Here is a 66,756-nt window from a genome sequence, read left to right as displayed (position 1 = left end):
CTCTCCACTTATATGGATCCCGGGAATTAAAACCCTTTTGCAAACATTTTAGAAACCATAATATATATACTTTTATATCTCATATAAAATATATTTTGCAAAACAAATTTCAACGGTTGAAATCGACTGCCGGCAGTCTTGGTTTCCAACAGTGAGAGTGTATCCCCGATCATTACCTTTGTCCGACAAAGGGGCTGATCCTGTCACTATGATCACCCACTCAGATGAATGCTCAGATTGTCCCAACATACCCAGGTTTTGACCCCCGCTAAGGATCTCACTGATTGGTACATCAAAGACAGCCCGATCCGACACCTAGTGCAGTATCATAATCGAGTGTAGGGGTCGGGTGTAACTTTCCAATTTTGCCCATCAATCTCCAAGGTACAGGGCAATACTGGAAATCTGGTCCAGTTCAAACATTCAATTAATCCCACACTGTATGTGCCTAGGGTCACAGCTCGGTAGCTGAGACAAGCCACCCCAACCGACTTGGTGGCACCACAGTGTCAGCCTTGTCAGGATAGGTCTCCCCAGACCGACCCACTGGCTGTGAACATTCAAAACTAACACAAGTCTCAATAAGTGTCCAGTTTAAGGGTATTATACAGAAACATACCAAGGGAACATGAATCAAATATGTACTTTTATTCATTTACAATAAACTCATAAAGTACATCAATTTTGATTGATGCTAAGGGCATACAAAACTATCTAACAAATTGGGTAGAACGCTTTCTGCCCATTTGCACAGGTTCAGATCCGAAACAAATTCGTTCAAGATTTGAACCATGGCTCTAATACCACTGAAGGGATGAGAGATCCATCAATTGGATGCCCAAATCTTGTGGAATAAGGTGGGCGAATTTCAAAAAAAATATCTCTCCCTTTCAACTGGGAATCACATTCCTTATTTAGAAAATCATATTTTCAAAGATCAATCTTGAACCATAAACTGAACCAGATCTAAACCAGAAAGAGTAGGAGAGAGGTATACCTGATACAGAGAAATATTATCTCTCAATGGAGGTGTTCACGCCCAAGGAAGGATCCAAAGACTGCTCCCACTGAAGATGGCGCAGTGCAGAATGGAATAGAATCAACAGCGTTCTCCAAGAACCTGATCCTTCATAAGAATAGCAGGATGGCACGTGAACACTGCTTCCAATCAGTCCTTTCACAAAGGGCTGCTACTAAGATCGAATATTGATTTCTCCCACAAAGTTGGAGATAGAACTAGAGGTCTGGCGGCGGTAGGAAGGAGGCGGCAAGAAAGAATTTCGTAGAAATTGCATAAATCTTTCTTCTGTAATTTTAGCTCTGAAGACTAGAGAACTTGGTGATTTATTTTCTGTTGTTTTTTTCTAAAGGCTACTGCCCCCTTCTTTTCTTGTAACTCTAAAGGATCAGCTCCTAATCCAATTAGGAGTTGTTGATCCAAATTGCATTTGGATCAGACATTTCTTTAGGTGATAAGGATAAACCCTTATCTTATCTGTGGATTAGATCAGTCCTCTCCTAATCCTATTAGGAGGCTCCTAGATCTGAATCTTATTTAGATCTTGGACTCACTGACTGGATAGGGTCAAGGCCCAATCCTATTAACTGATTTAATCCCAGATCCGCCCCTCATTTAAACTGATCAAATCAGCCCAGTTCGAAATGGGCTTCAGGCCCATTAAGTTTGTGTTCTCACTTAGCCTTCCAAACTGCTGCCCAGTTGGGCTTCCTTGTATGGCATGGGACCCAAACATTGATCTATACATCAGCCACATGGGTTCGGCCCAGCCTTTGTTACAAGGCCTAGCTGAATACACTGCTATGGACAGTGCACCCCCTAAAACCCATCAAATGGGCTCTATGGGCCCAACACTTACCCTAAGTGGTGAAGGGATAGGAAATCCATCACATGGACGACCAAAGATTACGGAATAAGGGGGCAAATTTCAAAAATTTTTCTCTCCCTTCAACTGGGAATCAAATTCCCTATTTAGAAAATCATATTTTCAATGATCATTCCTGAACCATAAACTGAACCAGATCTGAACCAAAAGGAGTAGGGAGGGAAAATACCTGATACAAAGAAGTAGTATCTCCCAATGGAGGAGTTCAAGCCCAAAGAAGGATCCAAAACCTGCTCCCACTGAACATGGCACAGTGCAAGGTGGAACAGAATCAGTAGTGTTCTTCCAAAAGAACTTGACCCTTCTCAAGAATCACCAGGACGGCTTGTGAATACAACTCCCACCAATCTTTATTGGTGTCAAGATCCAATCTTGATTTCTCCCAAGAACTGGAGATCGAACTGCTGTGGGCGGCGGCTGCAGGAAGAAGGCGGCAAAAGAGTATTTGCAGGGTGCAGAATTCTCTCTTCTTGTAATTTCAGCTCTGAAGACAAGAATGTGTTGGTTGCATGTCTAAAGGTTGCCGCCCCTTCTCCTTTTATAATCTTAAAGGGATCAGCTCCTAATCCCATTAGGAGTTGCTAACCCAAATCATATTTGGATTAGAAGTCCCTTTAAGATAAGGGATAACCCTTATCTTATCTGTAGATTAGATCAGCCATCTCCTAATCTAATTAGGAGGTTTCCAGATCTAAATCTCCTTTAGATCTTGGACTCTCTAAGTGGATAGGGTCTGGGCCCAATCCTATCAGCTGATCCATCTCAGAATTCGCCCCTTAAGTGACTAATCAAATTAGCCTAGTTTGAAATGGGCTTAAGGCCCATTTTAGGTTATATATTCATTTAGCCTTCCAAACTGCTGCCTAGTTGGGCTTCCTTGTATGGCGTGGGACCAAAACATTGATCTGCACATCAGCCACATGGGTTCAGCCCAGCCTTTTTTACAAGGCCTGGCCGAATACACCGTTATAGACAGTGCACCCCCGAAACCCATCAGATGGGCTCTATGGGCCCAACACATACCCTAACTGGTCCCTGGGCCAAGCCACCTTGTAACACCCAGAGACTGTGGGCAGATGCAAGATTAGCCCATCAGGTATTATCCTCAATGGTCTTACACTTAACCTCTCAGCCATAATAATCATACACTGCTCGACTAGGGAGAAACTCTCCCTCGGCTGCAAGGAACAGTGTTGCACTGTCTGCTTATATGGATCCCGGGAATTAAAACCTTTTGCAAATCATTTCGAAACCATAATATATATACTTTTATATCTCATATAAAATATATTTTTCAAAACAAATCTCAATGATTGAAATCGGTTGCCGGCAGTCTTGGTTTCCATTAGTGAGAGTGTATCCCCGATCATTACCTTTGTCCGACAAAGGTGCAAATCCTGTCACTATGATCACCCACTCAGATGAATTCTCAGACTATCCCAACATACCCAGGTTTTGACCCCCGCTAAGGATCTCACTGATTGGTACATGAAAGATAGCCCAATCTGACATCTAGTGTAGTATCATAATCGAGTCTAGGGGTCGGGTGTAATATTTTAGTTTTGCCCATCAATCTCCAAGGTCCAGGGCAATACTGGAAATCTGGTCCGGTTCAAAGATTCAATTAATCCTACACTGTATGTGCCTAGGTCTCCCCAGACCGACCCACCGGCTGTGAACATTTTAAACTAACACGAGTCTCATGAAGTGTCCATTTTGAGGATATTACACAGAAACATACTAAGGGAACATGAATAAAATATGTACTTTTATTCATTTACAATAAACTCATAATGTACATCATTCTGATTGAGGCTAAGGGCATACAAAATTGTCTAACAACTCCCACTTGCACTTAGGTCCAATCAGGTACAAGCTAGAGCCCCATGCTTTCTATGTGTTTCTCAAACACTTTCTGTAATAGTGGCTTTGTCAATGGGTCTGCTACATTTTCCGCTGACGCTACCTTCTGAATTAGGATGTCCCCTCTACCAACAATCTCTCATAGTACGTGGTACTTCCTCTAGATGTGCTTCGACTTCGAGTGGGCTCATGGCTCCTTAGCCTAAGCAATAGCTCCATTGTTGTCACACAACAATGGGATGGGTGATGTGTTGGATGGAACTACTCCCAACTCGTGAATGAACATCTTCATCCACATGGCTTCTCTGGCAACCTCACTTGCGGCAATGTACTCGGCCTCGGTCGTGGAGTTTGTAGTGGACCCCTGTTTGTTGCTTTTCCAGCAAACAACACACGATCCTATTGTGAAAACATATCCAGATGTAGACTTTCTATCATCTGAATCCGACTGGAAATCGGCATCTGTATACCCTTGGATCTATAATGAGCTACCATCGAATACTAGACAAAACTCTTTTGTCCTTTGAAGGTACTGAAGTATGTTTTTCACAGCAGTCCAGTGCTCCTGCCCTGGGTTGGCCAGAAATCTACTTACTACACTCACTACTTGAGCAATGTCAGGGTGAGTGCACAGCATGGCATACATGATGCTCCCTATGGCAGAGGCATAAGGAACGTCTTTCATGCCATCAATCTCCTCCGAAGTCTTGGGAAACATCTTCTTGGAGAGAGTGACTTCGTGCCTGAAAGGAACATTTCCTTTCTTGGAGTTTTCAATGCTGTTTCTTTTGACTATTTTGTCAATGTAGGCAGATTGGGATAATCCTATTATCTGCTTTGATCTATCTCTATAGAGTCGAAGACGCAGTATATAGGAGGCTTCTCTAAGATCATTCATGGAGAATTGCTGTGAAAGCCATACTTTCACCGTAGTCAACATTCCTACATCATTCCCAATGAGTAGAATGTCATCTACGTACAGAACCAAGAAAGTAACCTTATCTCCAGTGTACTTTCTGTAAACACAGGGTTCATCCGGATTCTGCTCGAAATCAAACGATTTGATAGCAGAGTCAAAACGGATGTGCCAATTTCTAGAAGCTTGCTAAAGTCCATAAATGGATCTATTGAGTTTACATACCATGTTTTCCTGACCTGCAACAATGAAGCCTTGTGGTTGCTGCATATAAATATCTTCAGTAAGATCTCCATTCAAGATTGTAGTTTTGACATCCATCTGCCAAATCTCATAATCATGGTACGCTGCTACAGCTAGCAGGATCCAAATGGATTTAAGCATGGCTACAGGCAAAAAGGTTTCATCATAATCGATGCCCTCTTTCTGAGTGTACCCTTTCGCCACCAAACAAGCTTCGTAGGTCTCAACCCTACAATCGGGATCCTTCTTCCTCTTGTAAATCCATTTGCAACCGATTGCTTTTACCCCGGAGGGCGGATCTACTAGAGTCCAAACTCCATTGGTCTCTGATGTGTGGCTCATTGTGACACTAGCAAGTGCACTAGCCGTTCAAGTAATAAAGTAGTGAGTGAAGTATCGTTCCCACAAGGATTTAGGAAACAATTACCAATACTAAATTGAGCACTTCTTATCTGATCAACAAATAAATCAAAACTCTAATGAAAGCTAAGAAATCCTAAATTAAAATCTATCTAAATCATTGGCCCAATTGCCTTCAATTCAGGTTAGAAGAGTAAGCAATAAATGTCAATCTCAGAATTCAGCAATCTATCAATTTGGATCATTCGAATGAATCATGATTGAGCCTTGGTTTGGTGAAACCCCAAGGTCATGAACAGCCTCTCTCAAGCGCATGTTCATCCTATGCATGAGTGACGGTTCTTCTATCTCTAGCAAGAATCTAATCCCCATGCATGCATTTCTTCAAACACTTCTAAGGCATCAATTCAAATCTGAATTGATCACCAATTGAATTGTGCAAGTTATCTCTAACCTTGCACTCAATTCAGTTCTTGAATAGTAGATCTGAATTCCTAGAGTCTCTCTCAAGCACTCTAGGAATTCCAAGCTGTAGATTAATTCGCCCAATCTGAAAATTGCAGATCTGAATTCTCTTTCAAGCAATTCAGATCTTGCAATCTCAGATCTGAGAATTCAGATCTGAGTTTTGAAGGTTAGTTGGCCGAATTAATCTACAATCACACCCTTATTCAAGAAACTTCAAATACAATGCATGACCATTTGAATGAATCAAAAAGAATTAGATTGCTGAACTGAAATTTTACAAGCTGAAATACATCAAGGAAGAATGGAAACAAGGAGAAAGAAGAAAGAACATATAACTAAGAAACTGAATTCAAATCAAAAGAGAATGAAACTACAAATGATTTATTACAGAAGATCTTTGAATCACAAACTCTCAATTCGAACTCACCTTCTTCTTCTAGCTTGCTTGTCTTGAACTTCCTTCAGCCCTTCTTCTTCTTCTTCCTTGCGCCTAGCCTTCTTCTCTTCTCTTCTCTCAAGGTGGCCGAACCTGTAAGAGTGGGAGAGCCTTCCTCTCAAGCAATTGAACAACTTTCTCCCCTCCTAGAGGCCTCCTTATATAGTTTTTCAAGGGGGCTCTTGCCCCTTCTTGAAGCCTCTAGAATGGGGTGTATTACACCCCTCATGAACCTTCTAGAGTGCTCCCTCCTTCTCTTCAAGAAACTCCTAGAAGTTGCCGCCCCTAGCTCCCTTTGGGCTGCTATTTGGGCTACAACTTAGCTTGCTTTTGAGCTCATGTGGGTTACACTCTAGGCTGTTATTTGGGCTAAAAATGAGCCTTCCTTGCTGGGCCGAATTCTCTTCATAGCTAGGCTTTATTTTATTGGGTTTTCTCAAGGAATTCACTTGCTCTTTTTGGGCCGAAGTGCTCTCTCTTGCTTCCACGACCGGGCTGGACTGAAATTGGTCTTTTTGAACCTTCTTTTCTTGCCTTTTTCCTTCCTTTTCTTGGATTGATTATCCCTGAACCTATTCTTAGCATTAAGCTAAATTAAGGCAAAAATTAATAAAACCGGCATAAAAATCCATGCTAAAGTCCTCAAAAATTATAGATAAATTGTAAGTTCATCAAATACCCCCACACTTAAGCTTTTGCTTGTCCTCAAGCAAAGACATCAGCCATAAACTTAACATTCCCCCCTTCTGTTCTCACCATTTACCTGGTGAACTTTTTTAAGATAGAAATGCATTGAGTAGTCGGGGAACTTTTGTAAGTGCTCAACTCTTATTCTTGTAAATTACCATTTAAGATATGTATCAGATCCGAGGAAAGGAGAATATGAATTTCATCATAGTCTAGCCTTCACTCCTAATTCATATATAAATCAGCTCCTTAATTGTCAAGGTTAATAATCAAATTTCACTAAGTTTCACATCTGTAACTAAATCTCAATGAGAGTTCAACTTTAGAGTGCCCCTTTGAACCTCGGTTGTCACCACAATTACTTATTTCTAAGGGTGAGTGCATCTTATGCTCCATCTCACCCTTTTCTTTTTTTTTTTTTTTTTTCGGTGTGAGTGCATTTTATGCTCCATCTCACACACTTTTCTCTCTCTTTTCTTTTCTTCTTTTTTTTTTTTTTTTTTGGTGTGAGTGCATCTTATGCTCCATCTCACACTGGTCACTTACTTGAGGTAGGACTCATGTTCTGAGCTGCTAGTTTTACTATTCAACTCAAAATAGCGGAGTCAATTTGGGCTTTTGTCCTTCTTTGCAATTATTGAACCTCAAGAATTAGCACTTCAGATGTGCACTAGCTCTCTTGACCATTAACAATGAAATCAAGGGCTTCCATACACATGAAGGAAGTTAGGGCTAGTCATGCTGAAAGGCATATTCAGCTCCCCTTTTCTCATGCATATATCAAATTGGGTCATTCACAAGAATAAAAACTTAACAAGTACATCAGTCTCCCTCAACTCATTGAATTCCTTCTTAAAAAAATCATCAAATAAATAGTAATGAACTTGAGGGGTTCAAGTCTTTTTTTTTTTTTGGTTATGTCGTTGCCTGCATATGTGTGTTGGGGTGCATGGTTTCAGCCCCCATACCCTAGCCTCGGGCTCACTTCCCCACACTTAAGATGAACATTGTCCTCAATGTTCGTAGTGTTAGGCAGTAACAATAAAACTAGCAAGAGCATCATCAAGTAATAGGAGGTATTTAGAGGACTTCCCTGAAGATCATTCTTAAATTCTGCAATATGTTGTCAGTGGAAAACTTCTTCTGCTAGAAATCACTTGCAAACTAGAAGAGGAGATCAGTATCTTTATTCAATTAAATTCTAAGAAAAACTAACTAAACTTAAATGCTATGAAAAATAAAAACAAAAAGCAAGTAAGACAGTTTATGACTAAGTATCTGAATTGGGAATTCTCCCAACAGCCTCTTGTTCCCTTGGGTTTACCATGGTGTTACTAGGTAAGGTACCCGGAGCCCTTTCTGAAATCATCTGTGCCAGTTGCCCAACCTGAGTTTCCAAGTTCCTTATCGATGTTTCGTTTTTCTGAAATCTATTTTCCGCACTAGCTATGAACTTGGTCATCAGCTCCTCCAAGTTAGATTTCGGTTCCGGCTGATGGAAGTTTTGGTGGAAAGGCTTAGGTGCATGCTGATTCAGGTGGCCTCTCCATCCGGGGTTATGGGCATGATGGTACTGATTTCCTGGCTGTCTTGTAAAGTTGCCAACAAAGTCTACTTGTTCTGTGGACTGAAAAGTCTGACTGCCAACTTGGAATTCAGTGCTATCATGGCCTCCCCCACACTTATCATACTGTACATGCATAGCTGCCATCTGCATCTCATCAAATTTTTTGCTAAGTGCTCCTATTTGTGCAGAGAGAGCTGTGTATGTATCCACATTATGAAGGCCATGCTGCTTTCTAACTGGTGTCCTTTCTGAATGCCATTGGTAGTTATTGGCTGCCATCTCCTCGATGAGTGCATGGGCAACCTCGGGAGTCTTATTGTTTATGGAGCCCCCAACTGCTGCATCTAAGATGGTCTTGTTTGAATCGGTCAGACCATTATAAAATGTTTGCACCTGCAGCCAAATCGGAAGGCCATGGTGAGGAACCCTCCTTAGTAGCTCCTTGTAACGTTCCCAGGACTCATAGAGAGATTCCCCCTCTTGCTGGAAAAAAGTAGTGATGTCATTCCTCATTTTAGCAGTTTTAGAAGGGGGAAAATATTTAGAGAAAAAATGACTGGCCATTTCGTCCCATGTGGCTATAGATCCTGCCGGTAATGAGTTCAACCAAGCTTTGGCTTTATCCTTCAAAGAAAATGGGAATAACCTCAGCCGGATGGCATCATCACTTACCCCATTGTGTTTGAAGGTGTCACAGATTTCCAAGAAGTTAGCAATATGGGCATTCGGATCCTCATGGGCCATACCACAAAACTGAACCGTATTTTGTATCATTTGGATTATGGCCGGTTTAATTTCGAAGTTATTGGCAGCAAAAGTTGGCCTGATAATGCTGGAGACAGTCCCGGTGAGGGTGGGCTTGGCATAATCCATCATAGTTCTTTGTTCAGCCATTTCTTGTGCTTCTTGTCTGACTTGCTTAGCAGCTCTCAAACGGACACGGAGAGTCCGTTCAATCTCCGGGTCGTAAAGGATCTCTTCCAGTTCAGGTCTGCTTGTCATAAACTGTAAAGGTCAAAGCAATAAAAAGGCCAATATTCACAAAAGAAAATAAATAACTAATCCTATTACAACTGAAAATGTAAAGTGAAGTATTGGAATATACAAACCTACATCCTAAAATAAATAAATGCAGCTAACTAAAAGCATATCAACATTTTATTCAATATACAGAATTCAGTAGCAATTTACAAACAGGTCTGAATTCAATAATCTCTGAGTAGAACAACAGTTTACAAATTCCTCTTCTTTATATTGCTGAAATCAGGGACAGGATTTAATTACACAGATCTAAACTGCTGAGAGCTGAAATCTCAGTAGCTACTGAGAACAGTAATATACAGTTATGAAATCTTAGCAGCTACTGAGGACAGCCAAGTGCGGATCAGCAGTGATTGTGTTCAGGTCTAAGTTTCATATTAAAAGGCTCTTCTGTGCTACTGAAGGTCAATACACTAAACTGAAGTCAATGTACAAAGGATTGATAGCAATTCAGACATCAGTTCTACACAAAATTGAGATCAGCTCTGAAATCTCAGAAGCCACTGAGAACAACAATAAATATAATTGCAGCTGCTGATAACAGTACAGTTGTGCTCAGGTCTGATTTCCATATTGGAAGGCTACTAAATATCAGATCTGAGCCCACTGTTTTGATGAGCTATGCATCACCAAACACCAGATGGAGTAGCCATACTAAAACTGAGCAATTCAGCAGGATAATCTACTGATATTAGCAATGAAACATGCTGTATACAGATCTGCACAAAACCGAAATCAATCAGTAGTGAAAAGATCTGAAATCAGACCTGTATTCACCATGGTGTGGCTGCTGGGATCTTATTTTCTTTTTCTTTTCTTTTTCTATTTTTCTTTTCTTTTCTTTTCTTTTTTTTTAAAGGAAGAAAACTAAAACAAAATACAGCAATGCAACCAAAATCTTTTTGGATGAGTGCAGGTCTGATTGATGAATGCAATTCAGATCTGAACTCATTTTGAGATTTACTTATTTATTTATTTATATATATATTTTTTTTAGAACCAAAAGAAGAAGAGAAATTTGATTTGCATAAGCTACATTAAAACTGAAACTAAGGATGGAACAATCAAGTATCAAGAGAAGAAACATGGCTCCATCAATGTAGCCCTTGATGGAGTATACACTTATTGGAATGTAGTACACACGGCTGCACACACCCATTCAGATCTACTAGACTTTCTATTCATGCACAGCTGAAATCAGAGCTATCTATCTTGAAAAAAAATTTCAAAGATCAGCCCAGGACAATTCACAATGCCAATTTAGTAATGTTAATTGTAATACAAACCTGTTCAAAACCTACCCTGGTTCAGTCTTGCTGTAGCAGGTCTGCTATAGTAGCCCTGCTATAGGTCTGAACTCTAATAGAAAAATGGTGTGGAAGTGCCACTTTTCATGAAATCTCTTGAGGCATAAAAAAATTCTCAGATTAAATATACTTTTCTTCAACCAAATCAGCTCAGATAGATCGGAGTACAAGTTATTTAATACAGCAAAGTATGCCCTATATCCTGCTCTGTTCACAACCCCAGTTCAGATCTAGGTGGTTGCAGATCCGAATTTCTTCAACCATGACTATCCAATTGTTTTTGGGAGATAGCAGATTTTTTGTAGGGTGTATTGGGGTGACGATAACCCCCAATTATCCTTTAAATTTACATCAGTTCAGGTCTGAGTTCAAGAGAACTCAGATCTGAACTGTTGCAGATCTGCTACAGCAGAACTCAGATCTGAACTCAGATCTGAGTTCTGATCCGAATCCTTGGTTTCCATGGTTCTTTCTCTCTCTTTTTTTTTTCACTATCTAAATATATTTTTTTTTCTTTTTGCAATGAAAGAAAAGAATAATAAAGGGCTGAGAACAGATATTTTTTTTTTTCTGAGTATTGCAGTTCTGCTATAGCAGAGTTCAGGTCTGAACTCAAGTCTGAGTTCGGATCTGAAATCTCAATTGCCTTACCTTCAGTTATTGCTACCAAATTGTTTTTGGGGAATAGCAGAAGTGCCCTAGGGTGAATTGGGGTGGTGATGACACCCAATTCCCCTCAAAATTTCATCAGTTCAGGTCTGAGTTCAGAGGAACTCAGATCTGAACTGTTGCAGATCTGCAATAGCAGAATTCAGATCTGAACTCAGATCTGAGTTCTGATCCGAATTCTCAATTGCTCCTCTGGTTGTTCAAAAGATCTCCCCTTTTTTTTTCATTTGTTTTTTTTCTTTTTGTAATGAAAGAAAGAAAAAAAAAATCTGAAACACAAGCAATTCTTTTCGGCTGAGTGCTGCAGATCTGAAATCTGCTGATCTGAGTGCCGAATGCAACTCAGATCTACAACACTCATGTTTATGTGAATTTTTTTTCTTTTTGAAGGGAACAACACCAAGATTGAATAGAAATCAAATATGCCTTTATTAAAATGAAACTGAAATCAGAAAAGGAAAGTAATCTACTTAAGAAAGAAGAAACATAACTACAGTAGTACAACAGTTGCAGTCCAAGCTGAAATGAAAAAGTTAGCAAATTAACCCAACTATGAATGCAATGCTGAATGAGATCAGATTAAGAATGCTCAATGTTTCCTAATATTGCTTCTATAAATCCCCGGCAACGGCGCCAAAAACTTGATGTGTGGCTCATTGTGACACTAGCAAGTGCACTAGCCGTTCAAGTAATAAAGTAGTGAGTGAAGTATCGTTCCCACGAGGATTTAGGAAACAATTACCAATACTAAATTGAGCACTTCTTATCTGATCAACAAATAAATCAAAACTCTAATGAAAGCTAAGAAATCCTAAATTAAAATCTATCTAAATCATTGGCCCAATTGCCTTCAATTCAGGTTAGAAGAGTAAGCAGTAAATGTCAATCTCAGAATTCAGCAATCTATCAATTTAGATCATTCGAATGAATCATGATTGAGCCTTGGTTTGGTGAAACCCCAAGGTCATGAACAGCCTCTCTCAAGCGCATGTTCATCCTATGCATGAGTGACGGTTCTTCTATCTCTAGCAAGAATCTAATCCCCATGCATGCATTTCTTCAAACACTTCTAAGGCATCAATTCAAATCTGAATTGATCACCAACTGAATTGTGCAAGTTATCTCTAACCTTGCACTCAATTCAGTTCTTGAATAGTAGATCTGAATTCCTAGAGTCTCTCTCAAGCACTCTAGGAATTCCAAGCTGTAGATTAATTCGCCCAATCTGAAAATTGCAGATCTGAATTCTCTTTCAAGCAATTCAGATCTTGCAATCTCAGATCTGAGAATTCAGATCTGAGTTTTGAAGGTTAGTTGGCCGAATTAATCTACAATCACACCCTTATTCAAGAAACTTCAAATACAATGCATGACCATTTGAATGAATCAAAAAGAATTAGATTGCTGAACTGAAATTTTACAAGCTGAAATACATCAAGGAAGAATGGAAACAAGGAGAAAGAAGAAAGAACATATAACTAAGAAACTGAATTCAAATCAAAAGAGAATGAAACTACAAATGATTTATTACAGAAGATCTTTGAATCACAAACTCTCAATTCGAACTCACCTTCTTCTTCTAGCTTGCTTGTCTTGAACTTCCTTCAGCCCTTCTTCTTCTTCTTCCTTGCGCCTAACCTTCTTCTCTTCTCTTCTCTCAAGGTGGCCGAACCTCTAAGAGTGGGAGAGCTTCCTCTCAAGCAATTGAACAACTTTCTCCCCTCCTAGAGGCCTCCTTATATAGTTTTTCAAGGGGGCTCTTGCCCCTTCTTGAAGCCTCTAGAATGGGGTGTATTACACCCCTCATGAACCTTCTAGAGTGCTCCCTCCTTCTCTTCAAGAAACTCCTAGAAGTTGCCGCCCCTAGCTCCCTTTGGGCTGCTATTTGGGCTACAACTTAGCTTGCTTTTGAGCTCATGTGGGTTACACTCTAGGCTGTTATTTGGGCTAAAAATGGGCCTTCCTTGCTGGGCCGAATTCTCCTCATAGATAGGCTTTATTTTCTTGGGTTTTCTCAAGGAATTTACTTGCTCTTTTTGGGCCGAAGTGCTCTCTCTTGCTTCCACGACCGGGCTGGACTGAAATTGGTCTTTTTGAACCTTCTTTTCTTGCCTTTTTCCTTCCTTTTCTTGGATTGATTATCCCTAAACATATTCTTAGCATTAAGCTAAATTAAGGCAAAAATTAATAAAACCGGCATAAAAATCCATGCTAAAGTCCTCAAAAATTATAGATAAATTGTAATTTCATCAGTCTCCATTGAGTCCATCTCTGCTCTCATTGCCTCCACCCACTTCACGGAATCTATGTCCAACATAGATTCCGTGTATGTCACGGGATCTTCCTCACTAGTCAAGGTTTCCACCAGGTAACTATCCTAGTCATAACCATAACGAACTGGTGGTTGGGATACCTGAGTGGATCTTCTAGGTTGATCACTACCTGGAACTTGTGGGACATCTCCCACTGCTCCTGAGCTCTCCTCATCAAAACAATTTCCTGACGATGGGTGTCCAGGATGTAGTCGGTCTCCAAGAATTGGACATTTCGACTACAGAACACTTTCTGCTCACTTGCGTCATAGAATAGGTAACCTACAGAGCCTTTTGGGTAGCCTACAAATAGGCAACGACTGGTCTTGGATTCCAACTTGTCTGCACTCGTTCTTTTAATGTGTGCTGGACAACCCCAAATCTTCAAGTGTCTGACACTTGGTTTCTTTTCGGTCCAAAGTTCATATGGAGTGTTCAGAATCGATTTAGTTGGAACCCAATTCAGCACGTAAATCGCAGTCTCTAATGCGTAACCCCAAAAGGATGTGGAAAACTCTGAGTGTATGAGAAGTGACCGAACCATATCCAATAAGGTCCTATTCCTCCTCTCTGAAACACCGTTAAGTTGTGGTGTAGCAGGAGAAGCTAATTGTGATACTATCCTATTGTCCTTTAAGTAGTCCCTGAATTCGTCAGAGAGATACTCACCACCTCGATTAGATTAAAGGGCTTATATTTCTCTCCTAATTGTTTCTTGACCTCTTGTCTAAACTCTTTGAACTTTTCAAAGGATTCAGACTTGTGTCTCATTAGCTACACATAACCATATCGTGAGAAATCATCTGTGAAGGTGATGAAATACACGTGTTGATTTCGTGTCGTAACACTCAGGGGACCACATACATCAGTATGTATTAGGTTAAGTGTGCCTGTACATCTTTCAGGCTTACCGTTAAATGGTCATTTTGTCATGTTGCCTTGTAGGCAAGGCTCATAGTTGGAAAGATCTTCTACAGTTAGAAAATCCAAAGGACCATCCTTTACCAACCTTGTGATTCAGTCAACACCGAAGTGGCCAAGTCGGTAATGCCACAGACACATGGGATTAACTACATCATGGGCTCTCTCCTTGGGGATTTCAGCTGACGTCGTTTCGGTTATGTTAGTTTCTAGAGAAGGATGTAGAACATAGAGACCGTTCTCTAGTTCCCCGTATGCGATGAATCTGTTATTTTTTTTAATAGTAATCGTATTACTAAGGAAGACAGAATAACCATCTACACACAGTTTTGAAACATAAATCAAAATTTTCCTTAAATTTTATACATAAAGACAATCTTTCAGTAGAATAGTTCCTTCTCTAAAGAATAACTCCACGGTTCCTATGGCCGCGGCTGCAACAGTTGTAGTAGTCCCCATGTAGAGAGTGACTTCTCCTTCACTCAGCCTTCTAGTTACCTTGAACCCCTGCAGTGAGTTACACACATGAGTTGAAGCCCCGGAGTCAATACACCAGGACGCAGAAGCTACCAATAAATTGGTTTCTATAACACATGTTTCGAAATTACCTTTTTGGATTCCAGGTAGGCAGGACAATTCCTTTTCCAGTGGTCGGTCTTCTTGCAGAAGTGACAGGCATCCGATGCTTTGTCTTTCTTCTGCTTCTTACCCTTAGTGGCTTTCTTCTGAGGCTTCTTTGCCTTCCTCTTTCTCTTGCCCGTCTTGCTAGCTTCAACAAGCATAGCTATAGGCTCATCCTTTCTAATAAGTTCTTCGGCTCTTTGCAATATATTGCAGAGCTCTTGTAAGCTGACATTCAGCTTGTTCATGTTACAGTTCATGATGAATGGATTAAAGGAAGGAGGCAAAGAATTAAGGATAGCATCTATCTAGGTCGCAAGGTCCAGCCCGGATCTAAGAGCCTCTAGTTCATTGATGTATCCCATCATCCGAAGACAATGGTCATGAACTTGTTGGCCCTTGGACATTTGTGCGGTCATGAACTGTTTCAAGTTTGATCTGATCGAACTGCCTCTATATTGGGTTGTCCAAGGAGGCAATGATGTAACACCGGGCAAGGGAGTTTTTCTCCTCCCATTCCTGATAGTCTCTCCTTCGGGCCTCAGAAGCCCTGTCACCCGGACGCTCTGGGTCAGGATTCTTTGCCACTTTGTCCAACTTTTTAGAAGCTAGGACCAACATAAGGTTCCTATACCAGTTGGCATAGTTTGGGCCCTTAAACTTGTTGTCATCAAGAAGCTTTGCAAAAGATCCATTTGCCATTTTCTGATAAAAGAGTAAACATCAGTCCACAACCTAATTTGATTCATGTTCATTTCATAGATATGGATTTTAATCTACGATCCATTTCCATTTATTCATCTCTGAGATTTCCCTCCTTTCTCAGTGGCGGAGACTACGGGTTGTCTCTGGAAATGTGGGAAATCACATAGGGTGCATGGAGCCAACTGTTTCAGCTGCATAACCCCACCACCTTTCTGTGAAGGATCATATCCACTCATCATATGAGTTTTCCCTTTGGCCTCTGTCAGACAAGGTTCAGAGCCATTTTCAGGTAAACCTTTTTGTCCAGTGAGTGTTTACCCATCATATTCATGAACGCCAAGGTACCATGAGAGAGTTCCATTTTCTGGTGAAGCCCCTCCCACATCGATCTATGACGCCCCTATCATCTTATGAAACATTCAGATAAGCCCAACTGCAAATGGATAGCCCATTTTTTGGTGTGTTTCCTCATTACTGAATGACCCATCCTCATGCTAATGATGGAAGGCCTTTATAGAGTTCATCATATGAATCTCCCTATCACATGCACTCATATTAGTTGGAGGGAACAAAATTACGCCCTAATTTGATTTAGGTCAAACCAAAGTGGCTCTCATTGATTTTCATAAAGCCAGATTTCGGTGGGCCTTAAATCGGCTAGGGTTTCGCATGTAACCTCTTGATGAGGTGTGGGGCCCACCACTGAGGGAAGTCATCCAATGACCAAAAGGGACACCATGGCAATGATGTGCATTCGGCCATGTGTGCGCAAGCGCCACTATCGAATGAGCATGGGCCAAGCACTTATGGCCCTTGTACGCAGCACATCACACATCCAAACATCTCATGCAGGGATAAATTGATCCAATCAATTAATTATCTGTAAGGCCCATAGGAAGCCTCTTAAAAATCCATAATATTAACCATTAATATTATCTAGGTATATTGGTTGAAATAGGATCACCCAGTTCGGCCCATATAGCTTTATCCTTTGAAATAGGCTTTTAGCAGTTTTAACTATTTAAAACTGGGCGTTTACAGGTTGGGCCAAATTAACCATTTAATTAAATATAAATCCTCAGGCCCATTAGTGGGAAAATTAGGGCTGACTTTCAACCTTGATTAAACCCTAGATTTGGTCCAATCAGTTTGAACCAATCTTGGTTCAAATGGGCCTAGGGTTTGATCTTTAATTAAATCTTTAATTCAAGAAAATAATCTAAAATTAAATACTGATAAAAGAAAATCAAGAATCGGTTAATCAGGGCTGTTCGCATACTCCATCCTACAAAACAGAGGTTAGATCACAGATTGCAGTTTCATAAACTGCAAATCGCAGATAGCGAATGTCCTATCTACGAAATCTCCTTCTCTGCAAAATCTCCCTTTCTACGCCGCCATCATCGATCCAAAAATAAAAATTAAATAGAAATCCTATTTCTATTAATAATTACATCAGATCAAATGCCTATAAATTGAGTCTAAAAATAAAAAAAAATTATTTAGAGACCAAATTTAATAAATAAATTCAAGAAACTGCAAATCTTGCAGTTCTCCCTACGCAAACCAAGAATTCAATCTCCTATTGTACGAACCGCCCATAAATCAAGAAAATCATATAGAATTATTCTAAACAATAATCAGATTTATGTAAAACTAATTTCAGATTATTTGCCCATCAATTTTGGGAACAAATTTCCCAAAACCCATATCTGCGCAAATTGGGTAGAACGCCTTCTCCCTATTTCCGTAGGTTCAGATCTGAAACAGAATGGTTCAAGATTTGAACCATGGCTCTGATACCACTGAAGGGATAGAAATCCATCACATGAACGCCCAAAGATTGCAGAATAAGGGGGCGAATTTCAAAAATTTTTCTCTCTCTTCAACTAGGAATCGAATTCCCTATTTAGAAAATCATATTTTCAATGATCATTCTTGAACCATAAACAGAACCAGATTTGAACCAAAAGGAGTAGGGAGGGGTAATACCTGATACAAAGAAGTAATATCTCCCAATGGAGGTGTTCACGCCCAAGGAAGGATCCAAAATCTGTTCCCACTGAAGATGGCGCAGTGCAGGGTGGAGCAGAATCAACAATGTTCTTCCAAAAGAACTTGACCCTTCTCAAGAAGCGGCTTGTGAATACAACTCCCACCAATCTTTTCTCCAAAAGATTGTTGTCAAGATCCAATCTTGATTTCTTCCAAAAACTAGAGATCGAACTGTTGTAGGCGGCGGCTGCAGGAAGGAGGTGGCAAGAGAGTATTTGTAGGGTGCAGAATTCTCTCTTCTTGTGATTTCAGCTCTGAAGACAAGAATGTGTTGGTTGCATGTCTAAAGGCCGTCGTCCCCTTCTCCTTTTATAATCTTAAAGGGATCAGCTCCTAATCCCATTAATAGTTGCTAACCCAAATCATAATTGGATTAGAAGTCCCTTTAAGATAAAGGATAACCCTTATCTTATCTGCAGATTAGATCAGCCATCTCCTAATCTAATTAGGAGATTTCCAGATCTAAATCTCATTTAGATCTTGGATTCTCTAAGTGGATAGGTTATGGGCCCAATCCTATCAGTTGATCCATCTCAGAATTCGCCCCTTAAGTGACTAATCAAATTAGCCCAGTTCGAAATGGGCTTAAGGCCCATTTTAGGTTATGTATTCATTTAGCCTTCCAAACCGCTGCCCAGTTGGGCTTCCTTGTATGGGGTGGGACCAAAACATTGATCTACACATCAACCACATGGGTTCAGCCCAGCCTTTTTTACAAGGCCTGGCCGAATACACTGTTATGGACAGTGCACCCCCTGAAACCCATCAGATGGGTTCTATGGGCCCAACACTTACCCTAAGTGGTCCCTGGGCCAAGCCACCTTATAGCACCCAGGGACTGTGAGCAGATGCAAGATTAGCCCATTAGGTATTATCCTCAATGGTCTTACACTTAACCTCTCAGCCCATAATGATCATACACTGCCCGACAAGGGAGGACCTCTCCCTCGGCTGCAAGGAACAGTGTTGCACTCTCCACTTATATGGATCCCAGGAATTAAAACCTTTTGCAAATCATTTAAAAACCATAATATATATACTTTTATATCTCATATAAAATATATTTTGCAAAACAAATCTCAACGATTGAAATTGGCTGCCGGCAGTCTTGGTTTCCATTAGTGAGAGTGCATCCCCGATCATTAGCTTTGTCCGACAAAGGGGTTGATCCTGTCACTATGATCACCCACTCAGATTAATTCTCAGACTGTCCCAACATACCAAGGTTTTGACCCCCGCTAAGGATCTCACTGATTGGTACATGAAAGACAGCCCAATCCGACACCTAGTGTAGTATCATAATCGAGTCTAGGGGTTGGGTGTAACTTTCCAGTTTTGCCCATCAATCTCCAAGGTCCAGGGCAATACTAGAAATCTGGTCCAGTTCAAAGATTCAATTAATCCTACATTGTATGTGTCTAGGGTCTCACCCCGGTGGCTGTGACAAGCCACCCCAACCGACTTGGTGGCACCACAGTGTCAACCTTGTCAAGATAGGTCTCTCCAGACCGACCCACTGGCTGTGAACATTCTAAACTAACACGAGTCTCATTAAGTGTCCAGTTTAAGGGTATTACACAGAAACATACCAAGGGAACATGAATCAAATATGCACTTTTATTCATTTACAATAAACTCATAAAGTCGATCATTTTGATGGAAGCTAAGGGCATACAAAACTGTCTAACAAGTGATCCTTGGGCCAAGCAACCTTGTAACACCCAGGGACTGTGAACAGATGTAAGATTAGCCCATCAGGTATTACCCTCAATGGTATTACACTCAACCTCTCAGCCCATAATGATCAAACACTGCCCGACAAGAGAGGACCTCTCCCTTGGATGCAAGGAACAGTGTTGCACTCTCTGCTTATATGGATCCCGGGAATTAAAACCTTTTGCAAACATTTTAGAAACCATAACATATATGTACTTTTATATCTCATATAAAATATATTTTTCAAAGCGAATCTCAATGATTGAAATCGGCTACCGGCAGTCTAGGTTTCCATCAGAGAGAGTGCACCCCCGATCATTACCGTTGTCCGACAAAGGGGTTGATCTTGTGACTATGATCACCCACTTAGATGAATTCTTAGACTGTCCCAACATACCCAGGTTTTGACCCCCGCTAAGGATCTCACCGATTGGTACATCAAAGAAAGCCCAATCCGACACCCAATGTAGTATCATAATCAAGTCTAGGGGTCGGATGTAATTTTTTAGTTTTGCCCTTTAATGTCCAAGGTCCAAGGCAATATTGGAAATCTGGTCTAGTTGAAAGATTCAATTAATCCTACACTGTATGTGCCTAGGGTCTCACCTTGGCAGCTGAGACAGGCCACCCCAACCGACTTGGTGGCACAACAGTGTCAGCCTTATCAGGATAGGTCTCCCCAGACCGACCCACTGGCTATGAACATTCTAAACTAACACGAGTCTCATTAAGTGTCCAGTTTAAGGCTATTACACAGAAACCTACCAAGGGAACATGAATCAAATATGTATTTTTGTTCATTTACAATAAACTCATAATGTACATCATTTTGATCGAGGCTAAGGGCATACAAAACTGTCTAATAGGAGGAGTGGGTTTGGTGGCCATTACACCCCTCCGCACTCGTCGGATCAGCCTTTGGACAATTATTGCAATTCCCAGAAGCAGTCCTAGAGGGGAGGCGCGGGGTAGTCGGGCGGTGGAACCACATGCACGAGGAAGGGAGAGGTCCCCTGGACGTACCCAAATGAGGTGGAGATGGCCTGGGCCATCGGGTCGAGGGGCGATCAGAAGGTTTTGAGATGCTCGTTGAGCTAGTTGGAGTAGGGAGGAGTGTTTGGTGGCCATTGCACACTTTCACACCCACCAGAACAACCTCTAGGTGATTTTGGAAATTCCCAGAAGTTGTCCTGGAGGGGGGACCCTGGGGTAGTCAGGTGGCGGAATCACATGCACAGGGTGGGGAGTCCCCTGGACGTACCCAAATGAGGCAAAGATGTCCCAAGCCAATGGGGAAGGTCGACAGTGGGAAATGGTGGCCATCGTACCCCTCTGGAAGAATTCAGGATGCTCATTGGGTTACTGGCAGTAGGGGTAGTGGGTTTGGTGGCCATCATACCCCTCTGCTCCTGCTGAATTGGCCTTCGGGCGATTCTGGAAATTTCCAAAAGCGATCTCAGAGGGGTGGCATGGAAGTAGTCATGCGGCAGAACCACACGCACAGGGAGGGGAGAGGTCCCCTAGACATACCTAGGTGAGGCAAAGATGGCCCAGGCCAATTGGGAAGGCCGATGGTGGGAAATGGTTCTTTTGCAAAACCATCGTTTCCCATCGTCAGCTTGGGCCATCAGGCCGATGGGCGATTGGAAGGTTTCGGGGTACTTGTTGGGTTAGTGGCAGTAGGAAGGAGTGGGTTTGGTGGCCATCACACCCCTTCGCACCTACTGGATCGGCCTCCAAGCGATTATTGTAATTCACAGAAGCAGTATTGGAGGGGGGCGCAGGGGTAGTCGGGTGGTGGAACCACATGCACAGGGAGGGGAAAGGTCCCCTAGACGTGCCCAGATGAGGCAGAGATGGCCTGAGCCAATGGAGAAAGCCGACTATGGGAAAGTGCTTTTGTGGAACCACCGTTTCCCACTGTCGGCTCGGTCCATCAGGCTGATGGGCGATTAGAAGGTTTTGGGATGCTTGTTGGGTTAGTGGCAGTACAGGGGAGTGGGTTTGGCCATCGCACCCCTCTGTACCCACTGGATTGGCCTCCGGGCGATTCTAGCAAATCCTAGAAGTAGTCCCGGGGGGCACGGGGGTAGATGGGCAATGGAACTACCTCCATGGGGTGGGGATAGGTCCCCTAGACGTACCCAGATGAGGCGGGCATGCCATGGGCCAAGTATCAAAATTGTGACTAAGTATCACAAGTATACAACTACTATCACTACAATTTCCACATAGCAACGATACAACTACCAACATTAAAATTTCTATATAGGTACTAAACATAAGGATGGGGTGGACTGCGGAAGGGATGATACAACTACTGACATTACAAATTGTTGCTCGATACACTGCTTTCGACCTGCGCTCTCATCTCTGTGACTTTGCATCCAAGCTCCAAATTCTGCTAGCACAAAGCCAAATTCTACTGCACCAAAGCATCCACATCTCTCTATAGGATCCGGCTCTGCCTAAGAGTGTTGCGGTATTCTGGGTATGTGCTATCCACCACACGGATGTGGTGTCTTCTCTGATATGACGAATTCCTTTATCAGTCGTTGTTTGTATGCTAGTTCCTGGCAATGGACGTAGTTTTCCGGTAAATGATACCTCGTGACCATGCATGTTGAAGGCCATAGTTGCTTGGTAGAGGCCATTTCTGAAACTCATGATCCACTCAACATCTCGTGCATTCAATTCGCGAAGGATCAAATTGAGCAACTCCCTCTATGGAAGAATGACAGTGGTAACATTATTTTGCTCCATCATGGACCTGAAAAACTATGTATAATTTGGTTATAATGTGAAGTGTGTTAACCAAACTGGCATTTTCCACTCCATTTATAGATGTTTTAAGAGCCTGGGCTATCTGTCGATGGGTCACCGCATTGACTGATTGACATGCATCGGATGTCAACCGGTCATTGGCATCGGATTGCCCCTTGGTGATTTGGCTACAACTCGTGCCGCCATATCCTTTACACTTGAGTGTCCATCGGTCATTGACTTGAACCGCAATCCCATCGTTTCTATGCTAGCCTTAGACCTCGTGCATGGGCGGCCAAGTCATGGGTCAAGCAATGCATAGGTCTGGCCTATAACTCCAGCCTATGATGATGTCTATCGACGGGTCACCCATTGACTAATTGACATGCATCACGCTACAGTGCTCCTACTTTGCAACGGATTGCCCCTTGGTCGTTGTGCTACAACTCGTACCACCATATCCTTTACACTCGAGTGTCCATCGGTCATTAACCTCTGCATGGGTGGCCAAGTCATGGATCAATCACTAAATAGGTCTGGCCTATACCTCTAGCCTATGGTGATGTCTGTCGATGGGTCACCCACTGACTGATTGAGATGCAATAGTGCTCCTGCTTTGTAACGGATTGCCCCTTGGTCATTGGGCTGCAATTCGTACCGCCATATCCTTTACACTCGAGTGTCCATCAGTCATTGACCTGAATGGGTGGCCAAGTCATGGGTCAATCACTAAATAGGTCTGGCCTATACCTCCAGCCTATGGTGATGTTTGTCGATGGGTCACCCACTAACCGGTTGACATGCATCACATTGTAGTGCTCCTGCTTTGCAATGGATTTCCCCTCGGTCGTTGGACTGCAACTCGTACCGCCATATCCTTTACAGTCGAGTGTTCATCGGTCATTGACCTGCATGGGCGGCCAAGTCATGGGTCATTCATTAAATAGGTCTGGCCTATACCTCTAGCCTATGGTGATGTCTGTCGACAGCTCACCCACTGACCGATTGACATGCACCACGCTACAGTGCTCCTGCTTTGCAATAGATTGTCCCTTGGTCATTGAGTTGCAACTCGTACTGTCATATCCTTTACACTCGAGTGTCCATCAGTCATTGACCCGCATGGGCGGCCAAGTCATGGGTCAATCACTAAATAGGTTTGGCCTATACCTCTAGCCTATGGTGATGTTTGTTGATGGATCACCTACTGACCAATTGACATGCATTACACTACAGTGCTCAAAATACCCCCTACTCCTCCTATTTAAACCCTACCCCCACCAAAAGTAGTTATCTCATAAGCACCAAACCCACCACCAAGGTTGTTGGCAGTCCACCTATCATTCGTCTAATACACGGTATTTTGTTCGTTCTTCTTACTGACATTTTCTCCCCCCATTTTCTATTTGCACTAGTAGTTATGACTGATGATCTATATCTTTTTTTGCATGTATGTCTTCAGTTCACAAACACATATGGACTTCGGGGCAGATAATTCAATCTTATGCATTTGTAGCTTCAATGGCAAATCAGTTGGCATCACTACAAACGAGACCACAGAATTTGATTCATTCGTGCTGGACATATGTAGTAGTTTTGGGATCAACCTACGTGACACAAAGATATATTACACAATCCAGTGCGAGGAGAAATGCAGCCTCAAACTTCGTAACCAAAATGAATACAAACACTTATTTGGTTCAACACCAAAACTTTGGACATTAGAGTCTCATTGAATGAACCAACGAGGGATGTGGGCTACTGGAATGATTGTGGAGAACCCAACTTCGACAACAATGGCCAAAGCATGCATATGTGTATTGGCTCAAATGGTATGTCTGATAGTGGTAGCATGGCAGCAACAATGTGGCTTGGTCTTATAACTGGTGTTGGGCAAGTGTTCGATGACGTGGCTGCATTTCGGACTACCTTGTCCAAATACTCCATAGCCCATAGATTTTCCTATACATATAAATAGAACGACAAGACATGCATTCATGCACAGTGCAATATGGACAACTACCAGTGGGAAATTCGAGCTAGTGCACTGGGAGGAGGGCCTATGGTCCAAGTGCATAAGTACCAACCTCAACACTCACACACTGCAGTTGCATCATCCTCTATAAGTCTTCCTAGGTCAAATAAGTTTGTAGGAAATCTTCTTGTTGAGAAGATATGAGACAGTTTATCATGAAGAACATCAAATGTGATTACGCATTGCAATTAACGTATCAACAGGCTTGGAGGGGGAAAGAAGTTGCAAAGGTTCTAATCAATGGCAAAAATGATGACTCTTACTCACATATTCCATGGTTCTGTGAGAAGATTCTCGAGTCCAATCCAGGTTCGTATGTCACTTATAGTATCGATGAAGATGGTCGTTTCAAGCGAATCTTCTTAGCATTCCATGCATCTCTCCCTGGATTTCACTATGGGTGTCGGCCACTACTATTTGTAGACGGGATGTACTTAAGTGGAAAGTATCAGGGGAAGCTTCTAGCCGCCACCACAATAGATGCCAACAATGGAATGCTCCCTGTTGCATTTTCCATCGTCCCCGTAGATTGCCTTGAGGATTGCACTTGGCTTATGGGACATCTTAAAGCAGTAATAAATGATGATATAGATGTTGTGATTATTTCAGATAGGGGCAATAGCTTGGTGGATTCGGTCCAACGGATTTTTCAACCAGATCTATAGGACTTCTGTTGTCGACCCCTTATGGAGAATCTAAAATCGTACATGACACGGCTTCGTTTATCAAAGGAGTTGTGTGATGCAATAAAGTCTATAATGTTCAAACTCATGTATGTGAGATCTATCGACAAGTATGAAGCACTAATGGGGAGGCTTTTATATTGAATGAACGCGTTGGCAGCTGGGTAAGGTCCACTGAACCTGAGCATTGGGCAAACTCCAATTTCCCAGTAAAGGGATGAGAGATCCTTCATATGGATGGTCGAACCCTATAGGTAGGTTGGGCGAAATTTCAAAAATTTCTCTCTCCCATGTGGGAATCACATTCCCTGTTTTAGAAAACTGCATTTTCAATGATCAATCTTGAACCCTAAACCAGACCAGATCTAAAACCAAAAGGTAAGAGAGGGATATACCTGATATAGAGTAGTAGTAACTCCCAATGAAGGTGTTCACACCCAAGGAGATCACCAAAGACTGCTCCCATTGAATATGGCACAGCATAGGGTGGAGCAGAATCAGTAGGGTGGTTCTTTAGCAAGAACTTGATTCTTCACCAAGAATCTGATGGAGGGCGAGTGAGCACGACTTCAGATCAGTTTTTCTCCCAAAAATTGATATCAAGAACCTTTCTTGATCACTCCTACAGGTGGAGATCGAATTGGCAATGGCGGCAATAGCAGGAGAAGGCAAGAGCAGAAGATGGCGTCAGTCCAATTGTGTGTTGTCTTCTCTCTTGTGTTAGTAAGACCGAGGATGAACTGGGGTTCGCACTTCTCAATTTATAGCCTTAAACAGAGGTTCTCCTAATCATATTAGGAGTTTCCTAATCCAAATATTGTATTTGGATCTGGACTCTCTTTAAGAGATAAGGATAATCCCTTATCTTATCTGCAGATAAAGATCAACCCTCCTAATCTTATTAAGAGTCCTAATCCAAATCCTTATTTGGATCTGGACTCTCTGAGTGGATAGGGATAACTCCTTATCCTATATGCTGATCTAAATCCCAGAACCGCCCCTCTTTAATTAATCAAATTAAACCAGTTCGAATTGGGCTTTATGCCCATTAAGTCTATGTGCTCACTTATCCTCCAAATTGCTGCCCAGTTGGGTATCCTTGTATGGCGTGGGACCCAAACATTAATCTACACATCAATCAAAATTGATGTACTTTATGAGTTTATTATAAATGAATAAAAGTGCATATTTGATTCATGTTCCCTTGGTGTGTTTCTGTGTAATACCCTTAAACTGGACACTTATTGAGACTCGTGTTAGTTTTGAATGTTCACAGCCAGTGGGTCGGTCTGGGGAGACCTATCCTGACAAGGCTGACACTGTGGTGCCACCAAGTCGGTTGGGGTGGCTTGTCTCAGCTACTGGGGTGAGACCTTAGGCACATACAGTGTGGGATTAATTGAATCTTTGAACTGGACCAGATTTCCAGTATTGCCCTGGACCTTGGAGATTGATGGGCAAAACTGGAAAGTTACACCCGACCCCTAGACTCGATTATGATACTGCACTAGGTGTCGGATCGGGGTGTCTTTGATGTACCAATCAGTGAGATCCTTAGCGGGGGTCAAAACCTGGGTATGTTGGGACAATCCGAGAATTCATCTGAGTGGGTGATCATAGTGACAAGATCAGCCCCTTTGTCGGACAAAGGTAATGATCGGGGATGCGCTCTCACTGTTGGAAACCAAGACTGCCGGCAGCCGATTTCAATCGTTGAAATTTGTCTTTTGCAAAGTGTATTTTATATAAGATATAAAAGTATATGTATTATGGTTTTTAAAATGTTTGCAAAAAGGTTCTAATTCCCGGGATCCATATAAGTGGAGAGTGCAACACTATTCCTTGCAGCCGAGGGAGAGGTCCTCTTTTGTCGGGCAGTGTATGATCATTAAGGGCTGAGAGGTTAAGTGTAAGACCATTGAGGATAATACCTGATGGGCTAATCTTGCATCTGCCCACAGTCCCTGGGTGTTACAAGGTGGCTTGGCCCAGGGACCACTTAGGGTAAGTGTTGGGCCCATAGATCCCATTTGATGTGTTTCAGGGGGTGCACTGTCTTTAACAGTGTATTCGACTAGGCCTTGTAACAAAGGCTGGGCCGAACCCATGTGGCTGATGTGTAGATCAATGCTTGGGTCCCACGCCATACAAGGAAGCCCAACTGGGCAGCAGTTAGGAAGGTTAAGTGAGCACATAAGCTTAATGGGCCTAAAGCCCATTTCGAACTGGGCTATTTATTCAGTTAATTAAAGGGGCGAATTCTGAGATAGATTAGCAGATAGGATAGGGTCTTAATCCTATCCACTCAGAGAGTCCAGATCTGAATGTGATTCAGATCTAGAAACCTCCTAATGGAATTAGGATAAAGCTAATCTAATCTGCATATAAGATAAGGGTTTATCCTTATCACTAGAAGAGAAGGTTGATCCAAATATGATTTGGATAAGCACCTCCTAATGGGATTAGGAGCTGATCTTTTCAAGTAAACAAAAAGAAGGAGGGGGCGACAGCCTAGAGAGAGACCAAGAAACACTTTAGATCATCTTTAGTGCTGAAATCAAGAAGAGAGAATTCTGCACCCTGCGAATACTCTCTTGCCGCCTCCTTGCTCTTGCCGCCCTGTTTGCCAGTTCGATCTCCAGAAGTGGGAGAAGTCAAGATTGGATCTTGACATCAGTTCTTTGAGAAAGGATTGAAAAGGATACTGTGCTCACGTTCCATCCTGTTGTTTCTTGCGAAGGACAAAGTTCTTGGGGAAGAACACTACTGATTCTGCTCCATCCAGCACTGCGCCATTTTTAGTGGGAGCAATCTTTGGATCCTTCCTTGGGCGCGAACACCTTCGTTGGGAGATATTGCTTCTCCGTATCAGGTATCATTCTCTCCCATTCCTTTTGGTTCAAATCTGGTTCAGTTTAAGGTTCAAGATTGATCCTTAAAAATATGATTTTCTAAATAGGGAATGTGATTCCCAGTTGAAGGGAGAGAAAAATTTTTGAAATTCGCCCCCTTATTCCGCAATCTTTGGGCGTCCATGGGCAGATGCAAGATTAGCTCATCAGGTATTACCTTCAATGATCTTACACTTAACCTCTCAGCCCATAATGATCAAACACTGCCCGACAAGAGAGGACTTCTCCCTCGACTGCAAGGTACAATGTTGTACTCTTTACTCACATGGATTCTGGGAATTAACACATTTTGCAAACATTTTGAAACCATAATATATATATAAATATATTTTGCAAAACAAATATCAACGGTTGAAATCAACTGTTGGTAGTTTTGGTTTCCATCAAAGAGAGTGCATCCCCGATCATTCACTTTGTCCAACAAAGGGGCTGATCCTGTCACTATGATCACCCACTCAAATGAATTTTCGGATTGTCCCAACATATCCAGATTTTGACCCCCTCTAAGGATCTCACTGATTGGCATATCAAAGACAGCCCAATCCAACACTTAGCGCAGTATCATAATCGAGTCTAGGGGTCAGGTGTAACATTTCAGTTTTGCTCATCTATCTTCAAGGTCCAAGGTAATACTGAAATTTTGGTCTGGTTCAAGATTTTAAGAAAACCCGCATATACCTCAGGTTTCACTCTAGCAGTTGAGACGCCCCGAATTCACATCTACACTCCGCAAGAGAGCGCTCCACAATATTACCAGACCTGATATATCATCATCGAGAAATGTTGTTAATACATGACAGGAATGCCCTATGGGACGTTGTGGAAATCTGAACTCATAACGCTAATTTAAAAAATTTGTCTCGATTTTACATCTGCGCTCCACAAGAGGGCGCTCCACAATATTACCAGACCCGATGATATCATCATCAGGAAATGTTGCTACGGGAATGCGCTATGGGACGTTGTGGAGATCTGAACTCATTTGCTCCGTATACTAATTATTGATGACGAGTGACTAGATGTTATGGTGGGATGTGTGTGGAGCGCTTAGTGAAGATCGAATTCTGTATAACGCACTGCTAATTTAGACGTGTTAGAATACTTAGCTGCATACATGCATGTGGGTTACGTGTTCTCCTTAGTCATTGCTAAACTCTTTCCTCACTCTTCTCATTCAGCTTAGCTTTTGTCCTAAATTTAGGACATTCTTCTCATTCAGCTTGTTCTTCGATTCCTGCACTTGTTTTCCTTCTGACTGAACTTGATTTATAGAAAATATAGCTTCACTTGTATTAACCAAGATCCTACAGAAAGAGGATTTTGAGAGAGGTGAGTCGTGAGAATCGCAGCCAACCCTCCTTTCTCCTTGTTCTATCTTCTATGCATGAAAATAGAATCTGAACAGGAAAATATATGGGTTCATGAATTGAGACTCCCTCTAAAATAGCAGATATCCCCCCCTATTTCCGTTAAAGGGAATCAACTTTTAGAAAGTAATCCGAGCTGAAATCGAAGACAAAGTGAGGATGATAAAGAAAATGTTCGTGGTCCTCCCTGCTCATCACGTATGGTGTACAGAAGCGGCAAAAACTGTCAACCGGTTATTTTCCTATGCGGCAGTGAACTATGAAATCCCCGCTAGATACCCAGATTTTGATTTTGTGTTTTCTTATGCCGGTGAATGTGATGCCGAGCACGAGTCGAATTCAAAGGCGTTGGAGCTCTTGCCTCAATTGCTACGACATGGATCGTTGCTTACCCCGCATTTGCTTAACAGAATTGTCTCGGCCTGTGCGAAATTTTCGTCTCTGTGCATGGGAAAGCAAATCCACAACGTAATTATTAAGCTCGGTCTTGACGCTAACATGTTTATCTGTACTTCCCTTGTCAATGTGTACGCTAAATGTGACGAGATGTCATCTGCACAACAGGTATTCAATGAAATGCCTCAAAGAAGCGTAGTCACTTGGAATTCCTTGATTTTTGGTTATTTACAGGTACAATTAACCAGCATGGCCATTGAAATGTTTATTGAAATGCCTAAAACTGGTATGTTCCCAACTGCTTTCACTCTCTCTGCAGTTCTGGTGGCTTGCTCTCGATTACAAGCGAGAGGCCTTGGAATTCAAGTACATGGTCTTTGTTGTAATGTCGTTGTTGGGACAGGTTTGATCGATATGTATTCGAAATGTTCCATAGTCGATTCAAGGAGAGTATTTGATGAAATGCATGAGAAGAATGTTGTTACATTCACTTCTATTGTCACTGGCTACGCACAGAATCAACAACCGGATGAGGCAATAATTCTAGCAAGAGAAATGCGTCGTTCAGGTATCAGACTGAACAATATAACTTATAATAGTCTGTTGAGTTCATTTTCTAGCCTGGATGATTTATATCATGGTAAGCAAGTTCACTGTCAAGTAATCCGAGAAGGTTTTGAGTTCAACCCATATTTAGTTGTTACCCTCATAACCATGTACTCAGATTGTAGTTCTTTAGAGGACTTCTGCAAGATCTTGCCAGCCATTTCATCCAGGGAAGGTATCACCTGGAACTCGGTTATTGCTGGTTTTTCACATCTAGGATATTGTGAGGTGGCCATTAGATGCTTTGCTAGAATGAGACAGGCATGCGTAGACATGGACTTCTTCACCTTTACAAGCATCCTAAAAGCAATAGGAATTCTCTCAGCTCTAGAAGAAGGGATGCAAATTCATGCTTTGATTTTCAAAACTGGGTGTGCATCCAATGTGTATGTTCAGAATGGGCTTGTTTCGATGTATGCAAGATGTGGTGCTATCTTTGATTCAATGTTAGTTTTCTTGTTGATGGATGAACCTGATTTGGTTTCATGGAATTCATTGATATCAGGATGCGCTCAAAATGGGTATGGTAAGGTTGCTCTTGAATTGTTTGAACAAATGAGAACAATGGGGATCAAACCAAACCAGACAACCTTCCTATCCGTGCTTTCTGCTTGTAGCCATGAGGGGTTACTTGACAAGGGGTTTGAGTATTTTGATATGATGAAAATTGATAATTCATTAGAAGCCCCAAGTGTTGAGCACTATTCCTGCATGGTTAATCTGCTTGGTCGAGCTGGGTATCTTAGTGATGCAGAATGCTTTGTTAATAGCATGCCTGTAAAGCCAAGGGCATCAGTCTACAAAGCTTTGCTCAGTGCCTGTCAAATTCATGGAAATGTAGATATTGCAAAACGTGCTGCAAAGAATCTTCTTCAGCTGTGGTCCCACGATCCTGCAACATATGTATTGTTATCAAATGTGCTGGTGGCAGGAGGATATTTGGATGAGGCAGCAGGAGTATATGAGTTTATGTGTGAGTGGGGAGTTTGGAAGAAACCTGGATGTAGTTGGATGAGAGTTTCAAACAAGGATCTGGTTTTCCCTGTTGGTGGGAATACTGGCAACTGAACCTACACTAGTGTTGTAGAGTCTAGATGGCATATAGTCATTCTTCTAATTTTTAGAAGAGCATTACTCTAATGAAACCTTTTAGTAAAACTCATTACAAAAGTAATGATTTTTCATTATTTATATGGAATTTAAATGTATTGTAAGTTAATAGTTTTATTTATAAAAGTAATGAAATTTAATAAAATTTAATAATTTGCTTTATTTCTATTTTTTTAGAATTAATGGGTTTTACTAATTCTACTAATTTTTTTTTTAGTTTTTATTTTTATTTCTTAATTGGAATTTGAGTGAATAGAAATAAACCGTAATACTAATATATCTGTGTTATTTTTAATTATTTTTTAGTTAGTTTTATTTTTTTGTTATATAGTTTTGTATTAATTGCTGATTAAAAAAAGTTCTATATTAATTGAAATTATTATTAAAATTAATGAATTTTTATTAATCCAGACCTACACTGAATATGGGTCTCATGCTTCTTGCATGGCCCATATTTTCATATATGAAACCCATTTATAGTACTGGATATCAATACAAGAATAATGGGCTAAGTCGGCGATTTAGAGCCAGTGGCTAGAAAAACTACCGGCCCAGATATACCTAAGGCGGCAGTTTTAACTTGGCTGCCTGCTATGGACTAAACTAAAGAAAATGAAAAAAAACCTAAGGGGAAGGCAGTTCTATGAACTACACTGACTGGTTTTATGTTAAACCGGTCTTGAAGCTAAGATAAAATGGTCTAAAAAACCAATCAACTGAATGCAAAATCAGTTGCAAATATTGTGGTTACTCCTGCTGTTTCATTCATATTGGTTTCCTTCTCTTCTTCTTTCACCTAAGGGTTTAAGGGTTTGATTACTGTGAGAAGGAATAGGGTTTGATTGAAGAGGTTTTTATTCAAGGAGGAAGAAATAGATTCAGGCATTTTACATCTATGGTTAATAGCTTGATTGTGAGAAGGATTTTATTCAATTGATTAAAACAAAATATAGTTGAAGGAAAGTCATCCAATAGCTTCAGTCGTTCCACAATGACAAGGTAACAATGCAAACCTAGCACGATTTGTTAGATAGGTAGACAAGTAACAGTATTTTTTGTTTCTTTTTTGTTGGAAGATTTCATAACTAGACTTCTTAGAGGTAGCTTCCAGAAATATGTAAATATTAGAGCATAAATGGATGTCATTAAGATGTCTGTGTTTAACTGAATACAGTTCTCTACCATTTCTAGTGATTTTTCACTTTGATTTCCATCTTTTTTAAGGTCAGTGAGGCCCATGAGCTGAACTTATTAGCTTGTATGTAAATAGAATAATTTCACCTAATTGCTCTCTAATTGCCACCTGAATTCATGGCCTTATCTCTCTCTCTCTCTCTCTCTCTCTCTCTCTCTCTCTCTCTCAAAGTAGGGAAGAATAAAGTTGGCTCCCTGTGCCACTTATCCAACACCAAAAATGTGGCAATATAATTGTTTCTTACATGGAATACTGCTTGTCAGGCCACATGTCAGATTAACCATCTCCACAAGAACTTAATTGTTTAGATAGGTTTACTCTGTTAAAATAAGGATTCCTGAAAGTTTTTGAGGTTTTTGGAGAAAGCTTATGGATTGGTTCATTTGACAACTTTGGAAAATCCAAGGGACAAAATTATCAAACAACCATAGGTCTCTCTAATCATTTGGATTTCTACTTTGGGACCAGAAGAATTTTCGTCATCATTTTAGTTCATATTTTGAGAAATCCAACAAGACATCATTATTTACTTCAATTCTCTATGAAGACTAAGATATTACATATCATTTGTCTTTCAGAACCATCACAAGGAAAGCACACCTGAAGAGCTGTCAGCTGAGTGGTCTCTTTAGAAGACTTCTGGTTGATGTTTTGGGATCTCAGAGAGCTTGAGCAAAGGTATCCTCTGGTGAATATGTTGGTTTTTTCTATGGTAATTAATTTGTTTATCTCTTAGGGGTTCCAAATTTCAAGTATCAGTACAATGTTCTGGTTGGGATATTCTAGCAAATTTTAGGATAGTTATAATTAGCCCAAGATATGGTTTTCCCAATTCAAATCCATTATGCATATGGGTGTTCAATGCAATCTTTCAGCAATGGTTCTACATTATTGTTAGCAGGGAGGAAGAAGCTTATCTTCATATCCTTGCCATATGTGAACAGAGCCCTCATTGTTGGGAAATGGGTTATCTAGATCCAGAGGATTAAATCCCCAATCGCCAAAGCCGATCATTAGGTCTGGATGGTGAGGTTCAAAAACATCATGCTGTCTTTTCTTTTCCCAAAATTAGACAGATTTGTTTTTTGTGTGCCATCATATAAAAGGCGTGCTAACTGGCCCAAGTGAAGAAGCACATTTTCTTGTGCTGAATATTGATTGTGGGAATGAGTAATCATATTTGTTTGTTACTGCATTTTGACATATTGGTCCTTAGGCAATCAGATTTTTTATCAATCCATTTGCATTATCATAATTTTCCACAAAGTACAAATGAAATTTCGTTGAGAAAAGTTGGTTAACTACCTGACCAACACTTAAGGCTCCTTATAGCTTTTCCAGTATCCCTGTTTCTTTTTTGTTGAAAATTGTTGGTGTCCCTCTACTGCAGAAAGTGAAGGGAATATCATCTTCCCCTCTTCATAGCCACTTCTGAATAATTCTCAAGAGATGACATCTGTTGTTACATTCTGGATTTCAGGCCATACATCCAATTCACAAGACCCTTTTGGCTAGCCAATTTGTTCCATTTGCTAACCTCACTACAACTTGCATAAAGTGCAGGTAACATAAGCTGTTACAACATCAAAGAAGCAGCCATGCCCATATCAATAGTATGTAAAGCATGAAAAGTACTTTTTGTTAGGTGGCTTAACACAGTTTAGTTTGTTTTGATTCTTTGACCTTGATCTCCATTTAAACAATTTCATTGTGAATGCCCACGAACTTGGGAGAGCTGCAGAATTTATAGAAGCTTTACCTTGTTTTTTAATTATCCCGGAACAAGGGATATGTGACTATTGGCCAGGTTCAGATTTAACGTATTTATTGCTCATGATAAGTATCCATAATCCAGACATATTGATTAAATTAGCAATGGATCACTTAACCTGATAAATTTAGAACCTATCCATTGAGAGTCAGGACTCTAGATAAATGTTGAACTACACTGGATAACCCAGCTGATTCGTTCCTTGATTAGGGAAGGTTGATTTGATTGACCTGGTTGGGTGGCTAGCCTGCATAATGATTTTGTTTGTATGTTATAGCATAATCCCTTTTCAAGAAGGGAAAAAAGAAAAACAAAGGGGGGGGGGGGGGGGGAAGGAATGAGACATCTAAGTCAAATAATAATGTTCAAAAACCGGTTGTTCCTTTCGCAATTTGGTTTCAATTTGGATCTCAATAGATTTTGCAGTGTTTTTGACATGGAAGATGGTGAAGTTATCCTTATATTACTTAGTCCCTGGTGGTTTAAGTCTTTTAGGACCTCTAGTATTAGAGATGAATTGATTGGACTTGCTCATGGCTAGAGGTTGATATTTTGCATAGGGTTTGAGTAGGTAGAGGTGCAAGGTGATTCTTAAGGGCAGCAACTTCGGCGGGTTCAAAGCTGAACATTTACCAAATTCTGAATGAATCTGGCCCAGCTCAATGGCATGTAAAATTTTCAAGTTGGATACCAAACTAGCACACTTACGTTTCTCTCGAACTAATTGACTGGTTATGGAGTTAAGGCTATTGGCCAGTGTTTGCGAACCGCCGTTGACCTGGATGGTTGGACCATTTGGCCCGAGAACCATCCAAGCAATCAGTTCCCTTTTACCACAAACCCAGTCCTTGGCCAAAAAACCATTGAATTGGTTAGTGACCCGCTGACCCGGGTAGTTGAACTGTTGACCCGTTTGACCTGTTTAATAGTTATGGCCATTTTTATTTTAATTACTTTTTTTTTTATTTTTTGTTGGAACAGGCTGTCCGTTTGAACCAGATGGTTGAACGGTCAACCCAGAAACCAGTGGCCAAAACAGTTTTGGTTCTGAGTCGGTTTTTAAAACCTTGCTATTGGATGTTTAACACATTTTAAAATGTCCTTAATTTCTCTAATATTTTCATGACATATTTCCATTTCCATGGATAACAACACAAAAATTTATTGGAATCGATATATTCCCCAATGAACACTATCAGCACTATGTAGAATACAAGAGAGAGTTTCCATGGCACATTTCCATTTCTGCTTCGGTGGGTAGTGATATGGAATTTTACCAAAAATCAACATATTCCCTAATGAACAATACTAGCACATATTGTAGATATGTGGAGTAATAATGTTGTTCCATAACCTTAGTTTCTTAGATTTGTTTAATGATTTCGAACAGGATAATGCTTCTTTTGTCACTTCATAAAATATCATTCCTTGTTTTGCATATTTTACAATGTTTACACCATGTTCCATACAATATTTATGACATTTTTGACATGTTTTTTATATTTTGATGATTGACATTTCCACTAACACCGGCATTTTAAACCTTTGTTCTACATTAGTCAAGGAGGTTAGATAATTGGTGTCTAAATTGAAAGCCTCATTGGGTGGTTTGCTAGGTAGGCTAAGTTCCTTGAATCACTTATGTAGTATGATGGGAACACCTATGTTTAAAGAACCAAACCAGGCATAGAAAGTGAAAAGGGAGAGGTTCACAGTTGGAAGTTGAACCTTGGTGACACAATATATATGTACATATATACTATAAGTCGATAAATACTATATATGACATGTTTGACAAATATTATTATACTTGAATGTGATGGATAGATCCATATGTTGGACAGATTGAATTCAGTTGTTTCACGGCTGAACCTCTTAGGGTTGATTGTCGAATTACAAAAAAAGGTCAGCCCAAAATCGAGAACCGATTTCTCAGTATTTGAAAATCCAATGAGTTCGAACTTGTGCAGATGTGATAACCACGTCAAATTTGATGCTTTTATTCAAAAACACAACATAGATTAGTAGAAGAACATTGTCTTCCTTGGCTAGTTTGAACTAGGGTTTATAGGAAGTTGAAGAGAAGAGAGAGTGCAAGAGAATGATTGAAAAGGTGTATGTCGACCTCTCCCTCTTGTCCCTATATAAAAGACCTCTTTCCTAAGGCTCAGTTTGGAAGAAGTACTATACAAATATGTAGAGTGCAAAATCTTATATTTTGTATTATTTTTATGTATTTGTACTCTTTCCAAATTCAGCCTAATGTACTGAGCACTAATCCAAATCAAATTTAGATAAGGTCTTTAATTACACTAGGATAATGGAGGTCCAAACCCATTTCCATACATCCAAATCTAAGTTGTCATCTGACTAGTCTAACTAGTCTAGTAATTGGGCTAAGCCTCATTTCTTTAAGTGATTTATGTTCCTAACTGTTGCAAGTCTTCTTATGCTTGAATTTATATGGTGTATGACCTACAAAGGTCTCACATCAGTCTATATTGGATTCAACCCATGTTTGGAAACACATGGGCCAAATTCATTATACAAGGATAATGGACCCCTGAGCCAATTGAATTGGGCAAAGTTTGAACCAAACACTTAAAGTCTAAGTGATCCATGGTTTCAACCACCCTATGCAGCTCAAGGATAATGAATTAATATGAGATAAAGCCCATCATGTTTTAACCCTATAATGGTCTTTTGCTCCTAACCTCTTAGCTTAAAATAATAAAAAAGTTATTCACAAATAAGAACCTCTTCCTTGACTATAAAATGCAGTGTCACATTTTCTAATTATATGAAACCCTACAAGTAGTTTTAGGTTTACATCAAAGAAAGTGTAAATTTTAATATTCACTTTGTAGAGGGGTTGATCCTATCACAATGATCATCTATTTAGGTAATATCCTAAATTGTTGTAACATATTTGGGTATGTATTTGACCTTAATATACCTAAGTCCAAAAGAAGAAGAAAAGGAAAGGAAAACAAGATAAACATGTATTGAGATTTGAGAAGGAAAACAAAAAGAAAATAAATAAATAATTTACAAAGGATGGGGAGGATAGAAAACACAACTGACATGGTCCTAAAGAGGCTCAAAAGATCCATTAAATGAATATTGAAATGTTCTACGACATGGTCATAGGTAATGCAAGCTATATGCAAATATATATATATATATGACATGGTCCTAAAGAGGCTCAAAAGATCCATTAAATGAATATTGAAATGTTCTACGACATGGTCATAGGTAATGCAAGCTATATGCAAATATATATATATATATATATATATATATATATATATATATATATATATATATATATGTATATATATATTAGAAAGAGGAAAGAGGGGAGGTGAGGAGAAGCTCACATGGACCTTCTCCCTTCATTTTTTACACTTGTGTTTATTTTTTCAAATTAAATTTTAAAAATACAACAAGACAATTAAAATCCATCATTATTCTCTCTAATAAGATATCTCTCTCCAATAGTTAATGTTTGTATAATTTCTCGACTTCCACTAAATCCATCTTTTCTTTTTAAATCTCTTTTAACCCCTTTTGGCTCTCTGTTAAAGGGCATATATCTAATAGGTTGGGTTAGGTTAAGTGCCAAACCATGACTAACCCTAAATATGGACCTAAACTGATGCTAAAACCCAAATATGACTATACAACTCGAGCTGGCTTTACCTGGGAGTGACAAATTTTTGGTCCACCTGAACCGTGATTAATATGGTGTAGTTGAAATTTTTCTAATTGGGCAACCCAGACTTGTAGCCTTGAACCCAAACCTAACCAAATTTCTATTTGACCCATGCATTGCATGGATTTATGTGCTAGTTGGTTGTTTAAGGCGTGGATGAGCATTGTGTATGTCCGTTTTACCTTTGACTGCCGTAAGACTTTTCATTGTGTAGCATAGCCACAAGTGCTTATGGTCCAAAAGAAGAACTTTGGGGATGCCCAATCCTTGAGCGGCAACAAGAGTGCAGCTCATGATACGATCGGAGATGATGCAAGTGAAGTGACCAGATGAATGCTCGACGATGAAGAATCATTGAGTGGGCATGGGCCTTATATTTACAACAAAAATTGTAAATGTTGTCATGCACCGAGTGAATGGTTCCTTTCTACATGGCCAGATTAATGAGTAAATGTTTTGTTTTCTATCAAAAAGATTCGTTTGTATGTGGTGCCTTGTACATGGCTCGCTGTCTCTGTGTTGTATTGATTATAATGTGGAATTTTTGTTTGACAAATATTTTAATTTTTTAATTTGGTCTATTTTTCATTGTAAAGATAAAATGTAATTTGAAAAATTACTTTTCTCTTCATTCTAATCCCTCTCATTAAATATTATATTTAAGGTAGTATCTCTATTAATATTCATTGAATCTTATTTTTAAGGGTGTCAATGGACCGGTTTTGGATTGGATTCCATCCGGTCCAAAATCAATTTGGACGAATTGGACGGACCAACAAGACATTGGATTGGACCAATCCGGTTTAAAATATTTATTAGATTGGATTGGACCTGGTCCATCCGTAACAAATTTATATTGGATTAGGTTGGATTAAGTCAATATCTGGTTCATTGATATAAGATAAGAATATATGTGTCAATGGACTGGATTTGGGTTGAAACCAATCTAAATCAAAATGAATTTGAACATATTAGATGGTCCAAACATTGAATTGGACCGGTCCAAATTGGTCCAAAACATTCATTGGATTGGATTGGACCTGGTCCATTTAAGCCAATATCTGGTTCATTGATATAAGATAAGAATATATGTGTCAATGGACTGGATTTGGGTTGAAACCAATCTAAATCAAAATGAATTTGAACATATTAGACGGTCCAAACATTGAATTGGACCGGTCCAAATTGGTCCAAAACATTCATTGGATTGGATTGGACCTGGTCCATTTATAATGGACTCACTTTGGATTGGATCGGATTGGACCAAATTCAGTCCAATTGACACCCCTACCTATTTTTTACTAGAATACCTCTATCTTTGAATTCGATTCACTCCAATTGTGACGGCACAAAATATAATTTGAATTGACCATATTTAAAAATAAACAAATGTGATAAAGAATAATTATTTTTATTGATGTTAGAAATAAAATACAAATTTAATATCAATCAGATAATAGAATTGTTTTCTTGTTTAGTGGTAAGTTAATAATTCAACCTCAAATGTATAAACCCTTGATGTCATAATTAAATAATAATAAGATTAAAATTGATGAAAATACACATAAGTATAAAAAACTCAAAATTGGATTTGATGTTCACAGAAAAATCAATAATATATTTAATAATAAGTTAATAATTAATGGTACAAGTTGATGTCTATAGATCACATAGTAGTGGTTTCTCCAACTCCAACATGTTGAGCTTTTTTGAATTATTTGCCTTATGTATGATAATCAGGGGGATGCAAGGCAGAGTCATCAAATTGAAGGTGGAAATGTGGGATCCATCAATGTTTTATTTTAATGAAGCACTAGAGGGGACCCATGCGATGCACACGGAAATCTGAAAGATTTAATAATTTTATTTACTATTAATTAATATTAAATTAATAATCAAAATTTGTTGTGAATTAACTAAAAGTATTCAAAGTTATTGTTAATATACAAAATTTTAATAATTGTATTTTCATTTAATGATGATTTATAGAAAATAATTATTGTTAATTTAATATGAACAAATATTTCTTAATAAATTTAGTTTTATTAATAATTTATAGTAATTTTAATAATTGTTATTATTTTTAAATAAAATTTTGATTAACTTTAAATAAATAAAAATAATTACAAAAGCTAACATTTTTATTAATTTCACTAATAATTAACAATTATATAGGAATGACAACGGGGTGGGTTCAAGGCGGGGCACCCCATCCTTGTCCCTGGCCTTATTGTCAAGACACTCTACCCCATCTCCGCCCCATCCCCAATGTGAAGCGGGTTCTAGGCAAGGCAACCACACCTTAATGTCGGGCGAGTTTAGGGGCAAGGCACCCCACCCCACTCCTCATCAAGGATGGGGAACCCTTGAATTTCCCTGCCTCATCCCCAATATTGGGCAGGTTCAAGTAGAGGTGTAAATCGGGTTGTGCTAGGACGAGCCTTGGGCCAGACCAAGCCGCGCACGGTGCCAAGCTATTCATTGGCCAAGTACCCTGACGGCCGGCCTGACCCATTATTTTTCAAGCTTGGATAAAATTTTAGGCTTGTGGGCTCGAGCTCAAGATTTCTCAAAATCCTGGCCCGATACTATTACATATATAAAAAAGTACTTATGTTATATATATATATATATTGCTACCTAAATTATTAATAAATATCAATTTACTATTAGGAAATATAAATCACTTTATTAATTTATTGTTATTACTAAATTAATACAATATTAATTTACAAAAGTATAATGAAAATAAGACATTTTGCGCACATATTGGGCTTTGGGCTCGAGCTTTAGACTTTATATAAGGGTTGGGCTCAGGTTCAGATCTAGGTCTAATGGTCGGGTTAGGCTCGGGCACAGGCTTGCACATTTTCTGTTGATAAAGAGGCTTGTGTTAATTACAAAATACTATAAATAATAAATGCTGTGATTATTAAATATTATGAAAAATATTTCAATTGTTAAAAATACTATATTTATCAAAATATTGTAAGTATTAATTAAATAAAATACTGTAATTATTAATTAATAAATACTGTATTTTTTTTAAATAATGTACTTATTAAAAATTACGAAAATTTATGAAAAATACTATATTTGTTAATTAAAAAATACTATATCAATGAATACTATAAATACTTTTAATTAATAAATACAATTAATTACAGTATTAATAAATACTACTAAATACTGTATTTACAATATTAACAGTATTAATTACAGTATTTCAATAAATACAGTATTAAAAAGTACTACTGTTAATTAATATTAAATTAATAATACTACTATAAATACTGTTAATTTATATATATATATATATATATATATATATATATACAGTTAATTTATTTATTTAATTAATACAGTTAATTAGTAACTACTATGTTTTTAAAATACTCTAATTATTAAAAATACGGTAATTAATAAAATACTGTTCATTACTAAATATAGTATATTAATAAAATACTATAATGATCAAAAAATACTATATTTATCAAAATACTGTATTTATTAATTAAATAAAACACTGTTACTTAACAAATACTGTATTTGTTTAAAATACTGTAATTATTAAAAATTACAAAAAAATTATGAAAAATACTGTATTTATTAATTAAAAATTACTACATTAATCGATGCTATATTTTTCTAAAATACTGTAATTATTCAAAAATACTGTAATGAATAAAATACTGTTAATTACTAAATACTGTGATTGTTAAAAATTATGAAAATACTGTAATTATTAAAAAATACTATATTTATCAAAATACTGTATTTATTAATTACATAAAGTAATGTAATTAATGCTGTTATTAAAAATCACAGTGTTTATCAAAATATTGTGTTTATTAATTAAATAAAATACTATATTTATTACTGTATATTAAGAAATACTGTATTTTTTTAAAATACTGTAGTTATTAATTAAAGAAATAATGTATTAATAGATACTATAAATACTGTTAATTAATAAATACAGTTTTTTAAAATACTGTCAATTAATAAATACAATTAATTACAGTATTAATAAATACTATTAAATAATGTATTTTAAACATTTAAATATGGTTAACCCGTGTAGAACACGGGTCATTCTACATGGTTAACCCATGATCTACACGATTCGGGTCCATATGATCCGAACCGTGTTTTTGTAAACGGGTAGAAGACGACCCATTTACTTCCATCTTCTCCGCCCGCGCGGTAAAACGGGTCTTGCAACAACCCGGATCATATCTTATGGCTTTTTTTCGTTTTTTCAGATTTCTTTCACTTGTAATGGGTCGGTTTGGATTTTATGTGTAATTTTAATATATCTTTTACCACAAAAAGTTAATGGTTGAGTAAATCGTACCTGGCAAATGGTCGACTGTGCAACCAAAAAACGAACTCCAAACATGTTAGAAATGGCACATCCAATATTGAAGAGAAAAAAACAAAAAAAAAATGATGAAAAAAGTAAAAAATATGAACCTGAAATGTCTCTGCAATATTCTCAGCTACTTGTCAACACCAAAACGTCTGTGAAACTTTGAAGAGAAATTTGAAGGAGGGAAACACTAAAACGTCTCTACTACTAGAAAATTAGAATGGGGTTTCGTGCAAGGAGAGGAGAGGGCTGCTGGCATGGACAGATCAATTTTAAGATATATATATAGAGAGATTATTAAAATTATTATAAATTATAAATTATTAATAAAATTAAATTTATTAAGAAATATATGTTCATATTAAATTAACAATAATTATTTTCTATAAATCAATATTAAATGAAATTACAATTATTAAAATTTTAAATATTAACAATAACTTTGAATACTTTTAGTTAATTAACAACAAATTTTGATTATTAATTTAATATTAATTAATAGTAAATAAAATTATTAATTTTTCAGATTTTCTCGTGCATCGCACGGATCCCCACTAGTTATTAATTAATAAATAATGTATTTATTAATTAAGAAAAACTGTATTTTTTTAAATACTATAACTATTAAATAATATGAAAATAATGTAATTGTTGAAAAATACTATAAATAATAAATACTGTGATTATCTATATTTATCAAAATATTGTAATTATTAATTAAATAAAATACTATCATTATTAATTATCAAATATTATATTTTTTTAAAATACTGTAATTATTAATAATTGCGAAAAAATGCCTTTGACATTGTATGTCATGAATAAATGGTATAAATTCTAAGTATATATCTAATTGAATAGGATGGGGATGTATTGGTAACTAAGAGATTGAGGAACCTATTACTGTATTCTAAATATGAAACCAAAATAGTCATCTTTCAGGCAGAAACCGTAACACCAAAATCGATCAAGGTTCATGAAAAGACTGATCGATCTAACTAGTTACCAGGAAAAATTCAAACAAAATTGGGTTTGTGTATAGAATTTGAAGCAAATAATGTCAAAAACTATCTTTAGCACAACATCCATACAGTTAATCAATGATAGGTTTGTCATCTGTAATCCCATCTATTGCTATTAATGTTTCTCTGTTAACATTGGCATCCGAGTTGCATACTTGATCCATACTCGACAATATACAAAAACCCCAACTGGATCGGTCAGTTTCACCATAACAACTTCAACTCTTGAAAAGCATTCAGCTCTCTCAGAGTGCCCATGTTGGGATTGGTCTATTTCACCATCGCATTGCTTCATATATACAATAGACTTTCTATTTGTAAGCTCGTACATCATCTAAGCCCAATCTAGACCTTGCAATATACAACATAATGGATAAACTTATTTCTTGTTAGATGGCCTTTGCTTCTGGCTTCGAATACTTCAGTGGAAATGGATATAAGCAATTAGCAATTTTTATTATTCTAGGAACCCTGTTGGAATGGCTGCAAAATTGGATATTTCAAGCCTCTTATAAATATATTGGCTTTGTTAGAGTTGGTCAAGTAAGGGCAGAGTAGTCATTTCATTATGGTTTAAGTTATATGATGATGTGGCAATTCTGTTCTAACTTTTGAAGTTCACTTGTCCCATAGTTAAGTAGGGCAGTTTTGACATTGTACTCTAATTACATTATAATACCGATTATGGTCGACTAGTAGGGTTTAATCTCATTAGTTCGACAGCTTCCTCTCCTTCTCTCTCTCTCTCTCTCCCTTTCTTTCTCTCAAAATAGAACTGGTTTGAAACCCTAAAACATGGTATCAAAGTGCTAAACAAAGGAGAAGAAGGCTACGGCTTCAAGTGTGCAGACATGCTATCTCTTCTTCCTCTTTTCTCCTTCTCTAGGTTGCGCGAACTAAGGTACACAGCTAGGTGGCTGTGGCAATCGTTTTTTTTTTTATTCCAAGACTGCCATAATCCTCATTACAGGTGTTAGGAAGGTGCAGCAGCCCTAGGATAACAATTCTAATACTGTTGTCACCATGAGTGACAGCCCTAGAAGTTGTGTGGTGGTGTTTATAGTGTTTCAAACCCACTATTGAGCAGTTTCAAGAGGGTTCTTGGTGGTTGTTTAAGTAACAGTCATGGTGATTAGTTATCAGTAGTGGTGTGAAAAGAATTTTTTTTTTTTGGGCTGAAAGAGTGGCCGAATGTGTCTGAATGGTAGTTTACATCAAGTTTTTTTTTTTTTTTTTTGAATGGTAGTTTACAACAAGTTTTTTGATTGTGACTGCTTGAAAGATTGTTGTAAGTAATGTGGAGACTATTGTAGTGTTGCCTTGACAACAATATTTGTTTGGTGACTGATAATTCAGAATTATCAGAATTAGAAATAGTATTGGAGGACACAACAACAACAACAGATGGTGGTAGTGATCAGAAATATGGTGTGGTGATCCCCTCAGACTATCTAGGTGTGCAAATGACATCAATTAAACTTTATGGTGAAAATTATGTGCCATGAGCCAAGTTAGTGGAAGTTTTTTCAAGGCAAAGAGGAATGTAAAGCATGTGAAGGAAGATAAACCATTAGCTAAATCTCCAAGGTTTGATGATTGGGAACAAGAAGATGCCCAAATCATGGCATGGTTGTGGAACAATATGGAATCTAAGATAAGTGCCAACTTTATGATTTTGGATACAACTAAGGACATACGGGAACATGCCAAGAAACTTTATTTTGGACAGGATAATACTACGAAAGTATAACAGCTCTATTAGGAGTATTTCAATCTACAACAAGGGAATCAAACCCTAGAAGAGTATTATGCCAGTATGAAAAACCTCATAAATGAACTCAATGTCTATCATCCTCTAATTCCAAATGTTAAAATTCAACAACAAGAACGGAAGTAACTGGATGTAACTAAGTTCTTAGTGGGGTTGAAACTAGAGTATGAACCAGTTAGAGCACAAATATTGGGAGATTCTGCTCTTCCTACACTTGATGAAGTATTTGCTCGACTTCACAAGATTTCATTGGGACCCACAGAGAGTACCATAGTGTTTGACAGATCAGTATTTGTTGTAGCTAGAGGATGTGGACGTGGTAATAGAGGGGGAGGACATGCATTTCGAGGAGGTCATGGTGGTGGAAGTGGTGGTGGTTGTCACTTAGGGGGAGGTCATGGTAGAGGAAGAGGGAACACTACTAGGAAGTGTATACATTGTGGCAATGAAGGATATTTAGTTAATTTCTATTATAATCTACATGGCCCACCTTCTACATGGGCTAATCATGCAGTTGCTAGTGGGGGTGATGTGAGTGATAACCAACAGACAAATTAAACACCTTCCACATCTACATCTACTTCTGAGAAGGAGATGATGAGTGTACCACGAGATGAGTATGAGAGGCCCATCAGGCTACTTCACAACATACTACTGCCACTCTTACACACTCAGGTATGGCCTGTTTGGCATCCAAACCTTCTCATTGGATTATTGATTCTGGAGTGTTTGATAACATGACCAGGACTCTAAGTGTGTTTAATTCCCTCTCTGAAATTTCCACATCACAAACTGTTACCCTGGCCAATGGTTTTTCTTCCCCCATTTGTGGTGTTGGTAATGTAGACACTTCATCTCTTTCTTTATCATTTATTCTATATGTGCCTAAATTTCCATGCAATCTCATGTCAGTTAATTAATTAACTAAGCCCCTTAATTGCTCTATTACATTTTTCCTTCCTCTTAGGTTTTTCAATATCTCAAGACGGGGAAGAAGATAGGTGGAGGGCATGAGGCGGTGGATTGTATTATATTAATGGTGGTGGGTCGTCAGTTGCACTTCAAACTTCATTGACTCCTCTCTAATGGCATTGTTGGCTAGGACATCCATCGCCCACGGCACTCAAGCTAATAGTTCTTTCTTTGAGTCATTTGTCTTCTTTACAATGTGAGTCGTGTCTGTATGGGAAACACCATCGGGTTTCCTTCGGTCCCAGGGTTGATAGTGGTATGTTGAGTCCTTTTTCTTTAGTCCATTTAGATGTTTGAGGTCCGATTAAAATTAAGTCCTATAATGGTTACAAGTATTTTTTCATTATGATTGTTTAAGAATGACATGGATTTATTTAATGAAAGAAAATAGTGAATTATTTTCTATTTTTCAAAAATTCCATGTTGAAATATGTATGCAATTTGGTATTCCAATAAAAATTCTTCATTCAGATAATGGTTGTGAATACTTTCTTGCTTACTTTCAACAATATTTGGAACAACATGGCATCATTCATCAAACTTTGTGTGTATCTACCCCTCAACAAAATGGGGTGGCTGAACAAAAGAACCGTCATCTCCTTGAGACTGCTCGGTGACGTTGTGCTTACTGCTTGTTTCCTTATTAATCAGATGCCCTCCTTCATCCTTCACAGTCGGTCACCCTTTTCTATTTTGTTCCCCACCTTGTCTCCCTTTCTATTAACTCCCCAAGTCTTTGGGTGTGTGTGCTTTTTTCACAACCTAAGTCCTAGTTTAGATAAGTTGGATGCATGCTCTATTAAGTGTATCTTTCTTGGCTATTCTCAGACCTAGAAAGGGTATAAGTGTTACAGTCCTATCACTCGAGAATTTTTTGTCTGTCCTGATGTCACCTTTTTTGAGTCCGTACCATTCTCTTTGAGGCCTGGAGTATCGTCCTCTCCACCATTGGTTCCTCTTCCTCTTCCAGTTGGTGACCTCATTCTAGTTGTTCCTGTTATGACTGCACTTTCACCTCCTCCAATGCAAATTCCTATTGAACCACCACCGATGCGATACGTGTATACTCATCGACAGACACTGGCATCTCCTCCGGCTTCTACCTCGCCTGCGGATCCTATTGTTGCTTCTATCCTAGAACCTTCTAACCTTGATCTTCCCATTGCTTTACGGAAATGTAAACATAATTGTACCCTACATCCCATTTCCAATTATGTTTATGTCTCTTACCTTTCCACTTCACATTGCCAGATTGTTTCTTTGTTGTCCTCTATATCTATACCCAAGGATGTCTAGGAGGCCCTTCACCTAGGTGGTGTCAAGCAATGGAGGAGGAACTCTCTTCTCTTCAACATACTCACGTGGGAGCTCACAACTCTTCCTCCAAGTAAGCATGTTGTAGGTTGTAAATGGGTGTATATTGTTAAATATTTACCAGATGGTAGTGTGGAGCAGTTGAAAGCCTAACTAGTTGCTAAAGGTTAATCTCAATTGTATGGGATGGACTATATGGAGACCTTTTCTCCTGTGGAAAAGATTGATTTAGTTCATGTCATAATCTCCTTGGCGGTTATGTATGATGGGCATCTGTTTCAGCTTGACATTAAAAATGCCTTCCTCCATGGTGACCTTATGGAAAAGGTATATATGGAGCAACCACCAGGGTTTGCTGCTCAAGGGGAGGATGGTAAGGTGTGTAGAGATTTTATTAGTAGTCTATGTGAATGATAAAGTCATAATTGGCAGTGACAGATTAGGGATTGACAGACTAAAGGCCATTCTACAAGACCATTTTCAAACAAAAAATCTTGGGAAGTTGAAGTATTTCTTGGGTATAGAAGTTGCTAGGTTGAAACAATGTGTGAATTTGTGTCAAAGAAAATATGTTCTTGATCTATTGGATGAAACTGTATTGTTAGGTGTGAAACCAGCTAAAACACCCATGGAACTGAATGTTTAGTTGAGTAGTGATGCAGGTGAAATATTTGATGACCTTGGAAGATATAGACAGTTAGTGGGAAAGTTGAACTACTGGACCATCACAAGACCAGACATCTCCTTTGCTATTAATGTGGTGAGCCAATTTATGTAGAATCCTCAGGTACCTCACTAGGATGCAGTCCTTAGAATTGTAAGGTACCTGAAGGGAGCTCCAGGCCATGGATTATTGTACAAATTAGGAGGAAGACTTGATATAGTTGGGTTACAAATGTACAAATTAGGAGATCTACTATAGGTTATTGCACATTTCTTCGAGAAAATATGGTGACATGGAAGAGTAAGAAGCAAACTATTGTGGCAAGGAATAGTGCTAAAGTCGAATACAAAGCCATGGCACACACTACATGTGAGTTAGTATGGCTGAAAAATCTTCTACAAGAGATTGGATTCTCAATGGGCAAACCTATGAGATTGTACTGTGATAACCAAACTGCAATCCACATCTCATCTAATTCAGTCTTCCATGAGAAAACAAAAACACATAGAGGTTTATTGCCATTTTGTGAGGGAGAAAGTTCTCATTGGAAAGGTAATCACAGAACACGTGAATTCAGGTAATCAATAGGCAGATTTGTTTACAAAAGGTTTGAGTTCAAGGAGAGTGAACTATATATGTAACAAGCTAGGATTATATGACATATATTCTCCAGCTTGAGAGGGAGTGTTAAAGTTGGTCAAGTAAGGGTAGATTAGTCATTTCATTATGGTTTAAGTTATGTGATGATGTGGCAATTCTGTTTTGACTTGTTCACTTATCCCATACTTAAGTAGGGGCAGTTTTGGCATTATACTCTCTCCTTCTTCTTCTTCTTCTTCTTCTTCTTCTTTTTCTTCTTCTCTCTCTCTCTCTCTATCATAACATGACTAGTTCAAAACCCTAAAATAGGCTTCATACTTTTGTTTAACTGATTTTATGTTTAGTTAAATATTATGGGAATTACATATAAATTGTAATTTTTCATCATTATCTAAGCCTTGTCCCAACTACATGGGGTCATCTACATGAGTCTTGTTATGTTGTTCAATTCTATTCAGTGCCATATCCATTATTAAATACCAAATCTTAAATCATATCTAACTATTTCAACCTATGTTCTTTTTTGTCTTTCCTTAGCTCTTCTAGCCTCTTTAACTTTAAACAATCAACTTCCTAGTTCTTAGTGGTTTTGTATATGGACATCCCTACACATGACTAGACCATCTTAGTCTACTTTCCCTCATTCTATTACCTACCTATTGGAGCTTTTCCTAGGTTTGTTTTAATAAGTTCATTTCTAATCCTATCTTTCCAATCTTCCCAGTCATCTTTTTTTATCAATGTTTTCCCACTCATCTATCAAAAATTGAATTTTTACCAAACTCATGTTGGGCTTATAACTGTCTTATAAATTATAATATTTTCAATTTAGCTGAAGTGGTATTCTCCTATCAAATAAGACGCTAGATGCACCACTCCATTTTGTCCATCCCACTCTAATTCATTGGTCACCACCATCCTCAATATCTCTCTTGTTATGGATATTGAATGGATTATTTTTTATTTTTAGTTTTTTTTTGGTGAAAAAGAACATGGAAATTCATTTATATCCGGCAATTAGTTGCTTCCTTTTTTCTGAGATATTTCATTCTCTTGGAATGAGGCATACTGTCATCATACCAATTATGGGTTAATATTTGTTAACTCATACAACCAAGTAGATAGGTGGTTTGGATGGGTTATAAAGGGGTGGGTTGGGTCAGAAATTGTCACCCTTACCAAAATATGGCAACAATGTCCCTTAGGTGTTTAGTGATTGTTGTGAACTTGTTATTTTCATGTTTTTTAATAATTTAATTATGTAAAAATTAATTTCAAAAAATTCTAATTTGCTAAAAATTTTTTATATTTTCAATAGTTAATTATTCATAAATTCAGATTTTTGTTTTTGAAAATTAATTTTTTGTCAATAAATTTTGGAAAAATTATTCATATCAATTTAGAAACTTATTTATAAATTTTTGAAAAGTAATTGATATTTGTACCAAGTATTTTTAAGTTATTCAAATTTTTCTTTCTATTTTTCTTTTTTGTTATGTAAAAACAATAAATAGAGATTTTTCATTAATTTAGTTTTCAACATCCCCCTCTGCTAAAAAAACTCTAACATCTTTCCGATTATCAATTAATAAAATAATCAACTTTATGATCACTGGGCCCATTAGTTCAATTCTATTTTTGGGTCTCATTATCTCATCTAGTGGCTCATTGGTTAATAGATAGGCCATGTATATGTTTGGTTCTGTGGGCATTTATAGATGGACCATTTATTGCTTCACTTTAAATATTTCTTGCTTTTGTTGTTTGGTTGGGCCTTTAAACATTTTTTACTTTCTACTTCAGATTAACACCCCATAAAAGTGTGCCACATAAGCATTTCATTTCAAGAAATGCCAGGGCATTGGGAGAATTAAAAATTTGACATTTTCCCCAAATGTCTAGTGCACAAGTCCAAGTGTCTATGATTTTTTGTATTTATTTGATAAACGGTGAAACCAAACAGTGGTTTCATGCACAATAAATGCCAACACTTATGTGGCACTGATGTGGCAGCATTTTTTCAATAAACACCAACTCCCAATGCTGGGGCATTGGGAGAAACAAGAATTTGACATTTTCCCCAAATGCCTGGTGCACAAATCCAAGTGCTTATGATTTTTTGTATTTATTTATAAACGGTGAAACCAAACAGTGGTTTCATGCACAATAAACACCAACACCTATGTGGCACTGATGTGGCAACATTTTTTCAATAAACACCCATGGAACCAAACACCCTCAAAATTATTGTATGTAAAGCACAAGAGGAGGATGAGAAGCAACAGCATGTATATTGTTTTAACCATTACTTTTTATATAACCATCCTTTTTCTTGCCAACATACACATACACAAAATGAAAAATAAAATAACAAAAAGAAAGTTTTGTTCCATGAGAGGAGGGTTCTGTGGATTCTTTATTGACATGGATGGAAGATACCTTGGAGACTTATTTTCCCCTAGGATAAAGAAAATGTTAATTACAAATATTTGAGAAGCACATAGGTTTTCATTATTGAAAGAACAAACATATGACAGAGGAGAAATAATGATTTCCAACAAACTGCTGGAACTTGTAGCTAAATTGATGTTGTCTTGCAATCTTGAAAAATGAGATTTTGACTCCTCTGTTCAACAAGATCAGAAAGGAGGTAGCAACAGAATTCAAGCTTATTGTTCTTTTGGTTGATCAAAACTGCTATGGTTCATTTGAATCAATTGGCCTCTTAAACTGCACTCCACAATCTAAAAGTAAAGCAAACGAAACAATTAGTAAGTAATAATATATGAACTGATAAAATTACCAAGGATCTCCACCCTACATTATTCTACCTGGTCATAGGTGCATGGGTAGGCCCCTTAAGCATGCCGGATATGCAAAAGAATAAATAAGCTAATATGTATTTTCCAATCATTAAGATAGTTCCCCCACCCCCAAAAAACAGTAAGTGCCTGTTTGGGAGGGTTTTTCACTCTGTGGCTTCTGGCGTTACATGAGCTCAGAAACCCGGAACACAATGAAGCTGTGTTTGGTAAAAACCTGGAAAGTCAGAAACTGCAAAATTGACTTTCTGGTAAAGCTATCTCAGTCAGGTAGCTTCTCTGAAGCGGCTGTCAATGCAGTTCAATCAACACAGAAGCCCTCCCAAATGGGGTCTAAGTTTGTAGAGAGATAACTACACCATTTCCTCAAGTGTAAAAAAAAAAAAAAAAAAAAACCAAATGGATGGAAACCTGTAACATCTGAATCTTGGATGACAAATCTCCACATTCTTCAACTAAAGTTTTTTCACTGCTGGCCACCCTTGCAAGTTCTGAAATCAAATTATCCAGTTGTAAAGCCTGCATTTTTATTCAAGGAACTTTTGTCAAAATGGATATCTGAAGCCCATCATGAAAAAAATATTTTATTCCTTGTTCTGCTTATATAATCCTAGGATTGTTAGACAACTCACCTCATCAAATAAAAATATTTTTTAACCTACAGAACATTTCTTATAATGTCTACTTTGTATATATACTGTATTTATAATAGTTTATAAAGACCTATAAAATTTTTGTCTTACCTTTGGACAGAAGTTTCCAAGGTTAGAGGATATTATTTCCATGACATTTAATGCTGAGTTCATGGCTTCCCCTACTTCTCTAATGTCAGCCTGAAAAATTGGTAGAACATGGTTATTGTAACATCATCACGATCATCATAAACATCTTGATAACTAGCAATGGATGAAAACAGAACCATCAGATTTATTTAGAAAACTGGATCATTGGGATGATAAAAAGGCAATTATAACAGAAGGAAGATAAAAACCCCAAATAATATTAATAGGTTGAGATAAAAAAATACATCATCAATGGACCAATAATATGAAATATATCTTACCTTTACATTACCATTGAACGGAATTCTGACTGAGGCATCTTCCAAAGCTTTAACTACTCCTGATAAAGAACTTGAATAATGCCTTTCCATTGCAAACCATTCCTCCAAATATGACATCTAGAATCAGCCACACACACACACACAAAAAAAAAAAGATACATATTCATTAGAAAAGCTAACATTAATGATCATGCATTCATGCTACTAAAAGTATTAATGTCTTGGGAGTGGGATATGAAGGGGGATTAGAAGAAGGAAAGAATACATTATGGAGTGTGTATGTGTGTGTTGGGGAAGAGAGGAAGTTGTTACAGTGCAGGTGAATACATGGACCAAATGAAGAAATTGGATTTAGAAAAGTATTAATGTCTTGGGAGTGGGATATGAAGGGGGATTAGAAGAAGGAAAGAGTACATTATGGAGTGTGTATGTGTGTGTGTTGGGGAAGAGGGGAAGTTGTTATAGTGCAGGTGAATACATGGACCAAATGAAGAAATTGGATTTGGAAAAATGTGGCTTTGAAACCACCCTTTCTTTTGACACCCAGTGAAATAAGAACAAGAGGACAACTCTTTGTACAAAATACAAGGAATAATTCAAATTTCTCTATCATCTTATATGTGTTGAGATGGTGTATTGGCCAACCTTATTTTATTTCTGTTTTGGGCTTGTTTGTCTATTCTTTATTATAGGCTGTTTCTTGTTATTTACTGGGCTTTTCCAATTGAGCCAAGTCAATCCAAGCCAACTCAAGTATTATATTTTTGAGTTATGTTTAGTTGTTCTAACCACAATCCAAAGTGAAACCCCTGTGAGAGTGGCTAATCTCGTATAGGGATGTCAATGGGTCAAAATGGTATATTTGACTTGACTCACCCCTACATGATGGTCAGGTTAGGGTCAGGCTTATTTATTTAATCCAAATCAGGTGTAGGTTTGGCTTACTTGGCCCATTGGGTCATAATATCCCTACACTTAAAAGGGTATTATTGTAATTTGGTTTGACTTTTAACCCCTAATTTTAAAGTTTAGGATTTCTTTCAATGTTTGTTTTAGCCAAAATCGGGAGGATTAGTTTAGAGTTTTGATTATTCAATCCAAATTGGGTGCAGGTTTGGCTGACCTGGCCTATTGTTTTAACCTGAACCCGATATCTTGTCTTTCCAATACCATAGTTCTTTTTGGTCTGCTACCTATACAGGGGCATCTATGTGAGATTGTAGGACTAACCTAGAACCCACAACGTATTCTTTCTCCCTATCGCCTTTCTCTCTTCTTCTCCTCTTTTATTCTATTCTAAAACTTTTCTGCAAGTATCTATGATTATCCATTGCTGAAATCTAGAAAACTTGATACCAAAGCACCTTTTTATTCTATCTTGAGTTAGTTTCTCATGCAGATTTGACATCAGCCATTTGCATGAGGGATTAAATGTGTTGATTAATGAGGACGGATTTGACCCTCCAATGACATCACACGTCACATGGCATATTGGAACAGCTAGATGACACACAGACACCACCTAAGCAATGATTTAGTCCCAGATCACGGTTTGTCTTCACCTCGACCTGGCGACCTGCCTTTGCCACTGACCTGGCACAAACTTGACCACAACTTAGGCCGGCTAGAAGCACCTCGCACCTTGTCCAAGGCCGACCTGTAGCACCTCATCACCGGCCGACCTTGACGCGAGGAGTGACCTCCTTCGAGGGCTTGCCAACCTGATTGAGGTCCAGGTGGCGACTGTGAGGCGTGCTCACCAACCAATTCTGCATACATGACCCATCATTACTGGGTCTCTCGGAAGTTGGCCCCTATACCGAATGTTCCGGAGGAGACCGAGCAAGGCACAAAGACTGGTCTACGTGTATGGCTACCTCCGTGGACTTCGGACCGGTTGGGCACGACCTCCCGGAGAACTCGGACACGATGCGTGAAGCTCATGCCAAGCAACGCCTATATAAAGGCCTAACCTCCAACTTGACAAGAAAAGAAGTAAGATGTGCAACTCAGCTCTCACAACCCTCTAACTCTTTCACTTTCAGCTCTCTTATAAAATCTTCAATTCACTGACTTAAGCATCGGACTACCCACCCCGGGAAAAGAAACCCAGGATACTCTGACACTACCTCCATACGATGCGTGAAGCTCACGCCAAGCAACACCTATATAAAGGCCTAACCTCCAACTTGACAAGAAAAGAAGTAAGGTGCACAACTCAGCTCTCACAGCCCTCTAACTCTTTCACTTTCAGCTCTCTTATAAAATCTTCAATTCACTGACTTAAGCATCGGAGTACCCATCCCGGGAAAAGAAACCCAGGATACTCTGACACTACCTCCTTTGGAAGGATATACAGTTCGCCGGCCTAGTCAACTCGGCATCCAAGTCATTTCCCGGCGAGGAAATTCTCCAACTCGACATCTGAATCACCTCTTATCAAGGAAGCCAGGATACTCTGGCACTGCCTCCTTTGGAAGGATATACAGCTCGCCGGCCTAGTCAACTCGACATCCAAGTCATTTCCCGGCGAGGAAATTCTCCAACTCGACATCTGAATCGCCTCTTATCAAGGAAGCCAGGATACTCTGGCACTGCCTCCTTTGGAAGGATATACAGCTCGCCGGCCTAGTCAACTCGACATCCAAGTCATTTCCCGGCGAGGAAATTCTCCAACTCGACATCTGAATCGCCTCTTATCAAGGAAGCCACCAACTTGGCATCCGAGCTGCCATCCAGCAGGGAGCTGCCGAAACATGCATCATCACTGATCTTCTGCTTGTTTTAGGCCAGCTTTTAGAGGATTTTTGTTGTGTCAATCTCAGGCTGATGATCTATTCTAAAACACTTTCTGCAAGTATCTAAGATTATTTATTGCTGAAATCTGGAAAACCTATTTGATATCAAAGCACTTTTGGATTCTATCTAGAGTTTCTCATGCAGATTTGAGATCAGCCATCTGCATGAGGGGTTAAATGTGCTGATCAGTTGTTTGTTTTAGGCCAGTTTTTAGAGGATTTTTGGAGTATGAATCTCAGGCTGATTGGTTAGCAAAAGAGGAGTTCTTGGATGCTTCCCAAGAATCAAGGATGCTGGAGAGAAATCTGTATTAGTCCAAATTGGCAAGGGCCAGGAGCATTCTGCACTGGTGCTTGTCTCTTTTTAGATCAGTCTGATCTAATATAGTAGGCAACTGCATCTAACAGTCTTTCTTGTGACTCTGGAGTGAGTGGTTACCATTCTACTTGTTTCTTGTCTTCCATGTTGAAGTTTTGGTGGTTACTATTCTACATGTTTCTTGTCTTCCATGTTGAAGTTTTGGTGGTTATTGGCTGTAGGGTTCTTATAGATCAACTCCAAGAACTTGTTGATAATCTTTCAAGTAAGCATCTAGAAGTGATTACAAGTCTGGAGTGGATTCTGGAGATGGGTTGAATACTCAAATCACCATAATTAGGTGGTGGTAATTAACTAGAACGGGTCCAATCTGAATGTTTCTTGAAGTTTTGGTGGTTACTATTCTACATGTTTCTTGTCTTCCATGTTGAAGTTTTGGTGGTTATTGGCTGTAGATGGGTTGAATACTCAAATCACTATAATTAGGTGGTGGTAATTAACTAGAACGGGTCCAATCTGAATGTATGTTTCTTGAAGTTTTGGTGGTTACTATTCTACATGTTTCTTGTCTTCCATGTTGAAGTTTTGGTGGTTATTGGCTGTAGATGGTGGTAATTACCTAGAACGGGTCCAATGTGAATGTATGTTTCTTGAAGTTTTGGTGGTTACTATTCTACATGTTTCTTGTCTTCCATGTTGAAGTTTAGGTGGTTATTGGCTGTAGGGTTCTTATAGGTCAACTCCAAGAGCTTGTTGATACTCTTTCAAGTAAGCATCTAGAAGTGATTATAAGTCTGCAGTGATTCTGGAGATGGGTTGAATACTCAAATCACTATAGTTAGATGGTGATTATTACCTAGAATGGGTCCAATCTGAATGTATGTCTATAAATGGATGGGGTAAATTGGGCTATCTAACAGGTAAAGAATCTGAACTTGCTTGCATGTCTATGCAGCAACACTTGAGTAAGAAATACTTGTACATGAAGACAGACAAGGAGATTTGGGGTAGTGTCTTCGAGACCTATTCTCAAGCCCTTAGTGTTGCTACTAGGGCATCAGCTTCAGTTTGAGATCAATAATCTCAAAAGCAAGGAGATCTATCTCTATCCCTAATTTTTCTACATTGTAGTTTCTGTGATGGGAGATACATAAGAAAGTTGTAGAAAGGAACAGGTGTTTGAATTTTTGACAGGGTTGAATACCAGAATGATATTGTACAACAAAATACTTGCTAAGGAGGGGATGTCTCTTTGTTTCAGGCTCACTCTCTTATTCAAAGTGAATAGGAGATGTGTTATGCTTCAGGGACCTCCCATTGACCATACAAATCTTGCTTCATGTTGGTCTAAGAGTCCCCAAGCACAGGGAAAGGTTGGAAATGTAAAGAAGCTGAAGCCACACAACAGGGAGACAATGTTGGAAGCTGATTTCTCATCTCATTCCTCTTAGGTTTAAGAGGAATGGTGGAAAGAAAGGAAATGCAAATGAAACAACTACATCTGGTGAAGTTCAAAGTGGTAGTACATCATGTGTTCCTCATCTCACTCCTCCTAGGTTTAAGAGGAATGGTGGAAAGAAAGGACATGCAAATGCAATAACTACACCTGGTGAAGTTCAAAGTGGTAGAACATCATGTGTTTCTATTCCTAGTTTTCCATCGATGGAGAGTTTAGTTGCTGCTAGGGCTGAAGTAGAGAGGTAATAGCAAGTATTTGTCTAATTTGAAGAGCTGCTAATTTGTGTTCCTCATCTCACTCCTCCTAGGTTTAAAGAGGAATGGTGGAAAGAAAGGACATGCAAATGCAATAACTACACCTGGTGAAGTTCAAAGTGGTAGAACATCATGTGTTTCTATTCCTAGTTTTCCATCGATGGAGAGTTTAGTTGCTGCTAGGGCTGAAGTAGAGAGGTAATAGCAAGTATTTGTCTAATTTGAAGAGCTGCTAATTCTTTAAGCTTTACCCTACATGTACATCTGCACCATTGACTGCATTCGCTAATTTAGGTACCTGGGCTACTGCTAATCTTGCTACCGCTTTAGGTAAAGTCTATTCCTTGGATTATTGTTTCTGGGGAATTGGACCAGATGATTAGTATTATTTTTCACTGTTTAATTCCTATCATCTCTTCTTTGGGGGATAAAGTTTCTATAGCTATGGATCTCTTGCCCTTGTTACAGGAAAGGGTAGTGTTAGGGTTACCAATACTTTAAAATCTTTTTCTCCTTACTTATTCAACATAAGTGAATGCCTAATGTGCACAATGAATGTTATTTTTCTTATAAAACGCTGTTTAAGTAATAAAGGTGATTATTGTTGTCCTATCTCTTCAGGGTTATTTTAGGCTTCATGCATTTATCCCATGTCAAAATCTTCTTAGGGTCATGCCAAGCTTCATGTATTATTAATCCTGCATTAGGATCATTTCAGGGTAATTTAAGGCTTCTTGTATTAACCCCATATCAGAATCATCTTAGGGTTATGTCAAGCTTCATGAACCATTGTTAAACTGCCTGAACCATGTTGTGCACGGCTGAAGAACCATTGTGCAGACCATGAATCCATGTTTAGAGCCAGATCTTTTGTGAGCTAAAACTCTATTTACAACAATCTGCTGCACAGTGGGAATATCTTCCGCAAATGTATTCATTCGAGGGCTATATATAACATGGACTTGTAACTGAGGAGGTGCTGAATAGGGATATGAAATTTTTAATGGATCACAACCGGGTGAAATGTTATCAAATGCCAAGGGGCTGTTATAACATTTCTCAGTCCTTATATGTGGATGACACTATTATTTTCACAAGGGGTGAGAAGAGAACTCTCTCAAAATTAAAGGACTTCAAAAAATATGAAATGGCTTCAGGTCAACTAGTCAATAGAAGCAAGAGTGGATTCTATGTCTCTAGACACATCAGTCCCACAAGAATCCACATTTTAAGAATATCAAGTCCTTGTTTCTATGGGTTTATGATGTTAAAATTAAAAAAAAATGTGGATTATTTTAATAGTTAATACTTTTGTATAGACATATCCGCGAGTCCTTGTTTCTTTGTCTTGTCGAGTTGGACTCTCAAGACAGACATGCATTGCATTCTGGTTACAAAAATACCTCCTTGTGTAGATATCTATCTTCTGTTCATTTAGTCTTGTGGAGGAAAGCTTAAAATTCATAGCCACATTGCATCAATGGTACCGGTTCCAACACCAAAAACATCATGAACCACAATCTTCTTATGTATTTTCCTTTAGGTTCGTCATTGAACAAGCAGATTATTTTTCATAGATGAAAATACTTAATGAGGTTTCTTGCCTAATGACAAAGCAACAAGAGAAACAATAATGGCCCATATACATTAGGAAAACAACTTTTAAAATTAAAACACCTAGGAAATGATATGTAAATTTAGTAAGAGAACTGCAAGAACTACACTCTAAGACTTAAAACTAGAAAAATAAGTTTCATAAAGGTCATATAATTTGAAAAACAATAAGGAACCCATTACCATTTGCAACTTTGTTAATGCTAATAATTAAGATAAGAACAGATTCATCATCAAGTAAGTAACTTACTTGGTATTCAAGAACATTTGATAATATTCTTGCCTTTTTCAACCTTTCAAGTTCAACGCGTTTCCTTGTCACAGAATCCTGCAGTTCTGATATTTTGATGCCAAGAGCATAAAGTGATCCCTGAGGAATAAAAAGGTTAAAAGAATGTTCAGTCAGTTATATTAACTCTATGGGTGTTTGTGCCCATAAGAGTTTGTACATTGACCAAATCATTGGTTTGACAACATTCTGAGGCTGCATTACTTCATGAGAGTGACACCGCTGGGAAAAATGACTAGAGTTTCTGTCAACTGGAACTAAAAGGGAGGGAAATGGATATAGGAATGGAATCAACCAATCAAATATGCAGTAGTTGAAGAGAAAAACGTTAAGCTATTGAGGGACAATTTTATTCAGGAAGAAAAACATCGAATTGAACTCTTCTTTTGCTATCATCATCCATTGATTCCCAATGACCTTCTATGGGATTTGCTTCTTTTTCATTCAAATAGAAAAAAAGACTCATGTCATTATGAGTTGTTTGAAATGACTTTTCATTATGTATATGCAAGTAAGTAGATTCATCCTTCAATCCTGTCTTTCTAGAATTCCATTAGAAGAATTCATTTACCACCACAGCATAGTTCACCCCATTAATTAGAACAGATTCCAACAACTATTTGCACGTATCCTTTGTTTTGTTCTCATTTCTTGAGCCTTTGTTTCCTGCATTTATGATGTTTTGTAGCCATAGTGTTGTTTTTTATTATTTTTGTTATTTAAAATTTGTTAAATCATTAATTGCTTTATGGTGTTATTTTAAATTACAAGAGTCATCTTTATATTGTTCTCATTAATTGCTTTTCATACCCCTTTAGGTGTAGAGGTTTCTGAGTGGCTATTTCCATTTTATTTTGGAGAACTCTGCATGTTTATGATGGATGAGATGCAATTTGGCACAAGTGTTGTCTCTCCATAGAGCTGGCCCTTTATGCTCTGCAAGTAAAGGATGATTTCAAGCTCTTAACCTTTTACGCCATGCAATTATCTTTGCTCCTCTTTTCCAAACTGCCCAAAACATCCATGTTTTTCTTTTCATCAGTGTTGTTTATCGCTATTTCAAGTGAAGGTCAAGCAACATGTCAAGGTTGATTGCCATTGCTCTTGGTCAGAAACTTAGCTAGGTTGACTATATGATAACAGTAATTGAGCTTTTAACATTAAGCAAAATAAACTTGGAAGGTGTCGTTTCTTGTGTTCACTTGAATTAGACGAACATTTAATATTAAGCAATTTAAAAGGATGAAGGTGTCGTTTCTTGTGTTCACTTGAATTAGACGAACATTTAATATTAAGCAATTTAAAAGGATGTAATTCGGTGACAATTTCTAATGCTGTTCAAAAACACAGTTGCAAGGGTCAGGAGATGACTTACCTCAGCTGCAATTTTCTGAGCATTCATAGCAGCTTCAGCTTTCGCATTAGCATATCTCCATTGCAGATAACGGTTGTGAAGAAGGCGAAAGGTATGTGCATTTTCTTGCTGACTCGAAACCTTCCTTCCTTTCCGTGCCTCCGCTCCCAACTTCATATTTGCCGGGTGCGGTGGAAGACAGACACCACTTGTCTTCATGGAAGGGATACTTTGTTTGGAAAGAAAATGTGATGACTTGTACAAAGATTTGGAGGGACTCAATAAAGAGTTTTCGCAGCAACCCGACAATGGCGTATTCAAAGAACGGTAGCAAGGGGAAGCAGAGGAAATGCAAGAATCCCCCACGACATCTCCATCTCTTTGCTTGAAATTTCTCCCCGCTACTAACCTCGAAGACATGGCGGGCAACAGATCCGCCTCTGGCATCGACAAGCGAACATCTGGAAGACAACGGATCTTCGAGTTTTGTGGCGGTATTGGAGGACTACTGCACATGCTTCCTTGAGAATAACTAGAGCATGGTTTCGTTTCAGAGCAATCACTGATGGTTGAATTTTCTGTTTCGGTATCCGAATGTGCTAGATCACAATCATCCACACGAGAAGAAATCTCATGGACCGAAGCCGCAGCCAACCCACTCGACTGGACCAGCTTTGCAGCAGCGGTGGTTGCTATAGAGGCGACGTTGGTGGACCGATGGACCGGTCTGGCGGTGGTGGTCGCCCTGTACAAGCTATGAACTGTGGGCGTGTCTGGTCTAGAATGGGAAACGCTACAGATTCTCGTTGGGAACTTGCCGCTACTTAATGTTTTCAAGTGTATGGCCTCGGGATCTTGCAGCTGCTGCTCCCTGCTGCATTCGTTCTCCTTGAAGAGCTTCACGGCGCGTTGTTTGCGCTGCTGCACTGGAAGAGCTGCTTTTCTTTGTAAGCACTGAGGGGTTTCAGAGCTTAGGTGGATATCGAACCTGTTCTCGTCGGCGGTAGACAATGGGTCCGGGCCTACGTGACGCCTCTGCACGGACTGCGAGCGCTGCTGCTGGTTCTGTTTGGGAGTGGGGCATTTGGAGGCTAAAAGATGGAAATCTCCAGATGACAAAGAAGAACCCACCGGAGACATGAACCTGGAGCTCACTTCCCTTACCCGCGGCCTCCGATGAGGAGGTGGAGCTCCTACGGTTGCAGTGCTGGCGGTGCTGGTTGTAATCTGCTGCTGCTGCCGCTCATGGGTTGATGTACAAGCTTCGGCCATGACTTCACTCATTTTTCCTCGTGAGAGAAATTAAGCATAAGATCGGCAGTGAACCGAGGAAGAAGAAGATGGGTCGATTCAGGGTTCCTCCGATTTGACTTGCCTTTTGAAATGTACGGAGAAATAAAAAATAGAGAGAGAGAGTAGTTTTTAGAGGAATAAAACTAGCCGTTGCAAAGGAAAAGACGGAAAATAGCAACGGCTCTGGCTGGAGTAGTCGTGATGACGAGTGCGTGTGGGGCTTTGGTTTTGGAGCAAATACGCCTAATTTGGAATTGTCTTCCTATTCACTGCCTCAAAGTTTGGGAATGGCAAATAACTTCACTCTCTTTGAATTTCTGCCGCTAAAGAAAAGTAGCTTACAAAAATTTTCTGACAAATACTTAAAATTCCCACTCTGTCATGATATACTTGCAAAAATTTGCCTTTACCTTTGAAAGAAACATACAAATACAACTCTTCCGTTAACTTTATGGTAACGGAAATATTGGAATTACGATTATGCCCTCCCAATGTTCAGTTAGATTTCAAAGATTTTGACTTTACAATGTGGGCTACTCATACGAGCCACCAGGAATGGTGGCTGGTGGCTTCTCTCATGTTTTTAATTACCCTAGCGGCAGAAGCGAAGGTTTTGCTCGTGTATTCTGCTTTGACCCAGGGGTTTTCATAAAAAAACCAAAAAATCAAATCAAATCGAGAAAATCAAAGCAGAAAGTATAGTTAATTGAATCTATTGGTTTGGTATTTTTGAAAAATCGAAGAATTGCTTTGATTTTTTATTAACCTAAAAAAATTGGTTGTAAATCGAATTGACCGTATATATATATATATATATGTCACATTATATATAAATATAAATATATATTGCATTTATAATAATCTATTAATAAATATATTATATATTATATATATTTTTATAATATTTATCATATTATATATCATTTATTATTTACAAAATAATATTATATATATTTTAAATAAAAAAAAATTGAAGAAGCAAGCCAGTAAAAAATCGGAACTGTTCAACTAGTTAATTGGTGGTACTGGTTTTGTTTCGGTTTGAAGAAATAAAAAAACCAATAGGATCAGTTCGGTTTGAAAAAAAAATGTATATGATTTGGTTGACCAAACCGTTAACACCCCTAAACCCAATCATACTGAAGGTTTCTTTCTATTTGTGTATAACAATAACCACTGGAGTAACTTGTCGGCATGGTATGCTTTGGAGTGGGTGGTGGCCGGTGGGTACTAGGTGGAGAATTGGAGATTGACGTGCAACATTCATTGATTTGATGAAGACAGTGAAGGGAAGGGAGTTCAATCATATGGATGGCCGAACCATGCAGGGTGGTTGGGCGAAATTTCAAAAAAAAATTTCTCCCTTCCGGGAATCCTATTCCTTGATTTAGAAAAACTACATTTTTCAAGGTTCGTTCTTGAAACAAACCAGACCAAATCTGAATCCAAAAGGAAGCAAATAGGGATGTCCATGATACGGAATAGCAGTAACTCCCAACGTAGGTGTTCACATCCAAAGAGGTTACCAAATCCACCTCCACTGAAGATGACATAGCGAATGTTGAGGCTGGATTAGCAAGAAGGGTTCTTCAACAAGAACCTATGATTCTTCACCAAGAATCGTGTAGGGATGTGTGGGCACGACTTCAGATTGTTCATTCTTCAAGAAACAATATCAAGAACAATTGTTGATCACTCCAAGAGGTAGAGGTCAAACTAGGCAGGGGCAGCAAGAGCAGAGGGAGAAAAAGATTACCTGTAGAATTCGCCCCCTTATTTATAACCTTCCTTGGATCAGCTTCCTAATCCAATTAGGAATGAGTTTCTTGATCCAAATCTTATATTTGGATCTAGACTCTCAAGTGGATAAGATAAGTCTTATCAAACTACTAATCCTAATCAGATTATAAACCCAAATTTGCCCATTTAATTAAATCACTTAAGCCCAGTTTGAAATGGGCCTTAAGCCTATTAAGTCACACTACTCACTTTACCCTTTAAATGTTGGCTAGTATGGCTCTCTTTGTATGGCGTGGGACCTAAGCATTGATATACACATTAGCCACATGGGTTCAGCCCAACCTTTGTTAAAAGGCTTGGCCGAGTTCACTACAAAACACGATGAACCCCTGAGTCCATCAGTATGGGCTCCAAATGGGCCCAACATTTACATTAAATGGTCATTGGGTCCAGCCATCTTGTGAAGGCCCAAGAACTGTGGGCAGATGCAAGATTATCTCATCAGGTATAACGCTCAATGGTCTTACACTTAACTTCTCAGTCCTTAATGATCAAACACTACCCGACAAGAGAGGCCTTCTCCTTCGGCTGCAAGGTACAGTGTTGCACTCTCTACTTACATGGATCTTGGGAATTAAACCTTTTGCAAATATTTTGTGAAATCATAATATATATGTATATCTCTATATAAATATATTTTGCAAAAACAAATATCAACAATTTGAAATCAACTACCGACAGTTTAGGTTTCCATTAGAGAGAGTGCATTCCCCGATCATTCACTTTGTCCGACAAAGGGGCTGATCCTATCACTATGATCACCCACTTAGGTGAATTCTCGGACTACCCCAACATACCCAGGTTTTGACCCGTTCAAGGATCTCACTGATTGGCATATCAAAGACAACCAAATCCGACACCTAGTGCAATACCATAATCGAGTCTAAGGGTCAGGTGTAACATTCCAGTTTTGCCCATCTGTCTCCACGGTCTAGGGCAATACTGAAATTTGATCCAATTCAGGGTTTCAAGAAAACCCACACTGTATGTACCTCAAGTCTCACCCTGGCAGCTGAGACAAGCCACCCTAACCCACTTGGTGTCACATCAGTAGTATAAGCCTTGGCAAGATAAATCTCCCCAGATCTATCCAACGACTGTGAATATTCTAAACTAACACGAGTCTCATAAGTGTTCAGTTTAAGGGTATTACACAGAAACATACCAAAATAATATGAATCAATTATGCACTTTATTCATTTACAGTAAATGACAAAAGGTACATCAATCTGATTGGAGCTAAGGGAATACACTGTCTAACGGCTCCCACTTGCACTTAGGTTCAATCGGGTACAAGCTGGAGTCCCAAACTGCCCATGTGTTTCTCAAACACTTTCTGTGCCAGTGGCTCAGTCAATGGGTCTGCCACATTCTCCGCTGATGCTACCGTCTAAGTTTGGGCGTCCCCTATACTAATAGTATTGTCATACAACAGTGGTAGGATTCCAAATTCTAAGATGAACCACTTCATCCATAGGCAACCTCACTTACGACAATGTGCTCGACTTGGGTTGTGTACTACTATTCTCACTACACAAGACCCCATTGTGAAGATGTAATCAGATGTAGACTTTCTACCATTTGGGTCTGATTAGAAATCGACATCAATATAGCCTAGGATCTGTAGTGAACTATTGTCAAATACCAAACAAAACTCTTTTATCCTTCGAAGGTACTTGAGTATTTTTTCACAACTGTCCAGTACTCCTGACTTGGGTTAGATTGAAACCTACTTACCACACTCACTGCCTGAGCAATGCCAGGCCGAGTGCACAGCATGGCATACATGATGCTCCCTATGGCTGAGGTATATGGAACCTCTCTCATGCCCTCAATCTCTTCGGGAATCTTGGGAGACATACCCTTGGAGAGTGTGATTCCGTGTCTGAAAGGAACATTTCATTTTTTGGAGTTCTCCATACTGTATCTTTTGACAATCTTGTCAATGTAAGTAAACTGGGATAATCATATTATCCTTTTCGATTTATCTCTATAGAGTCAAAGACCCAAGATATAGGAGGCTTCTCCAAGATCTTTCATGAAGAATTGCTGTGAAAGCCACACTTCCATTGTATTTAACATCCCTACATCATTCCCAATGAGTAGAATGTCATTTACATACAGAACTAGAAACATAATCTTATCTCCCACTATCTTCCTGTAAACAGAGGGCTCATCTCGATTCTACTCAAAGTCAAACTATTTAACAGCAGAGTCAAACTGGATGTTCCAGCTCCTAGAAGCTTGCTTAAGTCCATATATGGATCGATTGAGTTTACATATCATGTGTTCCTAACCTGTAGCTATGAAACTTTGCGGTTGCTGCATATAGATATCTTCAATAAGATCTCTATTTAGGAATGCAGTTTTGATATTCATTTGCCAAATCTCGTAATCATGGTATGCTATTATAGCTAGTAGGGTCCTAATAGACTTAAGCATGGCCACTGGCGAAAAGTTTTCCTCACAGTCGATTCCCTCTTTCTAAGTGTACCATTTCGCCACAAGATGAGTTTTATAGGTCTCAATGTTACCATATGGGCCCTTCTTCCTCTTTGTAAATCCACTTGCAACCAATTGCTTTCACCCTAGGGGGCGGGTCTACAAGAGTCCAGGCCTTGTTAGTCACGGG

At 38.8% G+C, this 66,756-nt stretch overlaps 3 protein-coding genes and 1 non-coding gene across 17 annotated transcripts; 3 read left to right on the top strand and 1 right to left on the bottom strand.

Annotated features, from left to right (window-relative positions):
* The first annotated feature begins 8,853 nt into the window (after positions 1–8,853).
* LOC148874321 (small nucleolar RNA R71) lies at positions 8,854–8,960 on the top strand. Its single transcript, XR_016106310.1, has one exon. It is a non-coding gene; the product is annotated as a small nucleolar RNA R71 (small nucleolar RNA).
* Positions 8,961–24,729: 15,769 nt separating this feature from the next.
* Positions 24,730–25,254, top strand: LOC148874320 (protein FAR1-RELATED SEQUENCE 6-like). Its single transcript, XM_088960758.1, has one exon. It carries the CDS (start codon positions 24,730–24,732, stop codon positions 25,252–25,254), a length of 525 nt encoding a protein of 174 aa, XP_088816884.1.
* A 3,795-nt stretch (positions 25,255–29,049) lies between these two features.
* On the top strand, positions 29,050–38,975 carry LOC148874319 (pentatricopeptide repeat-containing protein At1g11290, chloroplastic-like). 14 transcript variants are annotated; one of them, XM_088961475.1, is made up of 4 exons: positions 29,050–30,019; positions 30,116–30,233; positions 30,351–33,536; positions 33,760–38,975. In XM_088961475.1, the coding sequence occupies exons 1-3, from the start codon at positions 29,711–29,713 to the stop codon at positions 31,619–31,621; spliced, it is 1,698 nt and encodes a 565-aa protein (XP_088817601.1). In that variant the 5' UTR covers positions 29,050–29,710; the 3' UTR covers positions 31,622–33,536; positions 33,760–38,975. The 14 variants fall into 14 exon arrangements, with proteins under 14 accessions (XP_088817601.1, XP_088817599.1, XP_088817600.1 ...); XM_088961473.1 differs by having other exon boundaries at positions 29,051–30,019; positions 30,116–33,536; XM_088961474.1 differs by having other exon boundaries at positions 29,052–30,233.
* Positions 38,976–51,331: 12,356 nt separating this feature from the next.
* Positions 51,332–62,460, bottom strand: LOC148874318 (QWRF motif-containing protein 6-like). Its single transcript, XM_088982091.1, has 6 exons — positions 61,053–62,460; positions 59,639–59,758; positions 52,945–53,061; positions 52,625–52,714; positions 52,293–52,400; positions 51,332–51,803 (listed from the first exon to the last, which is right to left on the bottom strand). Exons 1-6 carry the CDS (start codon positions 62,313–62,315, stop codon positions 51,729–51,731), a joined length of 1,773 nt encoding a protein of 590 aa, XP_088838217.1. The 5' UTR covers positions 62,316–62,460; the 3' UTR covers positions 51,332–51,728.
* Positions 62,461–66,756: the final 4,296 nt, after the last annotated feature.

The sequence above is a fragment of the Nelumbo lutea genome, chromosome 1 (genome assembly GCF_056320005.1).
Source record: "Nelumbo lutea isolate HS-2025 chromosome 1, American lotus-T2T, whole genome shotgun sequence".
NCBI classification, from domain to species: domain Eukaryota; kingdom Viridiplantae; phylum Streptophyta; class Magnoliopsida; order Proteales; family Nelumbonaceae; genus Nelumbo; species Nelumbo lutea.
Note: the sequence above shows the minus strand (reverse complement) of the source record. Positions and strands in the feature narration are given on the sequence as shown.

Excerpts from the sequence above, each read along its gene's own strand:
- LOC148874318 (XM_088982091.1), bottom strand. The coding sequence starts at position 62,315 with ATGAGTGAAGTCATGGCCGAAGCTTGTACATCAACCCATGAGCGGCAG. Across the intron at positions 59,759-61,052 it reads CTCAGAAAATTGCAGCTGAG|GGATCACTTTATGCTCTTGG; the intron begins GTAAGTCATCTC and ends TTTATTCCTCAG. Across the intron at positions 52,401-52,624 it reads TTGGAAACTTCTGTCCAAAG|GCTTTACAACTGGATAATTT; the intron begins GTAAGACAAAAA and ends ATAAAAATGCAG.
- LOC148874319 (XM_088961472.1), top strand. The coding sequence starts at position 29,711 with ATGATAAAGAAAATGTTCGTGGTCCTCCCTGCTCATCACGTATGGTGT.
- LOC148874320 (XM_088960758.1), top strand. The coding sequence starts at position 24,730 with ATGAGACAGTTTATCATGAAGAACATCAAATGTGATTACGCATTGCAA.